We start from the raw sequence: 72089 nt of genomic DNA, 5'->3' as shown, positions 1-72089 counted from the left end.
TACATTAGCAAAATATTCCAAAGATTATATTTCCAAACCAATGAAGCTATTGAATTGCATGTATATGTATATGTATAAGAAAAATTGTTGCTCAGTTACAATTAGTTACTTCTGTTCTTCAAAGCATTTTGACAAGAAAAAATCTTCATGAATATAATTTTTGCTCCCATTGTTTTTATCTTTGATAGTGGTACATGATAATACTCAGTGCTACAGAATTTAGTGTACAACTTGCCCTAAAATATAAAACAAAATATATACAATAGAACACATATATTTCAATAACACTAGACAAAAGGAAAACATTTGCAAAGATAAATAATATATCAACAATTTCCACAGAATTCTTATTTAATCTCAAATATGCCAAAATCCATGTTTAAATAAGATTAAATTTATTGTTATGCACTTGAAGAACCTGAAATTAAAATAAAGGATAGTAATAATTGAAGTCTATGACATAATGGACAGCATAGAAATTATTGCTATAAATTTTATAAATATGAATATAGAATGTATTTACGTTCAGAAATTATAGAAATTACATATTTTGGAATAGATTTAATGAGAAAGCGAATTATTTACTTCTACAGGTCTCACCTCCACTTTATATCTAAATCAGTGCAATACAATAATAAAGGAAGAAAAAATAAATGACCTCTTTAAAAGCTGATCTCATTTGACAATTGTAGCAATAATGTGATAGATATTTTCTAAAAAAGTTTCAACACTATGCATACCAAATCTGCTTGATGAAGTGCATTAAGAAGATAGTTCTATAGTCCATATTAGTAAAAGTATAGAAAAATGGGAAAATAGATAATCAATATGATATAGTATAAAAATTATATACTAAAAGAAGTGCATATGATCACCAAAGTCATATAAATCATCGATATTTTAGTGAAAGTGGAATGAAATGAAATGATATTTGATGACTTGATAATATAAGGACATACTTTGAAAGGTCAGGAATCACAAAATGTAAAGAAAAGAGGAAACAGCAATACAAAGAACTTTTAGAAAGAATGCTTTATGGTGAGATGGACATATTTTCACTTTATCTTTACAATATACCAATTTTAATGTTATTTATGTAATGAAAACCTTGATAATTTACATATTTTCAAGCATCCCTTTACAGCTGAAAATACAAAAATAATTTTCCTATTAGAAAATTGTTAACTTATCAATGGGTAATTAAGTTCATATTTGAAATCATTAAATGAAAGAGTACAAGCTGATCCTACATTCCAAACAGCTGGACAAAACAGCCCTACAGACTACAGCTAGGATATCTGAATCTTCTTCGAATCCCCCAAGACAGCGCCCCTTACCAGCAGGAAGTAGTTTGGAAAGAACAACGCCCAAATTCCCAAATATTGTGTATAAATGTTTGTTTTCATTTAATTGGACTTTGTTATATAAAATTAAATAAAAAATACTCTATATGCATAAAAAAAAAAAAAAAAAGGAAACATCCGTAAAAGCAGAAAGTACCTTATAAAATGGGTATAAATCATTAATATATTAACTTGAAATTGAAAGTTTTATTGAAATATTTACATCTATATAATATTTATAAATCAAGTTGAGTATATTTTAATATATATATATAAAAATATATATATATAAAAAAATATATTTTAAATTCCTCCCTTTAATTCTAGAAGACCATGAAAGCTATTATATGTGACATACATAATATCAGTTAATATTTTATCTAGTACCTTAAAATAAATACAAGAAAAATGAAGAACAAAGACAAAAGGAACATAACCTTGAAATACAATTTTTGAGCATTTCTGCACAAACTTCATAATAAAATACAAAGGCATGTTATGAGTGCTTACAATACAGGAATGCCACTGAACACAAAAATAAAAACTATGTCTTTATTAGGAACACAAAGTTCAAAATAAAAAAGTAATTCAATCAATATTTTCAAAAGTTAACAAGGTGTACTAGAAAACATGGAAGACAAGTCTTTTATAAATACTTTTATGTAGGAAATGATGCATACTTAAGTAATATGTTCCAAATAGTGAAAATAAACTTAGGGAAGTATCATGTTCAGTGGTAGTGATATCATAACCAGAAGTATGTGAGTTACTTCAAAATTTATCTACATTTTTGGAAAATTCTACCCAAATGTCTATCCAGGTTTTTTATAAATACCAACATAATAGTTATATTTGTATGGAAAGAATGTGAAAAAGTCTAGATATAATAAAAAGGAAATAATAAAAATTAATTAGTTGCATATAAATATATAAAATAATATATTTAGTAAGTATGGTGAAATGATAATAATATTTATCATCAAAATATCTGAAAGATATAATTAGTGTCATTTGTTGCTAACCTAACCATAGATAAAATCTTCAATAGAACAAACTTCTTCATGAAAATCTTTGCTAATCAATGAAAGAAAACATGTGAGAAAAAAAAATTTAGGCCTATTAAACTTATAATTAATAAATAATTTGTAATATTCTAAAAAGTAGATTTAAATATTGTTTAAGTATTTTAATGTAAAGTAAGCAATTGCAATAGTTTTGGACTGCAATAACTATTTTGTCTATTTTGTGTTCCCGTGTGTAACTTTAAGTGAAAAGACTTGTAAAGCTAAGAGTATATTGTAGCAATTGTAAAATCAACATAGATTCATATCCAAAAACCCATAAGCATCCTCTAAAATCAGTTTTCAAGCATGCATAAACAAAAGTAACTGGTGAAAATTGTACAGCTTTTCAGTGAGCTTAGCACAGATCTGTAGCAAACTTTAAATAAAAAATTCTTGGCAATGCTTGTAATCAGCAAAATCCAAATTAAAGTCCATAAAACTTGATCCTTAATTATCTAGAAACAGAGGAAGTCCTAAATGAATTTAATAGTTGGCGCAGGTGGTAATCAGCAGATATCATTTTACAGACTGTAACATTTTACAGCCTCTTCAGAGAGACACTGACACATATCCCAACAATTCTATGCCTACAATAAAACTTAAATAACACTTGTGTCTGCACTCAGAAAATCATTCTATAAGACTTCTTTGAAATTATAAGCAATTCAAAATAGTCCAAATTTTCATTGATGTAATACCCAAAAGATATCTAAGCAGTCATGTAAAATAGCATAGCATTCATCACAGATAATGCATGCATTTTAAAACAGAGATGAGTGATAGGTGAGTAGCCTAAGGAAGAGCATGACTGTGAATTATTATAAACAAATGCCTACATGTTTTTCTCATAGGCAAGCCAGACATCAAATACTTCTGTGTACATCTCTTACTCTGCCTTTCCTAGGAAACTAAGAAGCACTTATTTCCTAACTTTGTTTTCATTTTAGAAAAATCTATATCTTTTGACTTGATGCATTTAATACCTATGTGTTATTACTCTAGCAAGCACTGTTTTATTACTAAATAAGTTTTTATTGAGAGCAGAAACATCTCCAGAGGTGTGTGTGTGTGTGTGTGTGTGTGTTAAAATAATTTCACTATGCCTGGTAATACTTTGTTCTTTAATAAAAAAAAAATTATTATCTCAAACATGTTCTTTAGACTTGTCTGTAATTGTGCCAATAATTTCCACAAGAGAAATGATGAAACCTATTCTGCTGTTATTTTTTTCTCAAAAACATTGGGGAAGTCTTGATATTCCTGGGCCTTTGCCCTTCCTTTTTATCCCCACCCAACTCCCCCTGGAATATCAGCCTCAAAGACATGAGATAACCTTTCTGTTTTAGTTACTTAGTTGCTTAAGATGCCTCTGCAAATGTTACCATTCTATAGGCTTAATCTTCGCCTTCTTATCTATAACTGACATTAGTACTCAGTTCTGTATAGCTGGTTAACACATAAAAAATTATCTAAGGATTGACTTTGATAGTTTTAAATAAAATTGGGAAAATGTATATGCAATAATCCAGGAAATACTGAACTATAAATATCAAATATAAATGCCAATATGTCCATCTAAGATCAGTGTTGAAGACACGTTGCTTCCTGTCTTAGCCAGTGTCTATTGCTGTGAAGAGACACCATGACTATGGCAACTCTTAAAATGGAAAGCATTACAGGTCAGGTTCGCTTATAGCTTCGGATGTTAAATCCATTACCTTCACGGCAGGCAGCTTTGCAACCTGCAGGCAGACATGGTAGCTAAGAGTTCTACATGCAGACGTACAGGCAGCAGGGAGAGAGAGAGAGCCACTGGACTTGGCTTCTTGTTGTTGTTTCCATTTTTTTTCTGATTTTTTTTTATTTCATTTCTCATTCAAACCACAGTTCTCCCTCCCACCCATCCTTTCACCTCTCTTAGCCTCATCCTAAGCCCTCTCGCCTCCAGCCACCCTTCCTCATCTGCCCGTAGCCCACCCGCGTCCACTCCTCTGCCTTTATGGATAAGCGCCCCATGAGGAGTTAGGACAGTCTAACACAATACGTTGGGGCAGGACCCAGCCCCTTTTGCATGCTTTAAGTCTGAGTCCACCCTAAGGGGGACACTTGCTCCACAGCGGCCACACCTACTCCAAGAAAGCCATACCTCCCAAACCCTCCCAAGTTGCACCTCCCTAATGAGTATGCATTTAAATATATATTATTCAAACCATCACATTACCACACTTAGGTATGTTCCCATTTGTGTAGGGAAACTATAAAAAAAATGCACATATCTACCTATGAAATGATAATATCCACAACTTCCAAGACGGTGAGTTTAACAATGGGAAAGCATATATGGAAAGATTATACTAAAAATAAAACAGTAAATTAATTAACCCTCTCTTTTGACTAGTTTTACGTGAACTTGGAACAGCCTCGAGTCATTTCGGCATACAGAACCTCAACTGAGAAATGTCCACGTAAGACTGACTTGTAGGCAAATCTGGTGTCGATTGTTCTAACTGAATATTGATGGGAGGGGCCCTACTTCCTTGTGGCTTCCCCCGCCTGCCTCCAGGTCCCTGCCTTGCTGAATTCCTACCCTGGCTTTCTTCCCTGAAGGATTGTGATGTGTTTGTCTAAGCAAATTAAACCCTTTCCTGCCCTAGTAATTTTTGGTCACGTGTTCCATCACAGCAATTGAGAGACCTAAGTGAGGTTTTTGTCTTGCGTTTTGTGTTTTTGTTTGTGATAAAAGGCTGTTTTAATCAAGAGCTGTTATGCAGGGACCCTAAATGAGACAGGTTCTCAAAGTGTTTAATGATTCATTCAGTCACAGGTGGCGCTGCCCAATGTCTGCTGTTGGCTCAAAGCCCGCAATCCTGAGATTGAGCCTCAAATGACTCACTTCCTCCTGTGACACTCCATCTCAAAGTGGTCCCACTCGTTTCCAAACAGCACCATGAGCATCTGGGGCTCACACAAATGATAGCCTGTAACAGGCATATCACATCAAATCTGAAAATGGGCAGGTTTTCTAGGCATAGAGATAGAAAATGCAGATCGGTAACTTGGGAGTAAGTTATCTGAGGAACTGTAGAGGGGAGGAAGAGGAAGGTGGAGGTCTAGCACAGGAATGTTCCCAGGAAAAAGTACTTACATTTGTTTACGTAAATAAGCTTCCCTGGTCTCAGACAAATTATACTACCCAATTGTGACCGAAATAAATTTCACATGTTCTAGTTTAACTTAATAGGGATGTAAATTTGATTATGGTAGTGATATTAACCAACAAAACAGCCTATTTCTATTACACTCCTTCCTTTTACTACTTTGTATGTTTGGAAAGGATGTTTTATAAAGATCTATGCCAAATCTATGCCCAATGAATGTCTTATGCTTCTGGCATCGTTTTACTCTAAATTCAACTTAAGCTTTTCCCAATAGCTAGTTTATAGTATTTATAAATGCATTTTAAATGCCTTTTTTGGTGAAAAGAAAAACCTTTTTTTAAAAAAAAAATTACATCATTTTTATAATAGTGAAATTAGGATTAATTATGCATTTAATCTAGTTGACTACATTGATACTGATTTTTATTTTGTTCTGAGTATTTTTAGCATATTTTTAAAACAGGACTGAAGTTGCAATTGGGCCTTTAAAAGTTGTGCTATGAAGTAAGTGCGTTTAATGGAAGTTATATGAAAGGTTTATTGAGTAAACTTTTGAACAATTTCTTTATCTCCATGTAAATTGGAAAAAATATGTATAGATTATTAAATTATGCTTGGCACTGCTTTTTTACAATTGTCATAAACCATACCCTAATAAGAAAGAGACGATGCTATTTTCAACATGTCCCTCCTACTTTGACAACTATTACAAAATGCCAAACGTACTTTTTACCAAGGTGTCTTCATGAAAAATGTAAAAATACAGTAAATACTTGACCTTTTAAAGTACCAATACCAATCATTGGAGAAATAACTTTACATGTACTGCAAATAAATTTACTTGTCTTTTTTGTCATCTCCCAAGTAAAAATCACTTATAAAAGACAGAATTCATTAAACAGAGTTGGAGGACATCCTCTCAAATACGGCAAGGAAAATATGTGTCCCCTAGAGCCCAGCAACCCTACTACAGTAGGCTCTGAGAAATGCAATATTGCTGAAGTACAAGGCAATGAGTTAAGAAACTTGGGGAATCTAGGTCCTCAATGGAATGTATCTATCAATTTCCTCCTACCATAGCTCAGGTAACCCTGCAGAAGAGGGGAAACATTGTAAGAGCCAGAGGGAATGAAGGATACCAAGAACACAAGGCCATCTAAACACATCAGGACCAGGGCATTATGAACACCCGCACTATGGCAGTATGCACAGATCATGGATAGGTCTGCACATGATAAGGTCCCAGGGTTGAGAGTATAAATGGACACAAGCTCTCATCCCTAACTCAACAACTATCTCCTGTAGTGCCTGCATTACAATCTGTTCCACTATTCCGGCGAAGGGTTAGAGATTGAAATTTTATAGCTGTTTTACCCAAACTATAATTAGTGGTCAGGAGAAAGGGCCACACCTGTGAGCACCCGAGAACCTTCTGAGAAAAGGTAATAGCTAGCACCTGGCCCCCACTCAGTGTGGTTCTACAGAGCTGCATCTAATCAGTAGGGGTGCAAAGCTCCGCGAAAGACTCAAAAATTGCCTATGGGAAAGGAGCATGGGGCCCATAAGCAGTGATAGGCTCCTTAAGTTATATTATATCCTTGAAATTTAGTGGACTGTGCTCCTTAACCCTGTTATGCTGAGGATCCTCTGTCTAAACCACAGGAAAAGGTAGTCTTTCCTTTCCTAATGCTTCTACCTTGGTTATTCAATCTTTGACCTCCTCCTGTATCCCTGGAAGTACTAAAGGGATCACAAGAAAAGGGGTTGTGCCCTGGTGGACAGCTTTGCACTCATCAGCTTCAGCAATTCTTTGTTTTAATTGTTCAATTTCTGCTTCCAAAGTATCTTCTTCATCAGTTACGATAGAATTATCATCTCCTAGTTGGGATTCCTCTTGTTCCCTGATAGATTTTACAGATTTTAAATCTTGTATTTCCTCAAAAGTCTTATTCATCTCTGCCATTTGTTCTTTTACTTTTACATTGTTGCTCAGGAGCACATCTTTAACTAGACACCAAAGGAAAAGGTGGCCATAGGGATATTACCAGGCCCCTCTTCTTTATAAGACTTTATGAGATCTCCTTTTACCTCTTCCCAATCAGGGATGTTTAAGCCTCCAGAATGCATAAACCAGGAACTACGTGTCTCTAATATGGCAATGAATCCTTTAGCTGTCTTGTTTTAACCTCGGTGCCTTATCTTTTCAATAGGGCCATTAATTGCCCACTGAAAATTTCCATAGAGTTACTGGAACCCATCCTTCAATACACCCTCGTTCACTTACTTTGCCAGCCAGCCTCTGAGGGTGATCTCTTAGGTGATCCTTTCTTCCTGATCTTGATGGGACCTCCACTTGTAGCACACATGCTACAAATCTGTTCCAGGAATTGGGTGAAGGCCTAGAAATTGAAATAAGAGACAACACAACATGGGTCATATGTTCAACAGCAACGTCTGAATGCCATTTATTAAGGGGAAGGAGTGGACTTATATACTGACTCACAGCACAGTGGAAAACAACAGGGTTCTCAGGCTTAGCTCCTCCCCAGCAGACATATGTTAGCAAAACAGGAAGAGAACCAATAACAACTGGGGGGGGGGGAGGATGTTCTAACCAATAGCTTCAGGTTTGCTCAAGATGCCTCGGGGGTCCATGCAGGGCCCCACAATCTCTAATCAATAACTGCTCACAAATAAATAATTAATGTTCTACAATTGCATTTCACTGGGTATTAAACAAATCTTAAATCCTGGTCCCATTCCCCATAGTAGCTGGCTCATGTAAAAGGAATTAGGGGGTAATTTTGGAGGACTTTTTGTGTTTATTTTTGTTTTTGTTTAGTCTCATAAAGCTTTGTCTGGAATTTTCCTCTTTGGCTTATAAATGATATTTTCTGATTTTGTGGTTTTATACAATTCCCATTTCTGTCAAAGTGTGTTTCTACATCTATATTTTTGTTTGTTTGTTTGTTTTGGTTTTGTTTTCTGAGGGCTTTCTTTGACACATTTTTTTTTTTTTTTCTGTTTTCTTGTGAACATGGGTTAGGTGCCTAGAGAGTTGACCATTGTTTTCTTCTTCCCCAGCATCTTCTTCCTTCCACTAATATGTGAACTCGTGCCTTCACCACAATAGGAGCAGGGCCATGAAACTAATTTCATACTCAAAAATCATGAGTGGAAGGAAATGACATGCATTCCTTTTACGTTTCCAAGGTCTCCCTGTTTCATTAGAACAATGGGAAAGTACAATGGGAGCAGGAAACACGTGGGACCCAACTTCAGGTGCTGTGAGTCCCACATTCAGAGAATGGGAGACAGGACTACACAGCAGCATAAGAGACCTCAGTCCTTCAGTGTCACCAAGCAAAGGACATGTGCAAGCGCCTTTGCAGACTAGCAAAGGGATCCCTCAGAGCTGGAGTGCAGGGTGGTTGTGAGGTGTCTGATTTGGTTTCTAGAAACCAAACTCGGGTCTTGTAGAAGGACAAATGACAAACACTCTCAGCCACTAAGCCGGATCTCCAGTGTTCATTTTTAAAATGTATTTACTTAATTACCTATTTATTTGAGTCCGGGTATCTTCATGTAACCCTGGCTGTCATTGGACTCAATACATGGATTAGAATGGCCTCTAAATCAGAGAACCAACTCCCCCACCCACCACCAAGCACTGAAATTAAAAATGTTTAAAACCATACCAGTCCCCAAATATACAAGGTACTGAGACAAGTAACTCTCTCTCTCTCTCCCTCTCTCTCTCTCTCTCTCTCTCTCTCTCTCTCTCAAATACAAGGTACTGAGACAAGTAATTCTCTCTCTCTCTCTCTCTCTCTCTGTGTGTGTGTGTGTGTGTGTGTGTGTGTGTGTGTGTGAGAATAAAGGGGAATTATTAGAATTACAGGATGCAATCCTGCTAATCCAACAATGGTTAACTGAGAATGGAAAGTTCAAGAATACAACAGCTCATTCACAAGTCTGGATGTCTCAGCTAGTCTTCAGTGCACACTGGAATTCCAAAGAAGAACACTTTAATACCAGTGAAGGAATGGACTTGTTTGCAAGAGAGGACAAGGAGTCAGAGAGCAAAAGCTTCCTTCTTCTACAAACCTAAATAGGATTTTGTTACAAGTAGTTTTCCCCACCCCTGGTCCCACCGCCATGCCTGCCCCCAAATAACACACAGAGACTCTGTATTTAATATTATCCTGTTGGCCAGTTACTAGTTTCTTATCGGCTAGCTCTATCTTAATTATTAACCCATTTCTATTAATCTAAGTACTCCATGTGGTCTCATCTTACCAGAGAGCGGGTCTGGACCTCTGTTCTCCCCAGTCTCTCCATGCTGACTCCTCCTTACTACTTCCTCTCTCCTCCTTGTTTCCTAGTCCTGCCTATCTTGCTTTCCTATTGGCCAACAGAGCTTTATTCATTAACCAGTATGAGAAACATATTTACAGAATGACATCTCCCATTAGGCTTTCAGCAGCAGGTGTGGCCCACATTAAAGGTGGTTTCGGTGACTCAATATCCAAATTAAAGATGTGCATTTTCCTACTGCACAGGTCCAGATTGGAAATGGATATACAAACTTCACAATAAGCAAATATCCCTCACTGATGTGCTCTCCACATTTGGACCTTAGTTAATTCCATACTGTAGTCAGGTTGACAACCAAAACCAGCAATCCCAGTTATTCAGTATTTGATGTGGTGTTCAAAATGGCAGAACGTCTTTACTCAATTGTAAGAAATATTGAGAATAAACCAAAATGAGTACTGTAGAAGAACCTCGTAATGGGCCAGAATATTCACTGTTCTCTTTTTTATAGGCTTATGGTCTAAATATGTGCAACGTATCAAAACTAATTACCAACAGATACATTTCATCCCAATTAGCATAATTTCTGCAGTGTCCCTCCCATCCATTTAAGTAAAGCGGTACTTTCTGACAGGAAGGGCATCGCTGCACCTGTCAAAGTATCTCTATCATTATTTTATGTTGTATGTAAAATGTCAATTGCAATCATAAAAGCATAGAAGGAAAGGGCTTTCAACACTGAAAAATTACATTTGAAATCATCTGTGCTAAATATCAGAGGACAAATGAGAGTTGCAAAATGATATTTATACAACACTGAATCTTAGACAATACTTTATTTTTCTTGAACTATTCGACTTTCCTAGCTGAAGCTTATTCTTCTAAAAATATGTGGGTATTGTATAGAAAAATGTACAGATATTTAAAATGTTCATATTCATCTGTTTGAGGACTTTCCATAATATTTGTAATGTTCTATAATCTGACTATAATTTTGGGAGGACTTTTAAACTTATATCTGTAATAATGTCATTATTAGACCACAAAAGAGGGATTTATTCTAGGAACATAGAGAATTGGAGTCCTCAGTGAGGGAATATGACCAGGACAAGCTTCAGTGTAATACACATTAAAAAAAAAAAGACCCAGAGACAGATAAAGAAGTTCAAGCTGAAGATCAGGGAAGCAAATCAACGGCACACTAGCTCTCCCCTCTAGCTCATACTGAGAGGGCTGATCCACACACCAGCTCTTCACCAAGCCTCAGCCTCTCCTAGTGTGGCTGGAGAATGAATTCTCCTACTGACCCTGTTTCCTGTCTTAAATACCTCTCATGAGTCCTGGGGAGAAAGGTCTGAGCTTTGTTTCTCTTTTTTATACTAAGTCTTGTGTAAGCCTGGGTGGTCTTATACTCACAGAGATCCATCTGTCTTTGTCTCCTCAGTCTTGGGGTTAAAGACAGCAACCACTGCCTGATCTCTATAGCTCCAGTCTGACTTTTCTTTTCTGAATCCTCGGTCAAGATTTAATAAGTCATAACTAATATATCATTATACTTTCCAATGTATTCAAGCATATCTCCTTTCATTCCATTATAAATCAAGCTGTTCCAGAAAACCTGAGTGGACTTAGAGGAAGGTAAATAAAAAAAGAATGATATGTAAATATCTGTTGATGGAGTCCCTTTTGATACTTTACAAAATATTCTTATTGTGTGACATTTAAATTCATTAAACATACCAACCTCCCAAAATATTTATTCTGTGTAAGATAAATTTTAAAACATATCTTTATGAGATATCCATAGTTTCACTATTTTGTATCAGTTTGTCATACAACAACACTAACTTCCTACATCTAGCTAGCAAAGCATATCAATTGTATTTTATTTCTAATAAAGGTGTATATATTTAAAATTGTATTTCTTTTAGTATGAAGATAGTAAACACATTTCTATTGTACATTCTACTGCTTTTTGTATTTAATATAATGAAAAATAAAATATGCAATATACTTCCATTAATTTTCACAGGTCATTTTTGAAAAGCACTAGCAATTAAATTTTATTTAGGGAGACAAGAGGATGTAATTAAACTTCAAGAGGTTATGAGATAAGTTTATATGGAGAAGATGTTGATGCACATGTAAAATTATCATATAATGGCTAAATTAAGATGATACATAGGTCAATGATAGCTGCCCAGCTTTACGACTGGGGTCTCTGTGCTCTCACTAGGTCAGGTTGACTGTTTGTGTGGGTTTCCACAGCATGGTCTTGATTCCTTTGCTCCTCCCTCCTCCCAACTCCTTCTTCCCTCTCTACAGCTGGATTCCAGGAGTTCGACACAGTGTTTAGCTGTGGGTGTCTGCTTCTGCTTCCATCAGCTACTGGACTGAACCAAGCCCTCATAATGTGGGTGCCAGTTAGGCGGGCTGGGCAGTCTATGGGACAAACAGTGGAACCAGTATTTATTCCTAGTGCACAAATGGACTTTAGGAGCCCATTTCCCATGGAGAGATACTCTCTCAGTCCAGATACAAGGAGGAGGCCTTCGGCCCTCCCACAAATGATGTGACACACTTTGATGATTCCCTATGAAGGCCTCATTATCCTTGGGGAGTGGGTTGGGGGTGGTCAGTGAAGGTCATGGGAGAATGTGATGAACAGAGAAATGGGGACTGATAGGTAAAATAAGATTGTTTCTAAATTAAAAAAAATTAAAAGTAGAGTATACATAGGAACTAGGGTGATATGTTCTAAGTATATTGTGTTTAAAAGCAGAATATCTCTGACTCAATATGGGAAAAAGCCTATCATAAGAATAAATGCATAAATAGTATGAAGCATAAAACAAGCATGAAGATAAATATTGAGAGTTAAATTGGATACACAAAGTAAGACTTGAATGAGAGAAAAAGACAGATTGTTCTGACTCTGTTGATGAGGTCAGGATCATCCTTGTGATGGTGAAACACTACATATAGCATTGAGATATCCCATGTAATGTATTCCCCAAGAGATTAATTGAGGTTACCATGATGTAAGAAAATACAACACAAAGAACTGTAGGCAACTGAGGGAAGCTGAAATTGGGAGATATGGTATTCCTCAGGGTAGAAGACATCCAGTAATTTTTCGGTGCCAAAGAGTCCATCATGAATCCATAAATCCTGACAATTTTATATAGACTCCAAAGGTTATATTAGAATATATATATATATATATTCTAATATATACATGAAATAAATATTAGGGAAGAAAAAGGCCATGAAATTTAGGAGGGTAAGTAGGAGTTTATGATAGGGTTCAGAGGAAGAAAATGCCAGGTGGTGGTGGCACACTCCTTTAAGTCCAGCTTTGGGGCGGCATAGACAGTCCAATCTCAGTGAGTTCAAGTCTAGCCTCATCTATAGTCTGAGTTTCAAGACAGGCTCCAAAGCTACAGTTGTTTAAACGAAAAAAATTGATACATTAATTTCAAAATGTTATTCAATTTTAATTTAAAAAATACATATATTTACAGTGTACCTACTTAAATTTTTTTCAAATACCTGTATTTGCAGTGATAAATATTAAGAGAGATATTTCCTAAAGAATTCAATAAATTGGAAATATATCAAGTATTATTGAAATAATTTAATCTACCTTTTAATAATAATTGTTGTGTTTGATGATTTTGAAATATGGAAAGTAGAAAGTGAATTTCTTGAATGTGCCTACATATATGACATTTTAAATAACCAGAAAATAATTCTGACACTTTACCTAACTATATAAAATTTGCCTCATCTGTCAAGGTATCAATATTAAGTATGAATTCTCCTCTCTTACTGTTTTCAATTTGAAATTGTACAAATATTCAGAACTCTAGATGAATCTGTCATTTTGTTTGCAAACTAGAGAGTAAAATTCTTAGGTGTCCCTATATAATTTTATTTAAATGAAGTACAATCTTAAATGGAAATTATTTTGGCATGAAAATTATAGCACATGCCGCTTTGAGGTAAGTGGCAGGCAAAGCCCTTTGCTTCCTGGAGTGAATATTCTTTCAATTGTTTATTTATCCCCAATGAATAGGTGATACCCACTTCATATTATGAGTTCTTAGTATTTGAGATCTTTCTTGTTATTAAATCTTCATGGGAGTGGTACAAGCACAGAGCTCGTGTACAAGCTCTTAAAAAATCAAATTATTTAAAAAAATACATAAAAGAAATCTGCACTGAGACCAAGATTCCCACAATGATTAGAGGGAATAAATCAACATATTATATGTGAGATTCTACATTTGAATACACGGACATTCTGCAGGAAAAAAAAAAACAGCATTTCCGCATTCAATATTAAACACATCAGAAAATGTGACTTACTTTGTGGCTACATTTTAGTTCTGAGACTTTATCATTTATTTATGTACATGTGTGTATGCTTATGTGACTGGATGTGTACATGACTCCAGAAAGAGGAAGTTAAGGATGATTGCCAGATTCCTGGAGAGGGTGCCAAATTTCAATGCTTTATGGGAGTAGCAAGGGCTCTTCCCCATTGAACTATGACTCCAGCTCTGGGATCTGATTCTAGGTGTCAGCCACCATGAATTTTAGATACTTCTGTTCATCATTCAAACACTTTTATAGTCAATTTCAGTGATATTTCTTCAGAAATCTCTCCCTTTTTTAGGCTGAAAAACTAATTTTTTTTTCTAAAAAAATATAATTGAATTAAAAAGCTATCTGTCTTTCTGTGAACATTTCATTATACTATAAAGAAACAAGTTCATTACAGAGCACCTCCAAGATCAGAATACAGTGTAATCTCTACAGCTGAATATTTGTGTGAACCATGGTTCCTTACATTAACCTGCACATGTGAATGCTTACACACTATCCTGTGATATCAGTTACTGAGATATGAATTAGCAGTGTTTCAAAGTGACTCTATAGAACCAACACCAGTTCTCTCTAGTCCTGTACCAAGCAAACTATATTTTCCCACATGTTTTCCTCTTTTTTTGATGAGCGTGAACACAGCTTTTAAATACGTAAACTACATGCCAGATCAAAATAAAAGCAGGCCTCAACCATTTCTTATTTTGCATTTACCTATTCATCTTTGCTACAGACTTAAATATTTCTCCAGAAATGATGGCAGAGCTACATTAAGTGAAATAATTTTATCTTGTGAAGGTAAAGGAACTTAAATGTCTGTCAAGGAAAACTGTTTCCTAGTTTTAAAAAATGTATTTCTCCAAAACAACATCAAAGAATTGTCATTAAAGGATGATATACTTGCTTAGTTATGCTTATGATTTGTGTAAACTCAGTGCTGACTAAAAAGCCAAAAAAAAAACTTCCAGTTCATTTTGGGTAATCCAGCTGATACAAAAGCATAAACACTAATTAAGAAACTGTTATTTTAAGTATCTTTCCTCTAAAAATATTTTGTGGTTTTTATTTTTGTTTGTTTGTTTGTTTTGTTTTTTGAGGCATGGTTTCTCTATAGCTTTGGAGCATGTCTTGGAACTAGCTTTGTAAATTAGACTGGCCTTGAACTCACAGAGATCTGTTTCTGCCTCCCAAATGTAGGGCTTAAAGGTGTGTGCCACACTACCAGGAATTTGTTTTAAAGAGATTTTTTTTTTTTTTCAGGGCAGTAAAAGACTCCCATATGAGCAATCAGTGATCAATCGGAATACTAATCAAATTGTTATTTTGGAAGACGTCTTTGTAAAACAGAATGTGTCAAATGATCCCCTTTTATTTTTGATGAAAAGACAAAACTGTTGGGCAGATTATTACTTTCTGACCAAAAACTTCCACAGATACACAACTGGGCTTTTATGATGTAGTAACTAAGCAAATTGTAAATGACTTTATAACAAAGAACAAGGAAAACACAAAATTGCTTAATCATTCTCCAGCCCAGTCAGTTTCCCCTCTCCTCCCAGTCCATCCCCCTGATCTCCCCTCCATGTGCCTCCTCCAACCTATCCCTTCTCTTTTCTCTTCAGAAAGACACAGGCCTCCCAACCACGGCATATCAAGCCGCAGGAAGACTAGACACTCTCTTATTAAGGCTTGACAAGGCAACCTAGTAGAAGGAAAGAGTCCCAAATGCAAGTAACAGAATCAGAAAAAGGCCCTACTCCCTCTGTTAGGGTTCTCCTAAGAAGACCAAGCTACACAACTGTAGCATGCACGTTCTCCGGCTGGAGGTTCGGTCTCTATGAGCCTCTAGTGAAGGGTTTACACTTCCCCACTCAGTACAACTGAAATTAGGTTTCAGTGTCCTTGGAACAAGCACCTTTTCCAACAAAGGGCTGTTACTCAACAACAGCCATGACGGCAGGGACGGATGGGGAAGGAAGCACATTCCAGGCCTGAGAAAGCCCCTACAGTATCTCAAGGCAACGACCAAATAGAAACAGTTCCTTACAAACCCCTTAAAAGATGTTTGGACTTGTTTCAATTTGCCCAAGTGTGGGAAGCCACAGCCCCAAGTTTGCTCTGGCATAAACTCAGACTTCCTGGCATCCAGCCAGGCGCCATCTTGGGGCTGTGGCTTCCCACAGTGAGTACCTTCATCAGTTTGAAGGAAGCTAATGTGAAGCTTCGAGCAAATGCCCTCATCAAAAGAGGCACCATGTGCATGCAGCAGCAGCAACCTATGCTGTCTACTCAGGATTTCAACATGGCTGCAGAGATCGTCCCTCAGAACCCCGATGTGTATCATCACCAAGGATAGCTGAAAATTCTACTGGATCTAGTTGAAGAAGCAGTGGCAGCCTTTGATGCGTGCATTAGATTAAGACCCACGTTTGCTCTGGCATAAACTCAGACTACCTGGCATCCAGCCAGGCGCCATCTTGGGGCTGTGGCTTCCCACACCCAAGTACACCCGAAGACTGAAAACATTAAAATTTCAGCCATTTACAAATGTACTAATGTAACTGCTGCTTGCTTAGCCAGTCATGTATGAGATGACCTAACTGTTCCTGGAATCCGCCTCGCTGTGTGTAAATGGAGCCTGGGTGCTCTTCTCACAGTAGCTATTTAGTACAAGAGTTTACCCCTGCATGCTCCATGTTTCTGTAGAATAATTGCTCTCTGTTTTGTCGTGCTATCTGAGCCAGTGGTCTTCCTTCAACGATTCTCAGATGCTTACACTATGAGTCCTGGTTAGTTGATTACCTGGATTTTCTTCTGGTGTGCTCCCCTCTGGCTTCCATAATCCTTCACTTCCTCCCTCTCTTTCACAGGATTCCCAGAGTTCTGCCTAATGTGTGGCTGTGGGTCTCTGCTTCTGTTTTCGTCAGATGCTCAGAGAAGCCTTTCTGATGACAACTGGGCTAGGCAACAATCAATGAGTATAGCAGAATATCACTAGAAATCATTTAATCTACACATTTTTCTTGTTGCCAGTCATGTTTAGTCCTATTCTAGGTTTCTGGGCTATCCAGCCTCTGGGCAGTGAACTAAATGTGCTGATGAAAAGGAGTGAGACTATGAATCTCTAGCAATGCCTTCTCTACATTCAACCAGGACCTAGAAACGGAAGTCTACCAATTAAGATGCTGAACTGGACGAGGAAAAGCCTACATGGCCTGAATCCTGAACAAAGAACTATAGGAGGCTAAATAGCCTAGGTGATCCTCCTCAGGGAAGAGCACAAGTATTTGATCTTCAGTCCCTAAGAGTCAGCCCTGAAAACATACATTAAAGTAACATTCCATAGACTCAACAGGTTATATTTAGGGATACATTTGTATGGACAGATACATAGATGCATGCAATAACAATGAAAAAAGAAACTATGGATTTGAAGGATGTAGGCAGGGGTATGAGGGTGATTTTGGAGGAGAGAAAGGGGGGGGGCAAAGACACATTGTAGCTAAATTCCAACCTCAAAAATAGACAGAAAGAGAAGTGTCATGGTAGCTAGGAGGGGGCCAGGGATTATTGAGCAACTGGTCTTCTCTGGTTGGGTTGCACAGGTGGCCCTAACAAAGAAATTAATTATCTGTGGACAAAGTGAGGTACATCACATTCAGGGCAAGTTTCTCATAGCTCTGTCTGTAACTTTGGAAAAGTCACTTTCCATTTTTGAGTTCCCACTTTGACAGTTTACAGTGGGTGTGATGAGAATGTCTATAGATTTTAACATCTGGAGCCTAGAGCAGGCTATACAAAAATAAATAAATAAATAAATAAATAAATAAATAAATATGTTTCTTTGAGTCAAGAAACCTCAATTTCCTGGCTTTAAGTAGAACAAATAATTGGAGGACATTCTTTCAGGGAAGAAATAATCTAATTGTCAAAATTATTTTTCCTCAGAGTACTCACTATAGCGAGGGCCAACTTTTAGGGTGTTATTAAGTGGTTTAATTCTTACTTAGTCAATGTTTCCCCCCCCCACCCCCCAGGGACATGAACTTTCTGTGTTTCTCTGCAAAAGGGGTCTCAGTTCACTCTCAAGGGAACCAAGTGATATTTAATATATATTTCATTTTGCACACTGCAAGGGTAAAATATCTTGTAATATGCTTATAAACACACTAGAAGTTATAGAAAACCCATTGTATTTTTTTCAAGAACAATTAGAATTTTTTTAAATGCCTTAGAAATCTCTTCAGCAATTATACCCCAGAAAGTTCATGATAGACATTTTGATTGCATGTCTAAAATCTGATAAGCTGAAATGAAAAAAAAAAATAGAGAAACATGGAGAAATGTGATTGTCAGGCTCTTTCTGGCTCTGCTGTGTGAATATCCCTTAGTGACACTTAAATGACTCCACAGCTGAGGTTCTCACAGTAAATAATTTACGTCCCCACCATAGACTTTATAGGTGTCATATAAACTCTTTATGAGATAGCAATCACATTCAATAGGTTCCTTTATTTGGCCAGAAACAGAAACAATATACATACAGAATGGCTGCATTGGAAGTCAGGTTCATTCCACAGCTGAAAAATGACATTTTTAGAATTAAATCAGTTTTAACGAAGTTATACATGTGATATATTAGTCATTGGTTTTCTAAATTCACACTTAAATAAAAACATGATAAAACTATATTGTGTACAATTTTACTACGGCAGATATCCCAAAGAGCACGTTTATGTTCACAGAATATGTTACAAGAATGATTATAGCTATTGCTTGTCATTTTACTAAAATATGTGGGAAAAATATCACTGATGGCAACTTCCCAGAATTGTATTTTAGAGAACTAATGTAATTATGAAAATAAAATTTTTATTCATGTGCAATAACTTTACTACACCTGACAATATTTTCATTTGCTTGCTTTCCTTACTGACTGCCTGTTGGAATATGTGATGAGCCACAGACCTTGGATTATCTGGCCAGAGAGAAAACTTTCTAAACTAACTTTAGCAGAAAAGAAAATACTTAAATATCTAATGTCAATTTGATTGCAAAGACATGATCAACTTGACTATTTTGTATGAAGAAAACCCAAAAATGGACTTATAAAAGACAAATCACATCTCATGTCAAAGAATTAGCTATTGTTTTCATCTGTATGGAACACACCACACACCAAATCTTTACCTGTTTGCAATACAAGTATACAGTATATATATATATATATATATATATATATATATGCAAAAATCAAGAATTTTAGGAAGAATGTAACATTTAACGTAAAAATAATAAAGGTTGATACTTGAAAATAAGACTTCAAATCTGGATTCTTCTATCAACTGTCTCTGTAATTTCCATCAATTAACACTTAATTTCTCAATACCAAGAGTAAAATGAGGTAACATATATCATTAAATTTTATAAATTTAAATATAGTGTGATGACTTGTTTTAAAAGAAAATATGGCACATAATCTTTTTTAGTATTTGTTGACTATTTGGATCAGCACCCTTCCCCCAGCTCTTTTCTTATCTTCCCACATCACAACCCATCTACTTCTGTTTTCTTCCTCTCAAACAAAAGAACAAAAAATACCCAGAAGACAAAAAATATTAAATCAAATCATCACAAATGAAAATATACACAGAAAACGTGATATCAGTTTTGTGTTGCCATCTACTGCTGAGCATGAGGCTAGCCCTGGGGCATGCTTGATGTAGCCAGTATCATTCCATCGAAGAAACAGATTTTTCCCTTTTATATCAGGGTGTCAGTTGCAAACAAATTCCTAGTTAGGGGAAGGGGTTTGGGGAGTCAACTTTCTGTTCCCCCTATTAAAATATGTCTGGCTTGAACTTGGTTAGATCCTGTGCATGTTGACACAGTATCTATGAATTCATGGGTGTATCAGCTCCATTGTATATGTAAGATTCTATCTTCTATCTACTTGGAGTTGTCAACCATCTCTGATTCATACAATCTTTCCAACTCCTTTCCCGCATAAATTCTCTACAGACTACAAAACACTCTAATTAGGTATAAGGTCAAATTCTCTCCCTCTCTGCACAATGCCCTGACGTTGTGTCAGTTACAACCTACTGCAAGAAGAAGTTTCTAGGAAAAGAATTCAGTGGCACATTTATTTATAAGTATAGCAAAATGTCATTAGGAATTACTATCATATCCTCTTAGGACAGCAGCTCTTGACTCTGTGGGTCTCAGAATTTTACACTACAATTCATGACAGTAGCAACATTATAGTTATGAAAGTGTAACAAAAATAATCTATGCTAGGTCTCATGACCTATCTCATGTCCAGTTACAGTCATTGGGGGCTGGCATGGGGGACTTGGGAGTGGGAACATGGAAGGAGGAAGAGGGAACTGGGATTGATATGGAAAATAAGATTGTCTCTAATTTAAATAAATAAAATAAAAAAAGAGTTCCAACTCATTGAGTTGACCATAAATCTAATTTTTACAAAAAAAGAAAAATGCCCCATAATATTCATGCCAATATAGCACTAGTATGCCTTGGAAGGTACTTAGGTCTCATAGTTTGTGCTATTAATGATTACTTTCCTCCTCTGTTAGCATACATTGTACCCTTTAGCATCATGAATGCTAGTCTTTAGAGGTATAGCTTCTTGTTAGACAACAGCTCCTTTGCTCTATGCTTAATGCCCTAAGTATATAGTGTCTACAGAAGTAGGCCCTTGTTGTCAGGTTGTGGAGGGTAAGCAATAGAATCGTCAGTAACATGTAATGTTTGGTGGGCTGTCTAAATGACGCCTTTTGTTACAAGCACAATCTTCACTGTGTCTTTGGCTATCCAGACTCCATTTCCTGGTTATCTAGGCAACTTGGGGCATAGCTACTTCTGGTGGTGTGGACCTCAAATTAGACCAGCATTTGGTTAGCCACTCACACTAGTTCTGAGCCTCCATCATCCCAGAACATCTGGAAGATAGGGCAGATTGTAGGTCAAGGTTTTATGGGTGGGTGTTGACCCAGTCCCGCCACTGGAAGCCTTGCCTGGTTATAGAACAGGACTGTTTCAGGCTCCATGTTCCCTATTACCAGGCGTCTTCTCTAAGGTCACCCTTAGAGATTTCAGGGAGTTTCTCCTGTTCTCAGTTTCCACATCACCTCACATGCCTTCCAATTTCAGTTGTCTCTCTCTGTATTCCCTCCATTCCCTATCCAGTTTTCATGATCTCAGCCTCTATCTCTCAGTATGGCAAGGGTTGATTTAATTATGTAAAAAAGTCTCACTAATACAGGATATAATACATTTAATAATCATGTAATAAAAGATTCTTTAACCCTACAAAGTATCATTCAGATATTCAACTCTTAAAACGTGAGAATAATGTAATCCACATATATTTGACAGGACAAGCTTCACTGATCTTTTTTTGCTTTATCTTGCTCTTTGTTCATCTTTAGTTTTCTCCATCAATAATAATGATTAGTTAAAGAGTCTTCACATTTTATTTAATCTATAATTACCAGCCACTATTAGTTTACTTTTTTATTGTTCTGTTTAGTTCTCAAATCTATATTAATTGTTGAGTATAATAATTTAATCACAACCTTTTCTAACAAACATTTAAGGAACAAATAATGATCCAGAGTGTGGAGTTTCAAAATAATATGCATAAATTTCTCATCCTTTTTATACTGCAGCATCCTTTTAAATTATTACGCTATGACAGTTTCACATGGTAAAATGTTTAGTTCAAGGGGAAACGCCTATCTAGACAGGCCGAGGAACCGAATTCACATCTATCAAGCACCACAGCCTGACTTTAGCTTCACATTGGGTTGCGTGTCAGATAGGTTGAATGTGATCTGAATAGATGTGAAAGAAGGTAGACCCAGAGAGACAACAGAGCCAGCTCTGCAGAAACGAAACATAACTGACTGTGTCTCCTTCAGGCTCACTGCCTGGAACAGCTATTAGTGCTGTTGTTTTGGACATCTTTGATGAGTTGGGCAATCACACTGCAAGTTTTTTTTTTTTTTTTTTGTCATGCGGGGAGTCTTGAATATGGAGGTTTCTTTGTAGGTGGTCATGCTTGTATTGTACAGCAACAGTGAAGAAAATCTTCCTTCCTAGGGCTCCTTTCTCATTTACAGAAATGATGCCCAGAATTATTTTCTTGGGGATGTCTCCCAGACATCGGAAAACAAACAGTAAGAGGATTTTGTGTTAGGGGCTTTATGTTTTATTTTTTTATAATCTTGAATTTTGAAAATAAAAATCCTTACATTTCTGATGTTCTGTTCATACATATTTTAAAAGTGCAAAAACAAACAAACAAAAGATAATAGTATTGCAAAATGAAATTGGGTTCCACTTCAAGAATTGAAGAGATGACCAAACAAACACAAAGTTTTTTGTTTTGTTTTGGTTTGGTTTTTGTTTTTTGTTTGTGAAAGGTGTTCTTTTGTAACAATTTTCCTGGAACTTTTTACCAAACAGAGGAACCTCTGGTGCTTTGAACCACAAGTACAGGACTGAGTACCACACAGCTTTAAGCCCTTCAGAAGCATGAAAGACAGGAGCCTGTGTTCCCAGAGAGAACTGTTTGCAAAATCAACTATTTATCTTTGATTATTCAAGATCCCATTTGCCTCTGACACCCTTCCAGAGGTGAGAGGCATAAAAGCCAGTGCAGTTTTAACACTTACGCGCTTAACTTGCCACCATAGATAGAGATGCCAAGGAGAATACACTCAGCAACCACATGTTACAACATTAGCAATTAACTCTGACTCTCATTCATAAAGGGGATACCAATAAAATTACTAAATGAATTAATTATAGAATTTAAAATCATCGGTTTATTAATAAAGCTTAAATGACATGGCAGCACCTAAAGTAAACTGAAAAATGCTTAATGCATCCTGAACCTTTGATCAATGAAGTATGTTTATTGTTGTTCTGAAAGAGGCACAGATGGCTCTTTTCAACAAAAAAGGAAAAAGAAACAGCATCTTAACTAGAAATCTGCTGGGTAGGTGAATTCTCACTAGGAGACAGTGGCTGGAGGAACAGCAAAATTGTGGGGCAGGCTTGTTTTGCATTGCAAGTTCTAGCTATCTAAGACTTACAGAGTAAGACTGTCTCAAGACAAAATTAACAAACTCAAACATAATAAGATCAGTGAAAATATGTCAGTGGCTTAGAAAGGGCTTTCCATTCACTCATTCTCACTGACTATCCATGGCAATGATAGAAAGAAGGGGAAAATGCACGACAGATCAGGAGGTGTAGTGTAGGTATGTTCAGAGCATGTCTGTTTTACCCAAAACGAATAGAAAAATATTCGTTTCACCCCATGTTTTTGAGATTACGATATTTTCTTTAAATGTCAGTGTTTGGAGGTAGTAAGTATCATAAAACCCACATTTTTAGCATCCCCAGATTTGTTTGATATATCAAACTTGAGGTTCAACAATCACTAATCTGTCACTGGTATTCATCCCAAATAAGCAAAGAGAAATACCACTGACCCGATCACCATGGGTAAATTAATTGAAGGAAGCAATTAATTAAAGCAAGCTTTTAATCCATGTCCACTGACTATCTGCCCTAAAGTGTGGTTCCAGAGATCAGAACTGGACTTGAGGAACAGATGGATTTTATAGCTCAGGGATGGGGGTGGGGGCTTCCAAATGGGGGATTTGGCAGACAAAATAGGTTGAGCTACAGGAATAACACACAAGCATAACAAATTAGTCACACTGACCTCGGGAAACAAGGACATGCTTGCAAGGTGCTCTTAACAATGTAGTCATGACAACAGGTAGAGATAACAAGGTAGTCCCAGATAGTCAAAATAACCTGACTTATGGGTGTCATTTCTTGGAAGAGTCAGGACAGAACCGTCTGTAGTTCGGCATAGATCAATCCTTGAGAAACTAAGGTTTAGCCATAGAAAGGAATGAGCCTAGTTTGTATTTACTCTAAGATTGCTTTTAAAACAAAGATGGAGGCAGACTGGTTCATCATTCAGGTGTGTATTTTTAGAGAAAAGAAAAAGAATAGGGTGACTTCCTCCTCTTCATTTTGTTTAACATACTGTATTACTATATTCTGGGGTTTCCTTCTGGTCTCTTGTCTCCTTGTTCCCACTTGTATTTTTCCCCCTCCTTACTTAGACATGCATTGTTTCAAATAAGAGGAACAGTATTTCACAAAAGTATTTTATGTAGGCTTTTGCCAATTGTCCAAAATGCAATAAGTCTGAAATGAAAAAAAATCTAATGAACAAGGAAGCACAAATAAATTAAAAATAATTATTGCTAGCCACACCCTGTACAATAGTACGGGATGTACTGTTTGTGCTTCAATTTCTCGTATGTAGGAACGTGCTCATAATTTGGACTTGCATGATATTATATAGCAAACAAGGATGGAATTTTCAGTGAGAGGAAAAGTTTAGGAAGATGATACTCAAGTATCTGTACATAAGTTTAGATGATTCAGAGAGAGAGAGAGAGAGAGCCTTTGTGATATGGCATACCATCCTATGCCATATCCATCAATATAACTCTTTTGTTATCTAAAGTAATTATGTGATATCAGATTTGAAAAATTTGCTGATATTGCAGATGAACAAGCTAATATCTGGGAGCTTTCATCACCTGACCAAGTCATTAAACATAAAGAAAATCTAACTCTAGGGATAACTAGGATAATTGGAAAACACTGTTCAATTCCATAAGACTATCAGAACACAGCCCATGAATTGTCAGGAGATTTAGGAGACCTTTTGAGCAACTTCAGGTAAATAAGATAAGAGTCCAAGAATAACCAAGAATAACCTCTTGTGCTTTTGAGTCCTTCACAGGAATAAATAGGAGTGGGTTTCCTTTAGATTTCCCTTAAAATTGCCATTATTATATAGATGATGTTTCTAAGCACAGGTTGCTCTTGAGATTATAGACAAATTGGACTCAAGTGAACTTTGCTCACATGACCTTGCTTAATCTTAGGAATGTCTTCACAATGCAAATTGTCTGATGAACTGGATAGAATTGATTATTACATAAGATTAGGGTGTGTTTCATTTTTAGGCTTCACTCTTCCAGGTTAATGCCATTAAAAGCAGTACCATAGGACAACATAAAATTTGTTCCCAAATATGTTATCTATTATGTAAATTTATTTCTTAAAACTTTCATAGAGTCATGAAAATAAAATCAAACACAGATTTTAATAAAGACATAAGTTCCATTCTGAGGAAGGAGCAAGGTGTGGAATGTTGATTTTAGACACCAGCAATCCATTTCTAGTCTGGGTTTCAAAATGAATTAGGGAAGCATCCTGATTTATTATATTCATAAATTTTCAGCACTTACAAAAAGTGAGTGCAATGTTTGTAATCTTGGCAGATTTAGCCTACTCTTTGAGGAATAGTAAAATTTAACCCTAGAAACTGTAACTGCCACAGAAAGATAGACCTATAGATAGCCATATCTATAAAAGATACAAGAGGGAGGGGTACATTAAAGTCCAGTGCATAAAAGAGTGTGGGATTTTTATATAATCTATGTACATTCCTTCCTGTAATTAAATATATATGTAGCATCAGGTCCTGAGCAAATGACATGTAAATAATTGTTATATAATTAAGATGGTAGTGACAAGACATAGGCATGTATTGGTTTGGTCTACTTGAATATTTTTTTAAGCAGTTTTGACTGTGGTTGGTTTCTTTCCATAGATAAGGAACCCATGAACGTGGAGGGTATCAAGTATCTATTTACAACAAACTTATTGTATTCATTCCAGAAACTTTTAATCACTAATCGGTGTCATACATTAGAAGAGGCAGAGAGGGAAGAGAGTTACAGAGATATTGACTGAGGACACTGGCTCATTGTGACACTTTGTATTTGTCAGATGAGCAATGTGCAACTGAATTAAATATAAATCAGGTAATTATAGACAGAAAAGTTCAGTGAAGGAAATAATCACAGAGATTACTATAATCAAACAAACATGGAGGGAAGGGCTTACTATAGACAGTCAGTGTAGGTGACACTCATTTTGGAGAAGTATTCTAAATAATTTAAAGGGTAAAAATGAACCAGATAGTTTAAGAGCTATGGAAATTATGTGTGTGAATCTTTGAGTAGAAAATAAATTTGTCATCTATATATTATGAAAGATAATATGCTGGAATAAGTGAATAATCTAGAGAATAAGTCTGGGTGGTATTCAATGTTCAATCATAGGTTTCCATTTATGTCTTAAGGCAGTCAAACTGTTGAAACAAAATATCTTAGCCTAAGTGACATAAATAACACAAATGTATTTCTCATACTTTTAGTGCATAGAGTGTTGAGACAAAAGTAGCATATGGCCAAGTTCTGTTAAGGACACAAACTGTATTTAATATGGTGTCTGTCTTGCAATGTTCTCTATAATGTAAGGAAAGTATGGTCTGATCTATGGGACTTGTTATAGGATGACACTGATACCCTCAGGCAGGCCCTACACCTGTACATTCTTGAAACCTACTGAATTCTTAAAGCCAAACCTCCATGCAAAATTACATGGGGATTAGGAATCTTCCATATGGTGGTGACATAAGTGATTAGCTTATATCAGCGATCATGTGGGAATCTCAACCCATGGTATGGAAATTAGATGATTTATTCAGTTTTCAATGTATTTATGTATAATTATTCATCTTCTTCCTACCTATCATATATCCATCCACATAAGTACCTAAGAAATTCAATTAATAGAAACATGAATGTTAGTCTAATATACACATGCAATTCAAATATTTTAATCAAATTAAAGATAAGAAATGTAGTTGTTATGTTCTCTTTTATCTTAATTTATAAATAAAACTCTGTTTTCTGTATTATCTCCCATACTGTTAGATAGGGAAGAAAGTCACAGATGTCGACTCTGAGTGGAGCTTATAAAGAATTTAAAATTGCCATCAAAGCTGATTTATATTTTACCAATATTAGGGAGGGTTGGACAGCGTTTTTAATGATATATATTTATTTTATTTTTATTATTTTTCATAAGTAAATTAATTTTTCACATTGCAAAAGATTTGAAGAGCAGGATTCCGTAGTCCTTGTCGTATGTTTCTCTACAATAGCATACAGTGTTTTGTATCTCTTACTTTAAATATCCCTAATATTTCCTTCTGGGAGACCTCAAGTTTCTGTCTATAACTTCCATAGAATTAGAGGATCATATGTTTTTAATTCCTTTTTCCAAATATGTTCATGTTTGTGAAGATAGGGTTACATATGGAAGAGTAAAGAGACCCAGAGCATTTTAACACTGGGACTCGAAAGACTCTGTGTCACATACCTTGCTCAAGTAGGTAAAGATCACTCATTTCCGTGCTGTTAGATGATGACAGATTAATAAAGAAAAGATGGAAGTACATCAGAGATTCGCCATTCTTGAAACAATGAGGACACAGACAGCACGGGGAAATGAACAAGGGATGACGTTTATTGTTTTATAGGTCGTCTCTCGGGGATACATGTCTTCTATAGGTATTGACCTTGCTTCACAGAGTACATTTGAAACGCCACACAGAATTCACAGAACACCAGACACATATTGGTGTTGCCAGACCTTTATGCCTCACTTGGCACTACACAATTCTTCTGAGTCAGCATCATCCTCTGTTTGGTCCCTGGCTTAGTCTGCTCAAGACACTGTTGTGTCTCTAGTCCTTCACAAGGACTGGACTGTCATTTGACTAACTGACGTGGAAGCTACAAGAGACCTGGAATCTCTACACTTTGCACATTGTGGTAGCCATGGAGGTTGTGGGTAATGTGTGGCTGCCTCTTCATGACCTCCTTTCATGCGTACACGAGATAGTAGCTAGCCATTCCAATAGATTCTTTCTATAAAGGGCAGTAGGTTTCACATTTTACTTCACCATTCTTTTTTGTTATCCCCCCCTTTTCTCCCTCCTCTCACTTTTGATTTCTATTTCCCCCTCCCTCCATTTCCCTCACTCATTCTCTATCCCTTGTCTCCACGACATATGCTGTTACACAGACATATACAGGATGCTAATTTCCTTTGCTCAACCAGATCATAAGAAAACAAGGAGGTTAAAAAAAAATCGTATCAACTTTAATAATACAACCTGCTACATTTTTTCATTGCCAAATTTAATATAAAATTGTCTTTACTAAAATGAATGAAAACTATTATTTTGTTTTTATGAAAGCATTTGAAATGTAGGCAAAAATATAGCATGGGCATGAAATCTTTAATTCTATAAAGGCTGATTATCCAATGTGAGGTTCCTAATGCTGGAATTTTGACAATAAAACATTAAATATTTTTGTATTTCAAAAATTAGGATACTTACATAAAATTTCTTGTTAATTCTGTAAGCTTTATATTCAGGCAATAATTAGGCTTATTTTTATAAGCAGACAAATTTAACTTCAGGAAAATAATTTAGTGACTTCACTTCCTCTTCTTCAAACTCTCACAGGAAAATGGAAAATACTACATGCAAAATATGAGATGAGTGTTCAAAAGAACATTTGGTACATCAAAAATTCATGATAGGTGCCAGGGTAAATTTGGTACTACACAACTTTCCTGAACCAATAAAGTTTTAAAGGTATTTATGACATATCAACTATAACACATTTTTTAAAGTAGAGATTTTCATGATCCGTTTTAAAGAAAAATAAGTATTTACTTCTTTGCTCTGTGGTGAAAAATAGATAAAGACAAGAGGATAAGGTCCAAGAGAGATATGAAAATATAAAGTCAGCTATAGAAAATTTAAGAAATGAGGACTTGATTAAATGTACAAAATGCTAATTATTTTAAGTAAATAGAAGTTTGAGATGAGTTATTATGTGTTTTAGTATAGTGCTTATAAAATGCAGTTATATAAAAATGCTTTAATGGGTAATATAGCATACTGAAATACTTTTGCTGCACATAGATCTTGTTAAATATTAACAAAGCTTCAATGAAAAGTTTCTTGTTAACTTTGCTTAATTGTTCTTGTCCTCAAGAATGCAGTTACTGTGTTTCAGAAGAATGGGAAGATAACATATAATTACCAATATTTTCATAAAATATTGTTATGGAACATGCCCCATAGCTTAGTAAATAGTTTCCCCTCAAATGAACCATATATTCTAGACAACTGCAATTTTAACTTCAGCATTCAAAATGACATTCAAATTAAAATAGGAAAACATTTAAACTTTAAATGAACAATTGACCTTAAAATCATGTTAAATTCCGCAGGATCTCAATCTACGTATGTGTATATTACAACTGATATTAAAAACTCTATAGTCTATATAAAATGTGACAGTATTTTAAAAAGAGTTCATGTATCTATTCTGTACTGTGAATAAAGTTACCTACCTACTCTATATTATTTTCCATTACATTAATTCCTATATATTTATATTGTGCATTGTAGAGGACTTAAGAATTGATTAATAGCACCTCCAAATGATTTAGGATTCCAAGAAAGAGCTAAAAGGTTTTTATATACCTGTTTTATTGGTACATATTAATTAATAATATGACCTTTCTTTTTTTAACCAGAAATAAGAATAGATTGGAGTATTTGGATATTTATATGAGTAATGATACATGAATAATTATTTTAACCAGTAACTTAAAGTGTGACCTTTGGCAGATTGCTTTGAAAATAGACTTCAAATTAAAAAAGTAAAAGGCATATATTTAACGAATTCTAGACAACAATGGGCTACCGCTTTTTTCAATTACTTGCAGAAAAACAACTGTGTATACATAAGAAAATTGTTATTTTAAAAACAAATGGTATATCACCTTACTTTTTAGAGTTTTCAAGACAATTAAATACGAATTTTAAGGGTCTATTTAATTGCAGAGACAGTTCAGAGCCACAGTTTTATAAATACTTTTTATTAATGCATTTGAGAGGTAAAGGCACTGTGGCTTGTTCGTAAGATCTGAAGGAAGCTCTGAGGGTGGAGTATGGCTTCTATGCAGGAAGTAGCCTAACGCAGTAGATGCCATCCCCATCTATAACTTCCCTGCAGAGAGAAGCGATTCAGTCATATCCCTGCTCTTCTGCTGCTGTCTTAAAAGCACCCTATCTCTTCTCATTCTAAATCAAGAGATTTAAATGTATGTGTAGTAGCAAACTTGAAATTGGAGCCCAAATTTGCGACATACCAAATTCACTGAAAATTTTAAATAAAAACACGGGAATTACTTATGGGATAGAAACATATTAGAAGAGAAAAGGGAATCAGTGCCTTTTAAATAAACTTATCCCTAAAATAGTATCGTACATGTGAAGAACACACCACTTAATTTTATTTAATAGTTTAATACTGTCTATCCATATGAAAATACAAATAGCTCTATGAAAATTGTATATTAATTAACAAGGAAGGGCTTAAAGGTTGGCTGAACTTGACTTTCCTTTTCTTTGTATTTCTTCTCACTGCTTTTGAGACCTTTGTCAAACAGACATACTTAAGCAAATTTTAGTCAGTTATTCTGATATAATGTTTGGCTGGGATTATTGGGTGTTCAGTTTCCATTGAGAACTCAGGTAGGTTATAGAAGGGATCACAATGTTTTAAAGGGATAGAGCTTTCTTCCCACATTGTGAATTCCAGATCAATGTAGGTAGAATGGGGGTCTGAGGGAGGACTGATACGGCTTAAAGAATGAATCCAAATTAATGAAATTTTGTTGTCATTGCTTCTATTGCTGAAGCACCACCACTTTGGAACTCATAAATACTCACCATTGCTTCGTGCATTGCTTGCCAAAGAGTATTTCCCTAAAATTCTACTACATTAATATTTTAGGTTTCAGTGGAAATTATATGAATGTCTTCATTTTCTCTCAAAAGTGTGTTACTTTTTTATTAAAATTAAAATGGATTCAAAATACATCCAAGATACCACTGCATCACAAAATGCTTTAACAGGTAAACTCAGGCCTAGAGTGATTCATTTAATAGCAGACACCTCTTGATTGGCTATGCAGAAAATGTCATTTTATATATTAATATAAGGCAATGAATCTTCAAATGGATGGTATCAAATTGATCTATAAGTAATTAAAGAAAAATGCAAAGGAAATAATATGCAATATGCCTAATTATGCATAAAACAGTAAAATAGTATAATAGGCTACAATATCTTTTCTAGATAACACTGGCCCAGTTGTGTAGCTCTTATTAGATGATATGTTTACTAGACAAAAAAGGCTAGTTTCAGGAATGGATTATTTCTTTTGGCCAATGAGGCTCTTGAGCTCCAAGTTATTGTAGGATATTGAGGATATTATTACCTACATTCTAGCACTGGATGGTAAGACCCTAATGTTGAAAACATCATATTCATCAATCATAGGACATGGAAGTTTTAGCTGATTTGGAAGCTTCACTCTTGCTGGATGGCTGTAAATTTGCCAGAAGTTGTTATGGATTCTATTGTAAGAAAGAATAATAACCATTCCTGCTCATCTATGAACCTGTGAACTATAATAAAGATCACCCTGGAAAGCCATGTACACTGGTACAATAGTAGCAACAACATTATGTATTTGGTCGCTGATTGGCATTATGTTCTGAAACACAAGAGTAATTCCATATCCAGCACTATTATTGGGCTAAGAAACTATAGTTAGAAAGGCCCCTTCCTGATAATGAGATTGATGACGAGTTTACCCACCATCATGGAGCCCTCATCTAGTAGCTGATGGAAACAGAAACAGACACCCACAGATAAACACTGAGCCGAACTGGAATCCAGATGCAGAGAGGGAGGACAAGACCAGGCTAGAGAAACCCACAGAGACAGCTGACCTAAACAAGGAAGAGCTAATGGACCCCCAGACTGATAGCTGGGAAACCAGCATTGGACCAACTCAGACCCCCTGACCATGGGTTTCAGATAGAAGGCATGGGCAGTCTAAGGGACTTCAGACAGTGGAGCCAGGTTGTATTACTGGTGACAAAAGGATTTTGCGAGCACATTCCCCATGGAGGGATACTCCCTTAGCCTAGAGACAGGAGAGAAGTCCTAGTCTCTACTCCAAATGACTTGACAGATTTTGTTGATCCCTCCTGAAAGGCATCACCCTACATGTGGAATGGAGGGGAATGGGATGGGAGGGTGGTCGGGGGTCATAGGGGGTGGAAGAGAGGGAGGGAAAAATGGACTGAGAGGGAACTGGGATCAATATGTAAAATAAGAAAAATAATAAATAAATAAATATAAGAAAGGTCACAGGCCTTAAGAGAAAAGCTATCACTAGTGTTCTTATAAATGAACACAGTTTTAATCGGAATCTTAATGACTGGTTGTTATAAACACAAATTAATGTATCTCTCAACTCCCATTAAAAAAGTTTTTATTTTTAATTGTTGTAGCTGTTGATGAACAAACAACTGGCCAAGACAAAGAAATAAGAGCCAGCTGAAATATTTGGTCACAAATACATACCCTCTACCCAAGGCTCAAGGACAATTACAGAAATGTAGGCACAAAGAGTATTAAAGTCAGAAGAGGTAGAAGACCACAAAGAAATGATGTCTTCTAGATCCAGCTGGGCAGGGACACACATAAACTGGAACAGTTTCCATAGCACACACAAGACCAGTTTAAGGCCAAGAGCCCAACTAGTTCCCAGAATGGAGAGGGAAATTTGGGCATGAAATCATACACTTAGCCAGGGAATAATTTGAATTATTATTATTATTTTTATACTGCTGTGAGAGACAATCAACTTCCTCTAATAAGGAGACTGTTAAGCTTAGCATGCTCTACTCAAAGGTCACACATCCAATATATATATATATATATATATATATATATATATATATATATATATATCTCAAAGTAGTCTTCACAGGTTTAAGAGAGAAAAGAATGTGTTTAAGAACTAGATGTGTAGGAAAATGGGAGGGGATGTGAAAAGATTTGGGGAAGTGGGAGGAGTTTGACTATGAACAAAACAAAACATAGGAAATTCTCAAAGAAATAAATAAAAAAAATACGGGCACATTCTTGAGTCTCTGGAAATGTTCTCTTCTAGAACTGTCATCAGAAAGGACAGAAAAGGGCTTTTCAGACTATATAAATTTACCTAAGTGTCTGGAACTTTCTGTACCACCCCTAGACAACGAGGAACTCAGAGAACAAATGCCAAGCATCACAGATGCCCAGTTTAGTTTAACTTTGTTCTTTCATGACTGTAGCCAGGCTGCATAAATTTGAGTTCATACCTTTATAACTCTCAAACCCTAAATCTTATCAATGTGTGCAAGTCTTACAAATTTATTTTTCATAAAATATTTATGTTGTTTTTTTAAATAAATGTTTCATGTTGCAAATGCTGACATTTAATTGGTTATATAGCTAAGTAGGAATTTTGTATTTTCTTGCCTTTACCTTCTGCCTATAAGGACTTATGAGATGGAAGTCTGGGTCAGAAAATTTCATGCAGTAAAATTTTGCTATAGTTATTTTATATAATTCATTATAATATAGTTATCCCATATCCACTTTGACTAAATAAGAAACCAAAAAGTTACCTCACTGAGCATGAATATCAAAATACACATGAAAAGTACTAAAAATCTCACCAACTTTTCAGAAAACTGGATATTTCTCCCTGTTGAAAAATTTTTAATAGTACAATAGATAGCATATTAAATGGTGTGTGTGTGTGTGTGTGTGTGTGTGTGTGTGTGTGTGTGTTAGTATAGCAAATACATTTTTTTTGATCTTATGTATGTTGGAGCTTTTTGGCCACTTATGAATAGATGAGACTATTGAAATCAATGAAAGCCTAATGTTTACCGCCTGATAAAAATTAGATATAGTGGTAACCAACATATATGTATCATGGTGAGGAACATGGCCCTATTTTCATACTGGGTATGGATGCTGCAATTACCTTTGCTTTGTTTTGAGAGAATGAGATAGGAAAAACATGAGTGGGTTAGGTACTGAGCCAAACAAGCTCAGGCAGTTACTACTGTTAGCAGAGGTAAAAGAACAGAGAATGGGATGGGAACATAGCCTAGTGATGGGAAAGTATGACTGTTAATATGTCTCGGCAATATATATTCAAAGGGAAACTACCACTGCCTTCTTACTGGTTTGAGTGTCCAGAGATTGCCTCCATCATTTCAGGTACACCCTTTTTGACACTTCCCCCAAATACTCTGAATTTGTTTCTTCAACGTTCCATGGTGCTATTCAAATGCCATCTAATTCCCCGTCTTTTGTTCGCAAGTTTTCTTTGTGAGAGCATGTGTGCACATGGGTACATGCATGCATGCATACATATAGCTCACTTTCAGATATTATTCCCTTTAGAAAGTTTGAAAAGTGGTAGCTTAACACAATCTTTTTTCTCCCCTTCTGATTCAAGGTCTGGGGTATATTCGGGGATTTTAGGGTTTAGGCTGCCGCCAAGAAGGCTGCTGCTGTTATCGTACTGAACAGCTGCTGCTGCTTCTTAAGCTCCAGATATTTCTGTAGAAGCCCTTCTAACTCTTTTAAGAGTTTGCTCAGAGAAGCAAAAGGTAAGATCAGGGTACTGCAAAGCTGCCTGTGGTATTTTATTTTGCAAGGTGACAGGTTTGCTCAAGATGAAACTCTCCAAGTCATAAACCAATTCAGAGAGAGAGAGAGAGAAATGTTCTTAAAGTTCTTAATTGTTTCTTTCTATAAACTTTTTTTCCCACACCAACTTTTAATTCATTTTGCTTAACTGGAATTTTATTGAGGCTGTCAGGAGCAGATTGCATGCTGGGAGTTGTACAGAACCGAAAACATTATCTTAGCCTAAGTAACAGCTGGAAAGAAACCATGGGATCTTCCACATACCCCCCACTGAGACCCAGACAATGGGTGAGTTATTTGACAGAGTGACAACAACAGCTGCCAAACAGGTCGAATTAAAACTCAAGTTTAAAACTTTCAGACTCAAAATAAAAATCCTTATATAGTTATCCGGGGGTGGGGGGGCACACAAAACAACCACCATATTAAGTAATATTTCTTTGTCAAGTGAAATTTACTTGATCTTACATTTCCTTGGTCATTTTTCAGATCCTCTTAGTTCAGACATATTTTAACTGAAGTTGAGTTTCATTTTAAATTGTGTGCCTACCTTAAGTTCCATAACACAAATTATCTGTCAGCCGTTATCTGATAAATCGAATGGTAGATAGGACGAAGATGTGCTTGCAGAGTATTTGTTGTCCTTTCCAAATAACGTAACAATTCAACATTACATTTCTTAGGCGTGGGAAAATTTAATTTTTATAAGCAGGGAAGGAGATGATAAACAGCGATGAGAATTGAAGTGGTACTTCTCATTTAGAATAGGGTATTTTTTAAAAAAACGAATAAAGTACATCTACAATGCACAGTTTAGGATAGCATTATGTGACATAAGTTTCCGGAGAGATGGAAACATCCCATCCTCAGGGAAGCTCCTTAACAGGAAAGTAAATGAGACAAAGGATAGATCCACGACAGAGCAAAGGGCCCATCCCACCAAAGTCCAGCTTGGAGAACCAAGAAATTTTATTGGTGTTATTTCCTGCATCATGGGTAGGGGTGTTACTTACAAGTTGGAAAACGACTCAAAGGCATCTGCATCCCTAAAACCTCTCCATTATGCATTATGGGAGACAGCCTACGAAGCTGGGACGGTGAAGCAGGGTGCATAGTCTGATGGCAGCTAAACGCGTTGGAATCCCACCCCCACAGTGACTCTTGTCTAGGCTTCTTCCCAGCAACTCTGCTGTTTTCTGCGTGTCTTCCCATACGGTTCTTCAGGTCTGAGTCGTTTTTGAGGCCTTTCTTCTCTCAAAGTCTTCTTTGCAGCTCTGTTCCTCTGATGTCTTCCTTGCAGCTCTGCGGCTTCTTTCTGTCCAAGGGCCTGGAAGATTTTATTGCGTGGTCCAGAAGGCAGGGACCTAGTGACAATGGTCGGTTTATGATATTTCTGGAAGTGATTTTAAGTTTTTTACCTTCTCTGCACTTTGGAATGCAGTTCAGGCTCGGAGGAAACTGTCACACAACACCTTTCCTATAAAAACTGTAATGACTATAATGGTAAGATATCCAATTGTGGATATTCCTCCTGAGATACTTAAATATCCTGATACTCTGCAGCTGGATGAAAGCACTTATTAACACTGAAACACACACACACACACACACACACACACAATACTGATGGGGGTGGGGTGGTAGTGCATACCCTCAATCCCAGGAAGCAGAGGTACATGGATCTCTATAAATTTGAGGCCATCCTTTTCTAGAGAGTATTAGGACAGGTAGGACTACACAACGAAACACTGTACTGAAAAAACAAAAACAAAAAAAAGAACAAAAGTAAGGTATAAAACTATTTCTAAGAACATATTTTAACATACTAAAAGGAACTAATTCTTATTTGTTGGTACTTAAGAGAATGTCTTTCCTATGTCCACTCTTAGTGGGCACATCATACAGATAAGCATATTGCAGGTACTCTTTTAAACCAGTCAATAACTAAGGCATAAACAAACAAACCGATTTGTTTCTGATGATGCAAAGGGTCAGATCAAAAAAGATTAGAATAAATGTATATTTATTGGAATCACTCCTGGGGGTTTAAGGTTCACTGGTCCCAAAAACCAGGGCCAAAGAAGTCACACACCTGGGCTAAGGCAGGTGGTTTTTATAGACCCTAGGTAATTAGTGGTGACATATCAGCTTAGGTTGGGACTGTACTTCCAAGTTTGCTGAGAAGCTAACCTCCTGGTCATGAGAGAAGGCAATGGCACCAGAAGCAAAGTTCTACATTCCCGGCAGCTGATGCAGCCTTCCTTTCTAACATGATCATCCCACATGGATCAAACCCAGCTACGACCATAATCAACAGCTGGAAGGGTAACTTAACTGCCTTACCCTGTAATCAATTGATGGCTACCTTAATAGTCATCATAAAACCTTCCTCCAGTAACTGATGGGATTACAGACAGACATCCCCAGCTAAGCACTGGGCAGAATTCCTGAAGTCCAGTCACAGAGAGGGAGGAGCAATAATACGAGAAAAGGGGTGAAGACCATTATGGGGATACTCACAGAAACAGCTGATGATTCCAGACTGACAGCTGGGGAACCTGCATAGGACTGAACCAGGCCCTCTGACTATGGGTGACAGTTGTGTGGCTTCGGCAGTCTATGGGGCCCCTGGCAGTGGAACCAGTATTTATCCCTAGTGTATGAACTGGCTTTCTGAAGCCCATTCCATATGAAGGGATACCTGGATCAGCCTAGATACAGAGGAGAAGGTCTTTTTTCCTGGCTCAAGTGATATGACAGAGTTTGGTGGTTCTCCGTGGGAGGATTTACCCTCTCTGAGGAGTGGAGGTGGGGTTGGGTGGGGCAGTGGCAGGATGGGAGAGAGAAGAGGAAACTGGGGTTGCTTTGTAAAATAAGATTGTTTTAAAAATAAAAAATAAAATAATCAGCTTTGGTTTATATATGCATGTAGAAAATAAATGACCATCTCCAGAGGGTGTGGGGGTAGGGGGTTTGGGTAGAGTAATTATGGAGCTAGTTTGGAAAGCATGACCTATATTAACATATTACAGCAGGTGATAATAGGTATAAATTAATTTCCTTTCCTGCAAGCATCAATAGTAACAGCTGAGTGTAAATCCTTATGGGGATCTGAACTTCCATCCTCCTTAGTTGTTGAGAAGCATAAAATTTCAAATGAGTGTTAAAGAGGAGAGATGTTTCCTTACTTTCATATAGCCATGAAGACTGAACATTCTCTATATTTTAACTGCACTTAACTGTTTTGAAACATTTTTTTTTTCCTTTCTGGAAGCAGTTCTCATTGCTGTATACATTCCTATTCTTGTGACATAGATTCTTTAGAAAAATGAAGAATGTTGGTCCTTTGAAAGTTATATGACCTCTCCTTTTTGCCCACACAGACGCAAAAGTCTCTCTGGGAGAGAGCTTTGAGACAGAATAGAATGCAGTTTAATGGATAAAAGTATAAGGACATATAAAATAGATCTTCAATTTTCAATATAATTATCAGGAACCTAGAATGACAGAATTTTTGCCATGACAGGAACAGTATTGAGATGTTCTTGTGTGTGTATTGACAGAAATCCATGCTTTTATAATGGGTTCATACAGGTTAAAACTTGAAACAAATACATAATTAGAGCAGAGGAATACCAAGGGACGGAAAATTTAGGATTGGACACCATTCTCTTGATGGTGACGACTAATCTTTGTTGCAAGGTGCATTCTAAGTAGAAGTCCTAATGTCAGTATATTAGAAAGAGTAGCATTACAAATAGACAGGGCTGAGGCTGGCCAGAGTTCTGCTATTCACAACATCATGAGTTCAGATTTCAGTATTTTGTAGAAGAACCCCCTGCATGCACACAGAGATTCCTTGGAAAGGTCTTTCATTGCCAAGCTCGCAGTTGAGTCCATGGGGATTAAGGGTTTAAGTGGAGACAGCATTCCCTTTGCCTAATTAACAGGTTTTGTTAGTAGTCTATGGAAGTCTTCGACATGGAGCTAGCTGACTTGCTTGAAAGGACACTTTGCCCTTGAAACAGCAAATAAATGAACCCAGACTCAGGGCAGCTGTAGCTGAGCCACATTCAGTAAAATCCATTTTCTTCATTTACAGTTTCCCTCACATAGATCTGACTGCCAATTTCAAGGCCATAGGTCCACATTCTTCTGTCCCTACACAGAAACACTTTTGAAAGTAAAACAAAATGATCTTCATCTTCAAGATGCTTGCCTATTTTTTCTATCTTCTTTTTAAGTAGCAAGTACAGATCAGGTCTTTAGAGTTGTGTCCACTCATCTTAACACTTCTTGCATTTCTCATGTCCTTCCGTTTCCAGCATCACTCAAAAGTCTTGGAGCACCTTTTTCCCTAACTTATATTAACCCACGTAGGTCCAGCTCCCAGGCAAACAGTCTCCCATTCTCAACCCAAATAACTTCCAGTACTGCTCAGTGTGGCATTTTGACCACAGAAAAAAATCATCATGTTTACCTAGCTTATATGCCATCCTAGAACCCTCATCAAGTAGCTGATGGAAACAGAAACAGACACCCACAGCTAAACACTGAGCTGAACTCCTGGAATCCAGATTTGGAGAGGGAGAAGTTATGAACAAAGGGGTCAAGACCAGGCTAGAGAAACCCACAGAGACAGCTGACCTGAACAAGGAGGAGCTAATGGCCCACCAGACTGATAGCTAGGAATCCAGCATTGGTCTGACCCAGACCCCTTGATATGGGTCTCAGTCAGAAGGGACCTCTGACAGAGGAATCAGGATGTATTCCTGGTGTACAAAAGGACTTTGGGAGAACATTCCACATGGAGGGATGCTCCCTTAACCTAGAGACAGGAGGGAGGGCTAATCCCTACTCCAAATGACTTGGCAGATTTTGTTGATCCCTCCTGGAAGGCATCACCCTTCCTGTGGACTGGTATTGTTTGCTGTTGCATGATTTTAATTAAACACATGTCTTTGTTTCATGGTTTTTCACAAAACACATTAAGTGAAGTGTAGGAAAAAAAAATCTAAAGTTACAAGACCAATTAGCAATGATATAGATGCCATTCTTCCTGTCTGTACCACACACCCAGCCAACTTTATTCTTTTACAATTTAAACATGTAGAGATAAGCCTTCTAGTTTGATGGAAAGCTTTATTTTGCTGGATCTTATGACTTGAACTCGCCCAATAAAAAACTCCATAACTTGCTTAATGAATTCTTCTCATTCTCTCTATACATGCTCTCTCTCATTACATATAAAAATTTGAATTATTCCAATTCCCCATAATGGGTTATTGCAAACAAGATAAGTAGGATAAATTCTCTTCAAGGACAGAGTGAATCTTTTTTGGAATACAGCTAACCAACTAAGTAGGATAGGACTGATAGAAACATATAAATAGTGTGGCTTCCATCATTTGTAGGTAGAGGTTTCACAGAAAGAAGAAAAAAAAAATCTTGTTCCTAAAAAAGATGTACAAATAAACAGATCCTTTAAAAAAATCCTACATTCCTTGGCATTTGTAACTCAAATGTGTATTTATTGCATGAAATAACAACAACAACAACAATCATTTCTGCATCTGTGGCATTCATTTTCAGAAAACATGCAAGAAATAGTTTTCATTCTTGAAGATATCTATAACAGCAATCACTTTATTTTGTGCTAATATATATCTGTATACTACATCAACGTATTATTGCATGCCATTACAATAATCTCTACTGTGAGTCAGAGATCCTAGTCTACATTTCAAAATTTCTCAAATTGTGAAGGTTGGCATAAGCAAATCCTGGCTAAATTACCCCTACAATGATGAATCATGAAACACTATTACTTTATTCTAGGATTTAAAAATACTCCTACCTAATTTCTGTTCATTTTTAAATGTCTCATTTCATTTCCAATATATTTTTAGATGTGTTGTTGATTTCTATTCAGGCATTGGTAGGACAGAAGAAATTATATAGAATTTTTTTTATTATTAAAACTTGATTTGTGTCTTATCATATCATTAACTTGGAGCAAAGCTTTTAAAGTTCTACTAATATAAATGTATATTATTTCATGTCTGTTGGATGCAATATTCTGCATATATCCTGAAGGTCCATTTTATCCATAGCATATATTAGCTCTGAAGTTTTTTTTTTCTTTTTCTTTTCTTTCTTTCTTTTTTTTTTAATCTGAGCTGGGGGAAGGATATTGAAGGATATTGAAATCCCCCACCATTGTTTATTTCAGAACATATGCTGTTTTTATGCCACACAGTGTTTGTTGCATGAAATTAAAAACAGCAATATTTGGTGCCTAAGTATTTACACCTTTTATAATTTTAGGATTTTTTTCTCACTAAATTAGAAAATTTTCTTCCTTGTGCATTGTAATTACTTTGTGCGTTAGAGTCTTCTTTATCATATGTAAGTTTAGCTGTACCTTCTTGTTTATATTTTTATTATTTTCCTCCCCTCATTCTTTTATTGTTTGTGGGCCTTTGGGAGATAGTGAGGTTCTTAGAAGAAATATAGAGTTGGTTTTGTTTTGTGGTTGTTTTCCTTATTAATTATAATCTAGTCCTGTAGTCTACATTCTTTACATTTAAGGGTATATGGAAAATAGTTTTCTATTTTATATGGATTTGTTAGGTGATCTCTTTTACTACATTATTGATACTAATTCCTCTTCATTTATATTAGATTCGAGTTCTTTCTATGTTGCTGTGCTTCACATGTTTGCTTCTTTCCTGGGTCTAGTTGCTTTATCTGGTCCATTCATAGAGCGAATACACTCACAATCCTCTTGAAGAAAGCTCTTTCTTTCTCTGCTTCTTGCCTAGATTAGTGTTTCCTTAACAATTGTTTGTAGTTTTTTCTTTAACAATTGCATTAATTTGTGTTTGAAAATACTTTGTCTCCATAAAGTTTGAGGGAGAAGTTTGCATAGTATAGCATTCTAGGTCAACAGTTATTTATTTATGTCCAGAGTTTGAAATTTGCCTTTACACACACATATATACACACACACACAAGCATCAACTAAATCCTAATGATTAAAATGTCATGGTACTAGTTGATTTTCAGTATCTTTCTTAACTGCTTCTATTGAGTGTTGAAATATGAAAAGTAACATTTTAATGTATTGAGCTACTTTGATACATGTGATCCTATTACACACATTATCCAAGTTAAATCATATTTAATAATTAGATATTTTGAGCACCTGGATTTCTGTGGTGGAGCCCTGGATCAATTCAAGTAGAGAAGAGGCACATAAAGAAATTAATCATCCTAATACAGATTCTAACATTCACTGACAGATTCTAAGCACCCAAAAGGAAGTAAAACTACAGCGGACAATAATGTGAGGCAGCAACTGGAGGCCTAAAACTTGTGTGGGGTAGCAGGATTTCCTTCCTTCTCTCTCTTGCCCATTTCTCCCATCCCCCACCCAAACTCGTGTGTCTTTTCTTTCCCTTATTCTTCCTTTCTTCATAATACCGTGAATCTGGTTTAACATATGTCATTAAAGTATGAAAATGGATGAAACACTTGATATTAACACCAGTAATGCTGAAACATACATTAATCATACATGAGAGTGATTTCATTTGAAAGAGTATAGAGTACCCCTAATGGGAAGAATTTGAAGACAGCTTTAGCTTAGCTCAAGTTCCCTTTTTTTGTTTTTCTATTGTATTCATTATAGCATTAATATAGCTATATTCTATGTTACCCTAGTCAGTTTCTGGTTGGAATATATGAACTCATTTCTGTCTAATAATAGGTCCATGTAGATTCTTGAAAAATTCACAGCTTAGCCATGATGTCAAGTGCCTCAAATCCTAGGACTTGTGAGGCTAATGAAAGATTATGACAGGTTTGAGACTAATGATGGATGTACCCTAATACCCTCCTTAAATAATAAAATAAGGAAAGAAAGAAGTAAATAAAGAAAAAAGTAAAAGGAATGGAAAGAAAGCCAGAGAGGGTCTCACACACACACACACACACACACACACACACACACACGGGGAGAGAGAGATAGAGAGAGAGAGAGATAGAGAGAGAGAGATAGAGAGAGAGAGGAGAGAGAGAGAAGGAGAGAGAGAAAATTCCAAGTAGAAACACTAATTAAAGCTTTGTCATCCTTTGTGCTATGTAACATCCTAAATGAATGCTAGTTTACAGATGACTAGCCCAGAAAAGAGGCACATCCAAAAGTGGAAGTAAGATTCTCATTGAACGTCCATTGCATAATCACTTTTGATAAGTTAAAGGCACACTATAGTGAGCATAATTTATGCTCTAAAATGGCTAGCAAATTATTAATGGGTAATACTAAATATTTGGTTTTTGCCAAGTACCACAGCAAGTCTATGAAATGTACTATTTCTTTAACAATGTGGAAATGTTAGAAAAGAAAAGAGCAATATGGAAACAATAATTTTGATATTAATAGAACAAAATGTAGTGGAAGCTTCATATATCATTTCAGAATTTTTATGGGATTATATTTTCATTTGCCCTTACCCTTAGCATTAAGTACTACACATTCCTGCTAAAATCTATGAATAGAAAATAACGTTTGCACTTTAACTGATAGGAAAATGCTACCCTAGAATATTTAAACAGCTCTCTTTGAAAATTGGCTGCCTTTGTTTAATGTCAGCATTTTGTGAGCCTGCTCAGTTCCCACAGTGACAGGAATTTCAGGAAGAAAATAGCCTCAGAGAAAAAACGTAAACTCTACAAGACTGAGTCTGAGACTGTTTCAATAGTTATATTGAGGAGAAATCTTCCTTAGGTAAATTCAAATATTGTGCATGCTAACATGTGAAAATTTAAGCCAGACTGTTATTCAGATGATTGTGCTGTTTAATACTGGAATGGGAATTGTTGGGAAGGGACAAGGATGAACAGTATTTGTTGTCTCTAGGTGAAATAAAGCAGGAGCCAGAAAGGCTTATAATCAAATGAAGTCGTTACAGATTTCTCCAAAAGTTTGAGTAGATTGCCTTCTCTTCACAACTATAACTAAAAGGGGAATAATAATATTTTATTTGGGATATATATATATATATATACATATATATACATATGCATACATATATACATACATATATACATATATATATGTATATATATATATATCTGAATCAAAAGAAACAACATATTAATAAGAATAATAAAATACATGCAGCAAGAGTATGGATCAGATACTCATCATATCAAATAAGAGAGAAATATATAAACACGAATTCACAATCCTGATTCCATATTTGTATACCCTAAACATTTCTACAATTATGTATGTTCTATAAAGTCTCCTGTTTCACCAGGCCTCACCTTTAGAAATGACAGGAAGCAGGTATAAAATTTCTAGCAATCTAGTAGGGAGCAGTACCTGCTCAGTCATCAGCCACAATTGATGTTATTTGCAGCTGACACACTCATCAGGCTCCAAGAGCAGCTGGCAAAATTTAGGACAATTCATCTTTTCTCTGCAAAGTTAATGTTTGCAAATTTCTAATGATCACCATACTGGCAATATCTATATCTCTATCTATTAGGCATATAGAATTTTGACTTAGGAAGGAAAACATGAAAATTTGAATTCTTTCAAATTATGGCTTTGTCTTCTACCAACACTCAAAAGGAAGGTAGATTTTTGTCACAATGTTAAGGATCTGTCAACAATAAAGTAAATGCTCTGTATGTTTACTGGATCAGATCATTTATTAAGTAAAACAGCATACCCATCCATAAAGCAACACAGACACAGCAATAACAAGTGATTAAAAGAAGTACTTTACATGGGAAAGTAAAGTCAGTAATGACTCACAAAAGTATACACTTCATTTAGGCAGAAATAAATACCAATACCCATCCAATGGAAAGAACTGAGACTAAAGGGGAAAATAAGAGAGACAATGCAGTATTTCAGTTTGTGGTAGGGTGATTATTACAGTACAATATGCAAATGTAAGTGCAAAGCAAAGCTTACAGAGCTTAGAAATACAGCCAAGAAATAGCTATCTAGCTATAAAGTCTCTATGACATCACCAGTGAGACTGGGGAACTGTACAACATAGAAGTCTTCAGTATTTTGCAGTTCAGTCACATCTCTCCTTTGACCTATGTTGCTCAATTCATCTCCTTTTTCTCAATTCACATTAAATAACATGAAAAGGATTCAACTCGGGGGTGGATGGCATCCTGTTCAAATATTAAAAACATATAAATTGAGTGAATCCTGTGGGTCCAAGAATAATTTCTAAGTTGGTACCTAAAATTAGAAATATTTTACGTGTTGCATAAAATTTATTGTAGGAAGTTTTGAGTCCCGCTGATTTCCCAAATGCACCATGAAGTTAAACAGAGCACAGACCATCATGTGCACATTAAGTCTGCATTGGTAGGATCATGGGAATTCTCATCCTGGATCAGACATATGTAAATTAACGGATGAGCCTTCTTTATATAATTGAATTGCCCATCGAGCAAATATTTCTTGACACTTGCAGACGTCCAGAATGTATTTTGAGCCATGAGGAAAGAGTCATAGATAAAACTTAAAGCATAATTAATTCATGCCACAAAAACTCAATGTGATACTGAGATTTATCAGATTATAATTGACCTAAAACTGTCATTCATAGATATAAACATATATGGAAAAATACTTATAATTACATCTAGTGATACCATTTTTTTGGCAGTCTTAGGAATTAACAGGTATTTTAAAATTATTTTAAGACAGATACATTTTGCTTATTTTTAATTTTAGTGTGTGTGTGTGTGAGTGTGTGTGTGTGTGTGTGTGTGTGTGTCTACAATGTAAATATGTTTGAGTAAGAGAGCATATGGTGTTCATCTTTTGCCTTATGGAAACCAAGCTTCTCTTGTTTCTGTCTCTATGCATGTTGCAGATATTATCATTCCTGTGATACTTTCTTGGATTCTCCTGTGTCCACTTCCCACATCGTTATAGGAGTTTTGGAATTTTAAATGATTTGTTTTGTCTTGAGTTTCCCATAGATTCTGGAAGTAGAGATCTATCTCCAGAATCCTCAGAATTGCATAAAAGACACATTTAAGCTCTGAGCCATCCCAATACACTGTCATAATTATTTTTAATGATTGCTAGTATAGATAGCAAATAATGTAAACATTTATTAATTGTGGTTTAATCCTTGTGTTAGTTTCTTTAAAATTGTGTCAGTGGAGCTACATAGAGTTTCCTAAATACTAATTATTTACTGAACATATATATTCAGTCACAATGCTTATTGGTTATGATGATGTGATTGTGCTTTAAAATATCTTAATGGCTCCCAAAACACTCGATAAATTAGCTAATAATCTATTACAAATTAAGCTTTAGAATTGAAATTGAAGGCCAGGCATCATGGTACACTCCTTTAATCCCAGCATTTAAGAGGCAGAGGCAGGAATATCACTGTGAGTTTGAGGTCTTCCTGGCCTAAAATGGATTCCTGGACACTCAACACAATGTAGAGAAAGACACCATGTCTATAATTTCAAACACACACATACACACACACACACACACACACACACACACACACACATGAAAATTTATCTATATATGTTATATTACCACATACCACATAATGCATGTAGGCTTTTGGGGTTGTTCTCTTCCAGGTTTATGGTAATTTTATATTGTTTCTCTGAAAAGACTGAACTCAGTTCTTGCTTGATCATACTACTTCTTAGTCTACCATTCTCTTTCCAAAGTTGCTTCAATTGTTGTAAAGTTCAAGCTGTATTTTAGTGATTTCTTTTTCTCTTGGTATAATAGTTATAAATAATTAACATTTGATATTTCTGTGTAACATACATCAGACTTCCAGTAATTCACTACATAAAGAATTTCTTCCTCCCAGTTAGAGTGAAGACACTCCAAAATTTGTAGCCTTTCCAAAACTGTCTGGGAGTTTGTTTACACTAGGTACCATAGCTATCAATAGGCTCTCAATATTCTCCTGCATGCCTATTCAAAAGTTAATTTTAATTAGTGAGCATTTGTTTAAATCATCATATCTTCCACCAAAATTTAATTTTCTGGAGGCTCAAATCTATTCATTTTCCATATTTACTGGTTATTACTTGGTAGCCTATAACTATTAATTGATAACAGAACAAATGTATTCAGCAATTCTGGAAGCTTTACTGAATTCGGGAGTAGTACACATTATTTAAATAGACTTTCTAATTCAAACTGTGTTACTTATATGAATTTCAAATACACTTCCTTCTTAGTGCCCAACTTTACTGTAAGGTAAATCCCTTAGTGGCTTTAGTATACATTTAATTCATTTCCTTTCTCGTGTTTAAATGCAGTTCTCATTACAGGGTATGCCATTCAATTTCTTTTCATTGCTCTGAATTTGCAGCAACTTTCTGGCATACTCCTTGTCACTCTCTTTTATTAAAATTGGAATCAATCCAATATAATCCAAATCTATTTACTGATCGCTTTTAATAAGCTGACTAGTGATGAGTAGGAGATTCCCAGTGTAATAGTGCAACTTGGTTTTATTTAAAAAGAGCGATGACGGTCAATGATCTCTCATTCATTCTAACAACTCTGTCTTCTGTATGACATCTGTTTTCCCAGCTGCATTTTCCTTTCTCTATGGTTTGTCCTCCTTGACTTTCTCCTAATCTCCCTGTGTCCATTTTCTTTCCTATTTATTTTGGTCTTAGATTCTATTCTGTGGATATCATTAACAACCATTTATTTTGTTAAGAGTGTAGATACCATCTTCGACTGAAGTCCCTGTTGACACTTGAGGTCGAAATTAAGCTATGCTTTGGAATTTTATTTCCATAATGGTGCATTAATAGAAATATTGGCACTAAAATTACTTGTGATGGATAGCACTGATTTTTCATTTAGTAGTTTCTGTGTCATTGCTAAAGTTCACCCTTATTAAGAAATCCAATTTCTTGAGCATCTTTGCAAATATCCTTGTACAACACTGTCCTCTTCTATATTTTGAGCTGAAAATTTCAGCTACATGATACTTTGAGTGTTCTATTATATTTAATCATACTGTAGATAGATAATCTTTATTTGTTTTCCTTCTATTTCCTATATTGAAGCCTCATAATTTTATTCATAAACTAATGAGGATCTTAATGATTACCTAATTCAAGTAAACTTCATCAAATGGTTTGTAATATGTATTTGCCAACTGTGAAGTGGACAACTCAATATGAGTTTACCTATTTGTAATATAATCAATTTTCTTAATCACTTCGTAACCTTACTTTGTTTCATTGTTTAGAAATGAAAACAATAATAACAGAGTGTTTCAAGTGTGTGTGTGTGTGTGTGTGTGTGTACATGTGCATGCATTTTTGTGTATGGACACATGGTTTTATAAGCTCATTTCATCTAAGATCAAATATTTAACTCTGTTATGGTAAGCGAGGGCTTATGTTTCTAGCTGCTGAGTTGAATGCAGATCTGCATTTAGATGAGGATGAGAATCCTATTTTCTTTAAAAAGAAATGTGAATGGTTTTATTTCAAACTGTTTCCTTTATGAGGTAGTCAGAATGATTTGTTACTTAAGTTAATATATTCCACTTACTGATGATTCATTAAAAAAGAAGTAAATGACATTTTTTTTGTTTTATTTTGCCTTAGGCTCCTAGTTGACGATGTCCCTTGCCCAAATGCCCCATTATAAGTTATGAGATTGCCTAAGTGATAAAACTGTATTTAAATAAATACACAGAAAGTTATTTGTCAACACATACCAACTAATGAACTGGTTTAAGTAACAATTTATCCTCAAATTGGAAAAGTGGTAATTATCAGCAATCATTGGGTAACTGTATTCTCTGCCATCCTGATTGCCTTCCTGCACACTACAGTTTGGGGGACCCACAAGATCTCCATTTAGTAATAACCTTTGTAATTTCTTCCAGAAAATGACGTCTGACATTCAAATTTATTTCTATCTATTTGATCTTAGAAGAAATGAGCTTATAAAACCATGTGTCCATACACAAAAAATGCATGCACATATACACACAAACACAAACACACACAAAGGAAAATAAGTTGTATTTTTAGTTTCTTAAAATTCATTTTAAAATATCTATCTGATAATTAGGCTTCATTCCAAGCTGAGAACATTCCCTCTACATCATTTCATTAGACTTTTAGCCAGCATATTTCTTTGTATTAGATGTTGCAATAGATGCTAGCCAGGTTTCCATCAGTGCTCCATATTTGAGGAGATAACTATCTCGAATGATTACCATACTCTCACCACTAGAAAAAAAGGACTATCTCCTACTTACTGTGCCTTGGAAAAAAACTCACCTCTGCCAATTGGAAATACTGCATTGTAGACTTTAACAATCTCTCTTGAAAATACTGTCATTCTTTCAGGGTTTTTTGTTTGTTTGTTTTGTTTTGGTTTTTTGTTTATCTTTATTAGTTTTTTGAAACAGGGATTCTCTGTATTGCTTTGGAGCCTGTCCTGGAAATAGCTCTGTAGACCAGGCTGACCTCGAATTCACAGAGATCTGCCTGTCTTTGTCTCCCAAGTGCTGGGATTAAAGTCTTGCACCACCAACATCTAGCAATTCTTTCAGCAAATATTTAATACTAGAGTCCTATCTGCCATGATGACCAGACAGGGAAGAAACTGTGCAAGCATGCTTATTTTAAAAGAAAGCTTTATTTTCCATAGGAAATATTGTACAGAACACTCTCCAAAGTTTTGGTGTGTATCCTCATGATCATTTTGGAAATGATGTGTGGTCCTATGTAGAAAAGCAACACTGAATCACTATAGGAGGCTGTGACTCTGAGATCTGACTACTGTTATCAACCTGAAGAATGTATAGGCATAGTCTGTTCTCTTAAGATGAATTGAAGCTGAAGGACCACAGCAAAATATATTACTTTAATTTTAATAACACAACATAGATTATTGATAATCTCCCCCAAAGTCCTATTATCTCACATGTCTAGGATAGATCTAGAGTAGATATCTCTCCCTCTCCCTCTTTTTCTCTGTCTATGTCTGTCTCCCTCTTTCTAAATAGATAGTTTCATAAACTAGAAATTATATTTCATTTTTCCCATCCCTTGTCATCTGTCAGGCTTCTCTTCCTTCACAACACAGATTGTAAGGATTGTATGGCAAGAACTTTTACATGGTGAGCCAATACAAGAATTGTTTTTTGAAAATCTCATAAATTATTTCAAAATCATTGTTTAGTTATATCTGCCACTAAAATTTTGTTCAATGACAATATTTATTGCTTTATTATTTTCCCTTGAATAAGACAAATATTTGGTTGCCGTGTATGTGTGTAAAACTAAATTTAATACAGTCACTCTGAAATTTGTATTTTTTTTCTGTAGAATTTGATGGCTTAAGTATGGCTTAAGTTTTTGTTTAATTCTTTGCTTTCAGTTTTATAGTATTTTTCTGTATTATCAACTATTTTGAAGTATAAATTAAACAATTTTTTTTATTTTCTCAAATTCTTTGTCTCTCTAGGTACATATACCCATTGCACATTTTTAATATATTAAATTCCTTTCTAAATTGTCCATTTTTTCAGATGAAAAATCTGGAGGAAAAACAAAACAAAACCAACAGTAACAGCAACAACCGAAAAAAAAAAAAAAAAAAAAAAAAAAAAAAAAAAAAGAAAAAAGAAAAAAGAAAAAAAAAGTCAAAAAGTCATTTGGGGAACATCAAAAGAAGGACTTAACTTTTACATTAGCTAGAAATCCTTTCAAGCAGGTAGAAAGAAGTTTACAACGAGGCAGGCAGGTGCAAAATAATGTCCATGTTTGTCTTTACCTACACCAGCGTGATAACATGAAGCAATCAGCATACATTCCTGATGTTTAAACTGAAAGGTGACTTTTCCCAAGTGTTCTACCTTAATCTTGTAAACTAACGTAAGATATGGGTTAAATTTCTATAGCATCACTAAGGTTAAGGATGGGATCTGCCATTGTGCTAATAGTTAAAATTAACTGTAATGAAATCTTTATAGCTTCATTTGACAGTTAAAAGCCTCTGACTGATTTCAGGGTTATGCAATATCCCATTACAAAAATCCTTCTGGAGCATGTGTTGTCTAGAAGTTGAGACAGATTCCTATTGTTTCTTATTCCTCCATCTTTCCTAATCCTCTAGAAACTTACTTTTTCAATAGGGCTTGTAAAAATCATGTAACTATGTCTCAATGGTATTTTCAAATTATAAGAGTAGTTTTTTTCCAGGAATTGTTGCTGGCATTTCTAATACATATGGTTATAAAGGACACAAGATCTGGGAAGATGGCCTCAAGGGTAATGTTGCCGCCACTGTTATAGAGGACAAAATTTCACAGCCCAGAACACACACAGGACAACTCAGATTTAGGGCATCTGATTCCCTGATTCCTTTTTACTTTTATTTATTTTCTTTTTGACTTTCACAGATAACTTCATATATCTCACACATGTGGAATATAACAACACAGTCATATACACATAAAGACTGTGCTATACATATCTAACTTGCCAAAAGGAGAAGAATTATTATTTCACTTGGGCTTATTATAAAATACAGAGGAAAAACAGAAAATTAAAGGTTCTTATGTTGTATACCTGTGGGTTTGAACCCAATTTGAATTTGTTAACTCGGTACATTTGTACAAAAATGGGTAGATAAATAATCAAATATTTAGATGCCTCTAAAAGTAATCGGTTACTTTCAGTGTATTAGACAAAACACGAGTAAACTTGGAATTAAGTCTACAGATCCTTTGGGTCTGCAACCAGGACTTGGTCATTGATTTATTAAGAGCAATAGTCACCTACTTCTATGTAGTTACCTTGCAATAGGCAAAGAACTATCAGTGAAAAAGAAGAAAGCACAGAGTATGAACAGTTTTATTTCATTCTCTCAGTCATTTCAAGGGTGACATGAAACTCAATTAACTGCTGAAATGGCAGGCAGTGAAAAATGCAATTTGAATAAGAAGGGATACATTCTATGACAGTAAAAGAGCCCAGTTTTGAAGGCAGAAAGGAAATGAAAACTAAAATTTTAGGTAGCCCCTAAATTGAATTACTTCTCTCTTGGTTTATGTCTGCACTTTTACTGTTGTGAGATGACTTTTTGATTGTCTTGTTTCCCTGCTTCTGAAATATTGAAAAAGAAGATGTTTGCCAAAGTCAGCTTATTACAAAGAGGGGCTCTGCTGAAGGGAATCAAATCAACTGCTCACACATTTCATTTATTGCCAACCAGTTCTAATTATAGCTCTAGTGGAGACAGCCAATGGGAATCTACACTCTTACTCTAGTTCATTAGGAAAAGCTTTAAATATACTCACAATTAATAAGACTATCTTCATGACTTGTATTTTTCATTTCAAATATATTAAATAACTCTAAAACTAAATGACATTGGCAAGGCCTATTCTCCTCTCATCCAAAAAATCAAAGCAACACAGACTTAGCGATTCTAAAATCCCAGTTTATCATAGCTAAAAGAATTATTGAGCAGATGTACTAACAAGAAGAATTAGCTTTCCTTATTGCATCACATTAGTAAAATAAGAAATATATCCGTTATGTGATAAGTGTTCTCCTCTGATTAGTTTCCCCCAAAATTTCCTGCACTCCTTAGGATAGAGGATATATAGAGCCTAGTGGTATAATTTTAGGCACTGATACGTTAACTATAGCAAATGAGATTTCATGTTTATTTGAATTTATGTTATAAAAACTGGTGCATCTTAGGTTATGTAGTCCCGGTAAAGGAAACCCTAATTGTTTCTCATAGCCTCGTTATTTGTTAGTATGTGTCTTATGTCATTAAAAAAGTTATCACTAAATTCTACCAAATCTCAAGCATATCTTGAGGGGCCTTCTGGAAATAAGTGTAGCTAATTTGAAATAATTTAAATTTTATGATTTATCTACCAAAAATCTCTTTTTCAACTTTAGGAACTCCACTTGGTATTTTTATTTCTGTTATTTACTTAGAGATAATGAAGTTTAAGGATCATAAAATATTATATATGTCCATGTATATATGTACATATACATGTATTTATATATGAGAGAAATACATTCTATTCTTTATGTTGAATGTTCTGAATATAATTTTCAGGAGTCTTAAGGTACAGATAGATATGTTCAAGGAAATTCTCAAAGACTAAAAGAAATCAAAAGTTTGTGGTACAGAGATTTGCAAACCACACCAGAAGATGTCTCCTCTTGATCTTTTATTAAAAATAATATATTGTTGAGTACAGTCAAACCGACTCCTTTACTTATAATTTGATGAGGATGTGACAAGTAAGGCTGATTGGAACTTTTTCTCTTACTATTAGAAGGATGGTGAAAAACAAAACAAAACATAACTAATTTCCATTCGCAGTTCTGGAGCCTGGACAGTTCAAGACCAAGCAGGTACATCTGGTAAGGATTTGGACATTCTTTTTTATCATGGATATGAAGGGAACAAAAAATGAGTATGTGTCATGAGACAAAATTTCAAGTAACACTTTCTGTAACTAAATCAGTCCTGAAAGAATTAGAGTTCACCTCCAGAGAAAGAAACGAATCCCTTTTAATTAAAATAAATAAATAAATCTACTCTGAATATTCGTACCAAGTAACAATAGGATAATTACAATAAAATTTTAATCTTGGGTTTTGATGGAAACAAAATCCACTATCCTCAAGAGAAACATTTGGAAAAAGACTCTTCAGTTGTAAAGATATGAACACAAGTGACCTTAAATATGAAGGTCTCCAAATCCTATGTCCCCAATCGCCTTCTCCACCCACTGAGCCATGCTTAACATTATTCCCTGTAGTTGTGTTTATTCTGCAACTACAGACAAAAAACAATATCATAGTATTATATGGTCTTCAAATCCCCAAGGATTCCCTGGATGGGGTATGCATACAGTATTTTTTCTCTCTTAACTTTTAAGTGAATCTAAAATAATCATGCACGTTGGAAGCCAGATTAAAAAAGTACCATTAATGATACTTTTCATTTAGTGTTTGTGAATATGATGGAGGACAACCAACTGTGTGAGACAGATTGGTAGCAGAGCTTAGTCAGAAGGCACCGAGTAAACGTCCTGGCTTACTGTGTACTGCACCCCGCCTTCTGCATGCTTTTCTACTTGCCTTTCTTTAGAGAGACTGCAGTTCCAGCTCACCTGGTTCTAATTTCAGCCTTCCTGATGAACCCTTGCCTGTAAGGAGGAGAGACTGTAAGGAGGGGTGGGAGGGAGCGCTGTGGTTGGAATGTAAAACATAATCAAAAAAAAAAAAAATGAAAAGAAAAAAAATGTGACATGCTATGACGTTTTTCAGTTTACTGACTCAGTTCTTCTGGTAATAAATGTGGTCAGTGAGAAACAGGAGCAGTGACAGTTAACAACAGTTTTAAATCGGGGAAAATGAGACAAGAAATAGACATAACTTAGCCTCGTACATAACACACAGTAGGAAAACAAGAACACAATATGCATTTGTTTTGTTTTGAGACACTCTTAGTGTAGGCCAGAAATCCAAATAAAAATTGTGTAGACCAGGTTGGCTTTAACCTCAGAGATCTGCCTGCCTCACCTTCCCAAGTACTTGTTCTATCACCACTCTTTTCACCGTCTGCGTAAACAACTTGCTGCTGTCTTTTCCCGTTATGAGAGTGAATTTCCTGTCAGCAAAAATCTGAGGAGAAAAGGTTATGCATTTTATAAGATAGCTGTCAAATGCTTTAATACATTATGATGACAGCTTTGTCGGCACCACAAGGATACGGGGCTCAAGGTTCCACAAGCCTTTGAGGATTTTTGTGGAAGAAAATCAAAGGTCAAGGGTGTTCAGTTAATTTAATACTTCATGTGTAAAGTTTATGAGGAACAGTGGACTTATGGTTACACTCTTATCTAAATATTAAGAGTATGATAAAGTTCATGAGAAAATTATGTGTAGAATACAGTAACAATTCAGAAAAAAGAAAGATGATATTGGGAAGTATATTAATATATAATCAATACAGAATTCTTGCATTTTTAATCAGTGCTTAGGTAGAGGCCTAATTCAGTTGGTGGATTTAACTCAGTTGGCAATATGCTTGCTCACCATGCTCAAAGGACCTAGGTTTGTTTGCTGCCTTGCACAACACAAACTGTGGTGGTATCACATGCTTATTAACCTCAGAATTTGAGAGGCAGTGACAGCTGATTCAGAAGTTCAATATCAGTCTTGGCTATATATGACATTTGAGGCTTCCTTGAATTACATGAGAATGTGTCTCAAAAACATATAGAAAAAAAAAAGGAAAACTCTATAGTGTATTAAATTCAGATATGAAATTATCCCAGACATTTGAATAGAGGCACTTAAGTTACATTTCTCATTAATGTATCAAAATACCTGACAAGAAACAGTTAAGTGAGTAGGTGTTTGCTTTAGCTTGGATTTTAAAAAGAAATACTATTCATCATTTTATGGAGCTCATAGAGACAGCAGCATGAGATAAAATTCAGAAACTGCTATTAAAATCAGAGTAATGTTTTACTTGAAGTTCTAGCTAGAGCAATAAAACGACACAAGGAAATCAAGCAGATAAAAACTGGAAAGGAAGAAGTCAAACTTCCACTATTGGCAGATGATATGATAGTTTACATAGGTGACCCGAAAAACTCTAGTAGGGCTCCTACAGCTGATAAATACCTTCAGCAAATTGGCAGGATACAAGAGTAGCTCAAAAATTCAGTAGCCCTACTGTGTACACGGGACAAAGATGCTGAGAAAGGAATCAGAGAAACATCACCCTTTACAATAGCCACAAACAACATCAAATATCGTGGAGCAACACTAACCAAACAAATGAAAGACCAATATAGCAAGAACTTTGTGTCTTTAAAGAAAGAAATTAAAGAAGATAGCAGAAAATGGAAAGATCTCCCATGCTCTTGGATAGGGGTAAGTTTTTTCCTGCCGACCTGGGCCCAGAGCTGTGCCAGCCCCAAATAACACACAGAGATTCTGTATTTGATATAATTCTGTTGGCCTGGTACTAGCATTTCTTATTGGCTAGCTCTGTCTTAATTATTAACCAATTTCCATTAATCTAAGTACTTTCACGTGGTCTTACCTTACCGGAGAAAGTGGCCAGCGTTCTGCTTTCTCCAGTCTCTTCACGTTGACTCCTCCCTACTACTTCCTCTTTCCTCCTAGTCTTCTAGTCCCGGCTATCTTGTTTTCCTATTGGCCAACAGTGTTTTATTCATTAACCTATAAGAGAAACATATTTACAGAATGATATCTCCCATCAGATAAACATAGTAAAAATTGCAATCTTACCAATAGCAATCTAAGATTCAATGCAATCCCCATTAAAATCCCAGCACAGTTCTTCACTGACCTTTAAAGGATAATAATCAATTTTATATGGAAAAATGAAAGTCCCAGGTTAGCCAAAACAACCCTATACAATAAAAGAACTTCAGGAGGCATCACCATGCCAGACTTTAAGCTCTACTATAGAGCTATAGTCCTGAAAACAGCGTGGTATTGGTACAAAAATAGAAAGTTAGAACAATGGAATTGAATAGAAAATCGTGATGTTAACTCACACACTTACAAACACCTGATTTTTGACAAAACAGCTAAAAGTATACAATGGAAGGAAGGATGTATCTTCAAAAAATGGTGCTGGCACAACTGGATGATGGTGTGTAGAAGACTGCAGATAGACCCATGTCTATTGCAATGCACAAAACTCAAGTCCAAATGGATAAAAGACCTCAACATAAATCCAGCCACACTGAATCTGTTAGAAAAGAAAGTGGGAGACCCCTTCCTGAACATAAGACCAGTAGCACAGACATTTAGATCGACAATGTATAAATGGGACCTCCTGAAACTGAGAAGCTTCTGTAAGGCAAAGGACACAGTTGACAAGACAAAACGGCAGCCCATAGACTGGGAAAAGATTTTCACCAACCCCACATCGGATAGAATGCTGATCTCCAAAATATACAAAGACTCAAGAAACTAGTCACCAAAACACCAAGTAACCTATTAAAAGGTGGGGTACAGAACCGAAGAGAGAACTCTCAATAGAGGAGTCCAAAATGGCTGGAAGACACTTAAGAAAGTTCTCAACATCCTTAGCCATCAAGGAAATGTAAACCCAAAAAACTGAGGTACCATCTTATTCCTGTCAGTATGGGTAAAATTAGAAACACCAATGATAGCTTATGCTATAGAGGATGTGGAAAAAGGGGAACACTCCTCCACAGCTGGTAGGAGTGCAAACTCATACAGCCACTTTGGAAATCAGTATAGCAGTTCCTCAGGAAAGTTGGAATCAGTCTACCACAGGACTCTACAATTCCACTCATAGGCATATACCTAAATGATCCACATCCATACAGTAAAGACAGTATTTAGCTATGTTCATTGCACATTATTTGTAATAGCAAAAACCTGGAAGCAACCTAGATGCCCCTCAACTAAAGAATGGGTAAAGAAGATGGATATTTACACAATGGAATACTATTCAGTGGAAAAAAATTAAACAGTGCAATCTTGAAATTCACAGGCAAATGAATGGAACATGAAGAAACCATCCTGAGTGAGGTAACCCAGTCACAAAAATAGAAACATAGTATGTACTCACTCATATATGGATTTTAGACAGAGAGCAAAGATCACCAGTCTACAATTCACACTGTCAGATAAAATAGGATACAAGGAGGAGCCTGTGACATTCATACAAGGTCCCTCACAGATGGGGAACTAGATCTCTTTAGCGTATTGGGAGGGGGTGCAATGAATGGAGAAGGAACTAGGAGAAATAGAAGGGGAGGAGAAGAAAAACATATGGGACTAGAAAGATTAAGTCAGGGGATGAATAGATGAGAGAGAGAGAGAGAGAGACCATAAAAAGGGAGTCACTATAGATTTGAAGAGAAAACTGACTCTAGAGAAATGTCCACAGACCTACCAGGATGACTCCAACTAACAATCTGAGCAACAGTGGAAAAGCTACCTTAAATATCCCACAATGAGATGTATGATTACCTTAAATGCTGTCCTAGAGCCTTCACCTAGCAGCTGATGGAAGCAGAAGTAGAGATCCACTGCTGAACACTGAATTACTGGAGAAATAATGAACAATAGCGTCAAGACCAGGCTGGAGAAACCAACAGAAACAACTGACTTGAAAAAGTGGGAACTCATGGACCCCAGTCTGATAGCTGGGAAGCCAGCATAGGACTGACTGAGATTCCGTGAATGGGAGTTTGTTAGGATGAACAGGCAGTCTCCAGGACCTCTGGTAGTGGATCAGTATTTATCCCTCATATACAAATGGACTTTGGGAGCCCATTCCTATGGAGGGATACTCTATCAGCCTAGATTTACCAGGGAGTGTCTAGGCCCTTCCCCAAGTGATGTGACTAACTTTGATGATCCTTCATGGGAGGCTTCACTGTCCCTGGGGAGTGGATGGGGTCAGAGGTATGGGAGGACAGGAGGGAGAGGTAACTGGGATCAGTATGTAAAATAGGATTGCTTTTACTTTAAATAACAAAAATAACAACAACAAATAAAGAAAAAAAAGAAAATAATTGCAAAATAATTCTTAGGCCTGGTACTACATTCTATCATTCTTAACCAAATAATGATTAAAGCATGGGTGTCTCAATAATATTTTATGACTTCATAATACCAGAATTTGCCAAATCTGATACTTATCACAGAGCGTAATAGTATGAGGGTCTCAGAGTATTTTCACTGCTGAAATCGAAATGACATATATTAGAAATACCATTAAAATATTACTCTTGTCTACATTTTTGACAATACACAGCAGGTTCCTTATATAACATGTTCTTTGTGTCGATTCTGAACGATTTGTTTACTATTAAACAAAACAGAATCTGTATTGACCACCTGGGCCAGTTGGCCATAGGAATTGCTGTCCTCTGTTTTATTCCTGTCCACCTCAGCACTTGGAGTCTCCAGGGCATGCTGTTGGTCTTAATCATAAATTGAAAATGAGAAGCAGAATAATTAAAGAGCAAACTGTAATTATGAGCCAGATCTAAAGGGACTAAAGCTAACATTGAGTACACGCCTTCAGTTTCTTATTAGTGCATTTAGGATTAGCTATAAACAGCCTTGTTAAACCCAATTAAATAGTTCATCAGAAGGATTTTTCTCATTAGCACAGCCAGACTGACTTGGCTTTCAGAACTATGTGGCTGGTTATGCATGAACATTTTTCAACATCGACTTTGTCTTCTAAGATTATAAAAATATTTTAATTATCCCGGTGGTGCTTAAAAGTCTTTTTTGAAATATTTTTTGACCTATACAAGTATATATATGATTTTAGAAATGCCCTCTGTTACCAAGCAGAAGTAGAAGTCTCCAAGGTTCGATTTGAGGTAAAGGGAATTACATACTGTGATGATCTGAGTGATCATTGTTACAGAAAATCCTATATTTAAATGTTTCTTTCTAAGGTGGTCAATGTGTTTGGGAAAGATTAGGAGTTGCAACCTTTTTGGAAATGGAATATTTCTGGAGGGCTGGGATGTGAGGGTTCCAAAACCCACACCATTACCATTGAATTTATTTTACACTTTCTGCCTTTGGTAAAAACTCTCACCAGCTTCACCAGTATGATTCTCTGCCTGCTGCCTTGCTTACTGCAATGATGTATCAAAAAATGAAGTGGACAGCTATTCAGGAAGACACATGGCACCAGCCTTTTGCCTCTACCATGCCTGCATAAGCATGTAATTAATATGTACAAATACTGCTACAAGTATGTACAAATACCAGACACACACACACACACACACACACACACACACACACACACACTAATTGAGAGTAAATCTAACTTCTGTTGTTTCTGATATTTTCATTATTTAATGAGCCTTTTTGCTCACAAAATATTATAGATGCCAATAAACTAACATTTCAAGGTTTTAGTCACACAGTGAAGCTAAGAGTAATATGAGAAAGCACAGTGCACAGTTACACAAGTTTATTAAAAATGATATCAAAGGTGAAATTGCTACAGCACTGCTAAGCAGAGGTTGAGTTTTAATGGATCGTATCATCTCGCATGAAACACTATAACTGACCTGTAGGAATGAAACCAGAAAACAATTATGCATTTACAAACTGTGGCCAAGACCACAGTCATTGAGGAAATTCAGTGATTAGATGAAGCTAAGTAAACAATCACAACTTTTCCTTTTGAATATTTATCTTGATATTGTTAATGAGGTTAGAGACATTTTCCTCCCCCATTATCTGAAAACTCTCTCCAATAATATTTGTTATTTATAGTTTATGTCTTGACTTAGGAATAATTTTGTCCTTGTCCTGTTTCTGAAGTATGTTGTAATCACTTCATTTTCCTCTTATTAGCTGTTACTTTACATAAGAGATCATTGAGTGCCAATCTGTTTTGCAGAAAAAGGTCAAATTTATCTAAAAATAATGACTGTTATCATGTTTCATTTCTGTTAATAACAATGCAATATTTAAAACTATTTATTTTGAAATAATACATATGCCTTTTAGGAAATTCTCTGGATTGAGGCAATCTCTTCAGGGTTGATAAGATGGTGACAAAAGTCAATATATCCTTTGTTATTTAGTGAATGTTATCAGGTCCTCCTAATTGACACACAGCACTTCTACTCACATTGAGTGCTTTTGGATGAAAGGATTTTAGATGATGCCTAAAGTTAAGAGAATTCTTAAAGAGGAACACAAACCACGGGATCTTGGCCTTCTAAGAAGGGGAAACAGTTTTTGTTAGTGACGCCTTCCTTCTTTTTAAATAGGCACCAAGGAAAGACCCATGGTCGTTCATGCAATGTATTTTAGGGCCTTTATAGTTGTCACCATGACCATATACTCCCTGTTTCCAGAAACCTTGAAACAAGTTGTCTATGCTGTGAGAAATCCTGATTCTAGCTCATTTCTTTCTGTATCTTTAGAATATTTAGTCAATCTATCTGATGTGATAAGGCTTTGTTAATAAATAGTAAAATACTAAAAAAGTTTATCTGCTTTTCATAAAGCTTGTTCAATAGAGTTGATTGTCATGGACACACGGAGTATTGCAAAAAAAATATTAAAATCTGGTTTCCCTGTTCCATGAGCTTACTAATTTGAAAATTACCCACATCTTTCTTTCCCGAGAGCAGAGAAAGGTAAACACTCAAGCAGATGCAGATGGGAAACAGGAGAAGATAAAAAGGCCCCTTCATCATCAGAAGCTGGAAAAGAGTGATGTCACTGAACACATAGACCAACATCATGGCAGCAAAAAATCATCATGGCAGCAGCTGTGAGAACAGAGGAACATCAAAGGGATCTTGAGGGTGACTGTCAGCCATGAAGACTCTTTTCCTCCTCTCTGCCCTTGTCCTGCTGGCCTTTCAAGCCCTGGCTGACCCTCTGCTAGAAGCAACTGAGGAGGCTAAAAATGAGGCCCAGCTAGGAATAGAGGACCAGTCTGTGTCCATCTCCTTTGGAAGCCCAGAAGTCTCTGCTCTCCATCGTTCACACAGAAATGGAAGGTGCTGGTGCATCTGTAGATCCTGAATATTTTACCACCATGTCACCAGGATCCACAGTAAAGGACCAAAACTTTACGAATTCTGCTGCTCCTGAGACCAGAGACAAGACCACCATATGCTCTGAGACCTCATCATCTGTCATTACCCTTGTACTTACCCTCAGTTGTTTTTCCTTGTCCAATAAATTTCCTTGCAGGAAAAAAAAAATAAAATCTGGTTTGAGTTTGGCAAGTTAATATTTTTTATTTCTCATGGAAAAACAGAGCTGAATGGAAAACCAGCTCTGGTAAACAAGTAAGAAAAAATATTGGGAAAATGAATGACATTTAGAAGTTAACTATAAGGAAAGTAGAAAAGCAGAGAGTAGAGACTTGGAAGGATGCTTGGCTTGCCATGGCTCATCCATTCACTTCTGGTGGTCTCTATTTACTTAAACCCTATAGCAGCAACTATTTATAGAAAAGGTAAAAGTGACTTGGATCTGAGACTTGAAATTTCAATGTTTGGACTCATGTTGTAAAACCAATACATGAGTATGGGCTATCTTTTTCTCTCCACTTTATATCTGAGGAAAATGTCAAGTAGAAAAGTAAAGTGAAACTCTTGCAAACATGAGAGTGGGAAATGACTAGTTCACTGTGGGACTCGGGAGATGGGGCGGTGAACCTACTGAACTGAACTGCTTCTTGGGAAGAAATTTAAGTTTATTTGGAGGGATGCTAAACTTCTGGTTGGCCTCTGAGAATAAAGAACAGTGTCTGGACAGGAAACAAGCAGATTTCATATATATATATATATATATATATATATATATATATATATATATATATATATGAGGAGTGAGGAGAGAGACTACTTGGAGGCTGAAAAACTTTAAGATGTAAAAGTTGAGAGTGGCCAGAAACAATTATGGTAACTGATGGTTTCTTTAAGCTTTATACTATTTTAAGAGTGCCCACTTTACATCCACACACAACTATCTATGCTCTGAGTGTGTCATCTGAATATTTTATTCAATGGTACCATGGCAAATAGAGATGAGGGAATAGAAGAGGAATATTTCAGTAGCATTAGGAAAATAAATGATACTTTATGGGAGATGCCATTATGTATATATGTTTCTCATATTGGTTAATGAATGAAGCACTGTTGGCCAATAGGAAAGGAAGATAGGAGGGACTAGGAGACAAGGAGGAAAGAGGAAGTAGTAAGGAGGAGTCAAGATGGAGAGACCAGGGAGACCAGATGCCTGCCCCACTCCCCAGTAAGGAAACCACGTGGAAATACATAGAAATGGGTTAATAATTAAAACAGAGCTAGCTGATAAGAAACAAGTAACTGGCCAACAGAATTGTATCAAATACAGAGTCTCTGTGTGTTAATTGGGGCTGGCGTGGTGGCGGGACAAGACCAGCAGCAGGAGGAAAAACTTTACTACTTACAGATACTTTTGCTTTGGACAACATCATACATATCCAAAGACACATGCACACACTTTTATTTGCAAATATTCTCTCCTTGTTATGAGCAGCCCTCATCCCATATTTCCCTTTAGCAGCAGCAGACCTGATGCACATCTTGTCCTTTAGCTGAACATTTCGTCACTGAGTAAGTTCATTATGCTTTGCATTGTTAAATATAATACACTCTAATACAATTATTTTTCTGTGTGATTTAACTAAGCTTCTTTTTAGTCTATCATCAGCTAGATGTGAACCTGCCTACTCTTAAGAGAATTTCCTACTAAAATTTTCACATAAAATCTACCAACCTAGATCCATAAGAATCAAAGGTTTATAAAGGCTTGGAACAACTTACTAGATTTGTAAAAAAAACAGTGACACAGTAATTAGCTACTATATTCTGTTAATAAAATACTTTTTATTGTTTTTATTTCATTTATGAGCTTATAACGTGATTAAAACACAACTCCCTTCCCTTTCCTCCTTCTGAACTCTGCCATATACCACCCACATCTCATTCAAAATCATGGCCTCTTATTATACCAATAATTATTGCATGCATATATGTATAGATAAGTATGTGTACCTAAATATTAGTTGATACAACACACTCAGTGCACACTCTGTTTTCAGTATGTGTTTTTCAGGATTGGCCATTTGCCCCAGACGATTTGGTGTCCATTTTCCTGGGGAACATCACCTCTCCAGCTTTTAACTTTCCTCAATTGCCTATAGTTCTTTGTGAAGGGTTGAAACCCCATTCCCTGTCATCTTGGCATCTTTACTGGTATGTTCAGCTTCTGGGCGTAGATTCTAACATAAGTACAAGACACAATCTCATGCCATACTTCTGTCTCCTCTTTCTCTAACAAACACGCTCCCCCTCTTCCACAGTTTTCCTTCAGCCTTAAGAGAGGGATTGTTTTATGGATGCAATTATTGGGACTTGAATCTACCTCTATTTGCACAATTCATCTATCTGCTGGACAGTTTTCTGATGATTCTTTAGAAATATATGGTTTCAGTGTTCATAGTAGTCATCGTAACCTAAACTGGATAGCCTTAGTCTATATAAATATAATCAATTATAGAAAAATTAAAACAAAAAATAAAACAAAACTGTATTATAGAATTAAGTATTCAAAAAACTTTTTTTTTAATCTTGAATAAGATATGAAACAGAATGGATTATCTGCTATCTGTGCCTGGCTTCTGATTCACATACACTCTGGCTCTAAGATTGGGTAAGCCACTCTTACAAGTCTGCTAAGTTCTTGACTGGATTCAAGGCCATGGTAGCCTGACACAAAGCAGGCATTATGAAGGTGCCTTACCTCTCTCTCTCTCTCTCTCTCTCTCTCTCTCTCTCTGTCTCTCTCTCTCTTTACATACCAAAGTTCTACATTAAATTTGTGTGAATGGAAGATAAAAATAGACTTTTGTAAGACTAAAGTTTATATAACAGCTTTATCCATAAATTCAGAACTGGAAACAACCTAGATGACTCCTCAACTGAAAGATGCATAAAGAAAATGTGGTACACTTATATAATGGGCTATTACTCATCTATTAAAAACCATGGCATCAGGAAATTTGAGGCAAATGGATGGAAGTTGAAAATAAAAATCATACTGAGTGTGCTTGTTCTGCCTGAAGAATGTTCTTGGAGCAGAATCATCATCAAAGAGACCAGAGAGATGTCATCCAGGAAGCAATGGGGGCAGATGCAGATTCAGATTTCCACAGCCAAACAATAGATGAAGTTCAACAAGGCCCATGGAGAAGATGGGGGAAGGATGAAAGGAACCAGAGGGTTTAGGTGCACCATGAGAATACAGCCCACAGAGTCAATTGTCCAGGATTCCCTGATGGTCACTGAGATTCGGGAGCCTGTGGTGTCTGACCTAGGTCTTCTGTATACAAGCTATTCCTGAGTACTTTTGTGTTCCTGTATGATTCCTAATCATGAGAGAAGGGGCGGTATCTGAGTCTTGTGCCTGATCTTTGTGCCCTTTCCCACTTATTAGGTCACTTCATCCAGCCTTAATATGATTGTATATGCCCTGGTCTTATAGTAATATTTACGCTGTGTTAGTTGATATTCCTGAGATGCTTGCTCTTTTCTAAGGGGAGATTAATGGAAGGTGGATATGAGTGAGAGGAGATGAGATGAATAAAACTGTTCAAGAAATGAAAATGGAAATAAACATAATAAAACATAAGACTTAAGGAATTCTTGAAATGAAAATTTTAGGTATTTGACCAAAAACTTTAGAGGTGAGAATCGCTTACAGAATAAAAGAGATTGAAGATAGAATATCTTGAATAGAAAAATACAATATGATAGAAGACATGGATACATAAGTCAAAGAATATGTTAAATTGAAAAATTTCCTTACACAAAACATTCAGGTAATTGGTAACACCATGAAAAGACTAAATCTAAAAATAATAGGAATAGAATAAGGAGAAGAATTCCAGTTCAAATGCCCAGGAAATGTTTTCAACAAAATCATAGAAGAAAATTTCCATAACCTACAGAAGGAGATGCCTGCAAATGAATCTTATAAATAATTTTTAAAACTTTCACAGACAATTTACAGCAAGCCTGTAGCCAACATCAAATGATTGGAGAGAAACTCAAAGCAATTCTGCTAATATAAGGAACAAAACACGTTGTCTACTCTCTCCATATCTATTCAATATAGCAGTTGACATTTTAGCTCAAACAATAAGATAACTGAAGAAGATCAAGAAGGTACAAGTCAGAAAACTAGAAGTAAGTGTGTCTTTATATGCAGATGATATGATAGTATACAAAAATTATCCTAATGTTTCTAAAAGGGAACTCCTACAGCTGATAAACACTTTCAGTAAAGTGACTGAGTACAAGACTAAATCCCTCCCTGAAAGAAAAAAATAAATCACTATCCTTTCTGTATACAGATTACAAACTGAGAAAAGAATCAGGAAAACAACACTTTTTACCCTATTTTAAAATAATATAAAATATCTTTGAGTAACTCTAATCAAACAAATGACAGACTTGTGTGATAAAGTCTTTGAAGAAAGAAATTGAATATATATATCAGAAGGTGAAAAGATTCCAGTGCTCATGGATTAGTACTAATCACATAGAAAAACTGGCCATTCTACTAAAAGCAATCTATAGATTCAATGCAATCCCACCAAAATTCCAAAATATTTTTAACAGAGTTTGAAAGAACAATTCTCAACTTCATATGGAAGCACACACACACACATACACACACACACACACACACACACACACACACACACACACACACACAGTCCTTTATAGCCCAAAAAGAATAAAGAAAAAAAAAACCAAACAAACAGCATATAACACATGAATACTGAATAGTGAAAAAGTTGAAGGAGAGATCACATTCCCTGGTTTCAAGTCATACTGGAGCTGTAGTAATGAAAACCCCTTGGTGGGCAAACAGTATGGGGAGCAATATTGGATATGATAGCCACAGCAGACAAAGAGCATCACATTGATTGAATAGGGCCTGCCCTTAACCCTTGGGCCACCACACAGCAGGAGGCCAGTGCTGCCTTTCTGGACCTTGGCCTGCCTGCAAACACTGCAGGGAGCCTGTGAGCTACAGAGCAGTGAGCACCAAGGACAGGAATTGTGTGGAGGCTGGGAGCTCCCTCTCAAACATGGCATTACTAAATATTCCTGGCAGGCAGCGTGTAGCCGCTGAGGATGCGGCTGTTGGGAGGAGAGGAGCTCTGCACCATGGTGTCACCCAATGACTGCAAACACAACAGCTGTGCCACTGAGCTTGGGGGGGGGGTGATAGTGAGGACTTGGAGGTGTATGTGACCTGAAGGTCATATGGATCCTATCCTGGGATGCATTTCCTAGCCTCAAACTTACTCTAGGCCACAGAAGGATATCTGGGAAAGTCATAGAGACGGCCCAGTATTGATGGTGCTTCAGAAACCAGAAACTGAATCACACCAATGATTTTTTGCAATGATTCCTTGCATATAAGGTTATTTTGGATCGAAGTGTACCATAAGACCCACTGCAGTTTGCAATGACCCTTTTACAAACAAATGTGCAACGGAGAGGTGACAGGGGGATGTAGAGACAAAATAGCAGTGACAGGTGTGGGAGAAGGCTGTGTATTATAACTGTTAGCTTAGCATCTTTATGGGAGCCCTGACTGTGGGGACAAGTGCGTCTCTGACCTATGAACCCGCTCGTGGGACTCTTAACCTTCTGTTCTGTTTCCAGGTCCAACCTCATTATCTAAGTCTTGATTGCTCTTATTTCATTTCAATTCCTCATGCTTGTTATCTCTTCTTCAACTGCCTCCTCCTCCTCCTTCTTTTTCTTTTTTTACATTTTTTCAAGACAGGGATTCTCGGTGTAGCCATGGCTGTCCTCGAGCTTGCTTTGTAGATCAAGAAGGCCTCAAACTCACAGAAGTCTGCCTACCTCAGCCTCCCTAGTGCTGGTATTAAAGGAAAGCACCGCCATCCACGGGGTTGATTTTTCTCTCTTACAAGCCTGTTCTTTATTTATAAGGTACAAAAAGGGAGTGGTTCCCAAGGGGAGGGGACACAGGGAGGGAATAGGAGGAGTTGAGGTAGGGGAAATTATAAAAAAGGATACATTGTATAAGAAAAGAATCTATTTTCAGTAAAGGAGGAAAAACATTCTTAAAATGAAAATCCATAACAATAAAACTATAAATGTCTCCAATAAAATGTGTTGACTCGTGCAGATCCCAATATGGGTTGAATATGATATTGATGTCAAAATTCATATTTCAAGAGCATATAGCATACCAGTAGGCTTATTTTAATTCTACAAATTACGTTAAAATTGGAGACCATTGGTTAAGATTTTTGAATCTGCACATTTTGTTTTAGAAGCTGATTGAATTTTGATTGTTTTTAATTTTTTGTACGTGTGGTAGGTGCAAGCAAGTACATATGCCTGTTGCGTGCATATAGATGCAAGAGAAAGATTCAGGTCTCCTCTTCATTCTGTCTCCCCTTTTGGGGAAGAATTTTCCTCTGAACACTGAGCTCACATTTTCCCACTAGTCTGTCAGCCTTCCTGCCTATCTTCCTGTTTCTGTCCGCCACATGAGCTGAGCTATAAGATCTGTTAGAGACAATGCTCCGCTGAAATCTCATTCCTCATAGCTGCACAGCAATTGAATTGGTTTCCACCACTGAGGAAATTCTTTTGCCAGCCCACACGCAGAATGGTTATATGTAAGTCTTAATATCTATATATTTATTCTAAACAGTTTGTGTTTGCTCAAACTATTAGATTCTTAACTCGGAGAATGAAGATAGAGATATTTTAACTAATTATTATCAAGCTCTATGTGAAATAATATTTTCAAAGTATATAAACCATATCCATGCATTAATATTGAAGACAGCCCAGCATTGAAGGCTTCAATCAGATGAAAATCATCATGAAACAGTATTAGGTCAAATAACTCCTAGAGGTCACATTTAGAATTTTAAGTGTAAGGCAATTGAAGCATCTGCAAGATGGTCCTTTTTTTTTTTTTTTCCCCAGGCTGTTACTTTTTTAATCTCTAACTTGTTTATCAGCAAAGTCTGTCAGGGCAAGAATTCAGATAACTATCCTTGAAAGTCTTCCAAATCTGTAAACTAATGCCACTTAGGTGTCAGAGAAGAGGAATAACCAAGCAAAACTTTGAAAGGAAAAAGCAGAAACAAGAAAGAAACAAGAAACAAAATACCTTAGAACTCTAAGACCATCTTTAAAATTAAAAGAGATTGCACTCTAATAAATTTAAAGTTCCAATACCATGCACTCTGTTTACTTTTCTGTGAACTTGGAGAAACAAATTAAAATGATTGATCCTCAATTTTATCATTTGTGAAGAAAGAATAAATGTTAGTGCTATTCATACATCAAAATATATGAGACAATTCTCCATAAATGCCTATTTAGCTCCAAAAAAGCATAGCCTTGCCACAGCCATTCAGAAATTTTAAATTATTGGCTTATATTAAAACAAAAAGTCATGATGAAAATTGTAATAGAAAAGTGAAATATCAAAAAAGCTGAAAATATAAAATTGTTCTGTATTCATGAATTTTCAAAAGGATGACTCAATTTTGAGGGTGAATGATGACCAGAGGGAGATAATAATGTACTGGAGAGTTAGTAATGTTCTTAAAAGAAAAAAAAATCAATGAAAGTGCAAAGAGTAACCTTAGTTTTGAAGTAGAATAATATAGAAAAGATCCAGATTGCTATTTAGGACTTAGAAATTATTTTTGGATGGATAAAAGATACCCCTTGACTGCAGGGGAAATATCAGTGTAGCTTTGGTTGCTTTAGTCATCATAAATTCATACATATAAAAAGACCTGCCATATTTTCACATTATTTGAATATTTTACACAGCTTGTTCTGGGGTGTGGGGGGGGTTTGAATATAACAGACATAATTGCCAAATGGAGAAAAACTCAGTTCTGAGACTTTAACAGTCCTTTCCAAAGTTAATCATCCATCCTCTGATGACAGGGGAATAATTATTCATGCTGACATTTAGCCTGCTGCTTTATTTCTCTGCTAGGTATAGGGAAATATGACTGTCACACTCTTCCTTTTAGTTACTTAGCTATTTATAATTGTGTTTATTTCATTATGGAAATATTGAAGACTATGAGTGACTTTACAGAGTTCAACAACAACAAAAAATCACATGATCACCTTGCCTGTAATGTCTAAATTATAGTGGAAGGAAATACACACAAAACAGACCAAGATATCAGATAATTTTCTGTGGTATATTAAAGCAATATAATAATACCAACAGAATGTACCAGTTATGAAGGGAAGGTAAAGAAAAAAAAAGTGTCTACACAGATGAATCCAAGCTGAGAACTGATAATTAAAAAATATTCTGGGAATTCAAATCTCTAGAAGACACACTAAAACAATAGCAGACAACAAAATACATTAAATTACAGATTCAGGTATGCAATGTTTTGATTTCTTTGATTTTAGTGACATACATGAAAGCATTATTTCAGTTATCATTGCCTGTCATCAACAGAGGATTGCCTTGTAGCTTTCTTTTCCTTCTTGAAGCATCTGTCATTGTGCTTGAAGGTACACTTTACCAAAGACTTTTCTCCAAAGAAAAAAGAAACAATATCTTTTTCTTATTTTTCTCACCTTAAATCCTGTACCAACCAATCTGAGTTTTCTATACACTGGAATTGGAATACTCTAAATTATTAATATAATTCATATCATTAAGGAGAAATTTTAATTCATGTTGGAATGTTTTTGTGTGTGGAAGAATTATAAAATTATAGATGGATATCTCCAAATGACTTCGAAATCACTTTCAACTTTATTTATGATGTTACCTCTCCCTCCATTTTAAACCAAGTGTAGAGCTTTTTCAGAAACAGTTCAATACTACATACTGCAACCGTTAAGAGACAGAATAGTGGGTGTTAATACTGGTAATGCCAAGGAAGGACTTTGTAAAATAAATACATTCTGTATTTGACTGAATAATAAATATTACAAATTTACCCACTGGATATATGGACTTTCTTGCATGCAAATACCTACAGCATTCAGGATATAGACAGTTACTATATCAGTTACTATATATTTGCTTTCTATAACTCACATAATTGAATCGGAAAAGTACCATGGAACTAACAATTAAAGTGAGAATTTCTGTGAAGTGTAGTCTATAGAAGCTCTTGAAGAAACAATGAGCAAAATGTGTGATTTGAGGTGACTATGCTTTTGTTTGTTTTTAACTTTGATAATTTTTTTTTTATTTAAACTTGAAACAAGCTTGTTTTACATGTCAATCCCAATTCCCGCACCCTCCTGTCCTCCCCTGTTTCTGCCACCAACCCCTGTCCAATCCCTTTCTGTCCGCCATGGAGCAGACTTCCATGGGGAGTCTTCAAATCTGTTATATTACTTGGAGCAGGGCCCAGGCCCTCCCCCATGTGTCTAGCCTGAGGGAGTATCCCTCTATGTGGTATGGGCTCCCAAAGTCCATTTGTGCACTAGGGATAAATACTGATCCACTACCAAAGGCCCCGTATACTGCCCAGTTCTCTGTATTGTTAGCAATGAATTTTGCCCCCTATACTCACAATATTAAAAAGGGTCAATCCCACATCTATCAGAAAAACAATTAGGTTAACATAGTTCTGTTAGGGCAAATGTCTTATTCACTATTTTTATAAGTGGCAGAAGTCTAAGTAGGATTATCATGTGTAGAAATAACCAAACTGCCTGCATTTTCAAGCCAAGAAGGCCTGAGAAGAAAACAGTTCTGTTGACATTTTGACTAATATTTGAATTCCAGAACTAAAAGGAAATAACTTTCTTCATTCAAGAAAACATCCTCAGTGTCCCTTATAGCAATTCTACTTATAAAATGATACCTTTAGGGTTGTTGGTATTTTTTTTTTTTTGTACGTAGAGTATTCATTAAGAAACCAATCATAATTTTAAAGATGCTACTTAGGAAAACCTTATGGTATTTGAGAGAAATTATTTCATCAAAATTCATCCTGTTTATTTTTTATTCATTTTATGTTATTGGAGGGATTATAGTATAATTACATTTCTCCCTTTTCTTTTACTCCCTACAAACCCTTCTATATCCTTCTCCCTTGATCAGTTTCTAATTCACATACACATATATTCCTTAATATAACCTGTTAAGTCAGTTAAAATGTTACATATTTTGTCTCTTTTAATATCTAAAATACTAATATTTGAACATGGTTCCTGAGACTTAATAGTGAGAAAAATTAAAGAATGAATGTCTCTATTTGGCAAAGTCCTACCATAAGTTATTTCCCACTATAGTAACATATTCTGAAGTGGCAAGAAAAGAAAATAAACCTCTGATTTTAGAGACTTGATAAGCTGTATGACATTAATTTATAAAATTAGAAATAATGAAAGGTAAAAATCAGTAAGCAAGGATAGCATTGGCAAAAGCTTTTATGCATATGCATAATTGAAGTAACTAATATGTATGGAT

Source organism: Phodopus roborovskii, unplaced genomic scaffold, assembly GCF_943737965.1.
Source record: "Phodopus roborovskii unplaced genomic scaffold, PHOROB, whole genome shotgun sequence".
NCBI lineage: Eukaryota > Metazoa > Chordata > Mammalia > Rodentia > Cricetidae > Phodopus > Phodopus roborovskii.
Note: the sequence above shows the minus strand (reverse complement) of the source record.